The following is a 64,923-nucleotide window of genomic DNA, read 5'->3' on the forward strand; positions in this document are numbered from 1 at the left end:
AAGGGTTGAGGGCCTGGCCTTTATTCTAGAAGTTGGTCTGGAGACTGAAACCACGTTAGGGAATTGACAGCAAAAGTGGAGCCAGGATGGATGTGGAAGTCCAGGGGCCTCGTTTACCAAGAATGCATAAAGGTTCTATATTAAGTCCTATGAATGAAATTTAGAATGTAAGTACAAGAAAATTGGGATTTATTAGGATTGCTTCCAGTTGGGAACTGGGATTTTAACTTACTCATTTATTAGTTAATTATGTTTATGATCATGAAATTTGTCACAGTTGACACTGTTTTAGTAATGTTCATGAAATGATGATTATCAAAACTGCATATATTTATTTACAAAAAACACATCAAAGACCAGGAACAGGGAAAAACAGGCAGGGCGAGGAATAGTTACAAATACAATACCGGACAATGAACCGACACAACTTAGGGGTATAAATAACAATGCATGATTAAACTGATAACAAACGTGAGCAATGCATGTGAAACTAATAGACACTAACAAACTAATAGACACTAATATTTTTGTGCCTACAAAAACATATACAAAAGGGAAGATGGCAGGGTGGCCATGGAAGAGTCACTGGATGGAAGAGCCAGGAAGGAACCTGGAGAACGAAGGGGTAAGGAGGTTGCCAGGGTGGGGTAGACAGAGGGAGGAACCAGGAAGGAAGATAGAGCAGGAGCTATATGACCCAGGAGACAGCCAGGAGGATGGCCCAGGGTGGAGTCGAGGGCAGGAGGAGTCATGGAGCAGGAGTGGCCGATGACTTCAGGGGACCAACTGAGGGAGATGCCGCTGATGGTGGACCCCAAGGATGCGACAAAAAGCCACAGGGTGTGGGTGACATCAAGGTCCTAGAGGGCCAAAGTGGAGTGGACAGTTCACGCAACCGGAAGCATGGATCCAGAAGAATGTGGTGGAGCCAGAGCGACAGAGCACCAAGATCAAGCTGGAGGGAAGAAGGACCTCAACGCAGCCGGTGTCGACGGATGAGGTGCAGCTGGAGGAGTAGAGTCCAGAGGCAAAGGAACGGTGACAACTGATCAAGGTGGAGCCAGAGGGACAAGGGAGCGTGGCAGAGCTGGTAGGATGATGGTCTATGGTGGAGAAGACGGAGGAGTAAGCCAACAGGGAGCCTTAGTGTTGGAGGGCCAAGGTGGAGTCTGCTGCTTAGAGGCTGGAGGAAAGGACGAAGAGAGGAACCGTCCATATGACGATGTTGGCAGGCAGACCCACAGAGAAACCTCCCCACGTGGAGACTGAGTTTGAGCTTGGGGTCAGGCTGACTACAGCGTTGCTAGAAATGTCTGACTGGTTGCAGGAACAGACATTTGCGGAGGTGGAAAGGGAGGGTTGGGTCGGATGCTTCTCATAACTCTGGAGTTTATGCATTTTGAGGAGAGCGGGGCTAGGAAAATCTCTATGCTGTCTGGAAACAGCAGGTCTGGAAAAGAGTATTTGATGTCTGGGAACAGCGGTGATGGGTTGACATCACTCCAGAATTTTATGACCAGCATCTCGGTTTCAAGAGGCAGCTAACCCTCAGCGGCTGGAAGGTGGGGGGACTCTCATGATGTCCCTCGATGTTCACCAGGACTCGTTGTTGGCTCACGCACTTGGTCAGACATTCTGCTGAGCTCCTCCTCCTCGGTGGTATGTGGTTTTGTCACTCTTGATGATGGTGGCTCAGACACCAAGGGTTGCTCTCCATCTGCGGTGGACCCTAGCAAGTACTCCCTGCAGTCAGATAATGGTTGGCTTTTTTTGGATCTGGAGTGGTACTGACGAGGTCTTCCTCAGCACAGATGGTGAATGGAAATACGTGCCTTGCCAGTGTCTACTCCACATATGCGTCAAAATTGCCTCAAGGACCATCTTCGGGCGTTGGGGCCCTGCAGGGAGTGTTCAGGCTGGTGTTGGAAAACCTGCAGGGCATGTCATCCGGATAAGCTGGTTGTGTTGTTTGCTATAACCTGAAACTGTCAGGTATGATCCTCAAGACTTCGTGCTCCTTGCTCCAGCAGGATAAGAAGAAATTCAGGGAGGGGGTGGGGTCCATGGAAAACACAAGGGGAGGGAAAAAGAAACACTGAAGGGGCAAAACACTACAAAATATACGGGGGAAACAAACACCGCAACTTGTTTCTTTGTCGGTCCAGTATTCTGACGCAGTTTCTCTATTTCAGTAATTCTCGTGAAACAAGGATTGTCATAAACGCATATATTTATTTACAAAACACTTACATCAAGGCACAGGAACATGAAAACTTAGGGATATAAATAGTTAGGGGTGACACAACTTAGGGGTATAAATTTATATATATATATACATATATATATATATACATATATAATTTATATATATATATATATATATATATATATATATATATATATATATATATATATATATATATATATATATATATAAATTTATAATTTGTAGGGGTATAAATAACAAGACATGAGTAAACTGATAACAAACGGGTGCAACACATGTGGAACTAAACTAACAAATGGAGAGAAAAACGAACAAAGAAATTACATGACAGAACAATATATGGTAAACACTTATGAAAATAAAAAATAAAAAAACATGAAAAAAAATAGCCCACAAAATGTACATAATTGATGCTGACCTTAACTATGTACAAAATATATGTCAGTGACACATAAAAGACAGAAATTAGATTTATGCTTGTTCATATACTTGTTGGTTATGCTGGAAATTGCTTGTAGATCACACTGAGAACTCTGAGCCAAATTACATTGGCCTAAACATTTGCAATAAGTCCGTATTACATCATTGTTCTCCCTCTCTCTTTCTCTCTCTCTCTCTCTCTCTCTCTCTCTCTCTCTCTCCCTCTCTCTCTCTCAAGAGATGAATCAGAAGATAAATTTGGATTCAGGAACACAGAGGGTCAGTGATCTTTGTGACGTGGGAAATTAAGGATCAGCATTTGAAGCAAATCATTTTCATTCACAGCAACTCACAAGCAGTCAGACAGATGCTGTCATTGTTTGCTCAGACTAAAGCTTTTGTTTGCAAATCTGTGATTTAAATGTGATTTTTATGCCAACTTATTTGAAGGTATTGTATTAGAATTTAAACTGTAGTTACAGTTTTGATATAACCTAAACAATTTCCTAAATGTTGCTTATGGCTTTGTGGTAATTTCTATTTTCAGCTTGCTCAAAACATCAAACGAAAAACTGCCATGAATTCTATAAATGCAAGTTTTTACCAGAATATCTCCATAGTTCGACCTGAGTACTTTTTCATCAGTGGACTTTCAGGTATACCTTACAGCAGTTATTACTATATTTTCTTATTTGTCGTTTATTTTATATCTGTAATTGGGAACTCTGTAGTCCTTCTCATTATAGCTGTTGACCGGAGTCTGCACAGTCCAAAGTACATTGGTGTGTTTAACTTGGCCTTGGCTGATATTGGTGAAGCTAATGCACTGATTCCTAACATGATGAAGAATTTTCTGTTTGACTCACAGTACATCTCCTACAATGCTTGTATGGCAAACATGTTTTTTGTGTTCCTCTTTAGTTCCATACAAAGTTTCACTCTTGTTGCTTTGGCGTATGATCGCTTCATTGCAATTTGTTTACCTTTGAGATATCATGCTATTGTGAATAATACCAGCATGATTTTAATTTTCCTAGCTATATGGGGATTTAATTCTTCTGTGGTGGCCTCTATGGTGTCTATGATCACTCGACTTTCACTCTGTAAATCCAATGTGATACCGAGTTATTTTTGTGATCATGGACCAATATTTAGGTTGGCTTGTAATGACATCAAAGTTAGTGAGTTTTTTGCTTTTTTCATCTCGATTTTATATCTTACCATGCCAATGGTCATTATTGTCGTTTCATATCTGTATATTTTTCTTGCTTTGATCAAAATTACAACTTGGGAAGGACGGTTAAAAGCATTGAAGACCTGTGTGTCTCACCTCTTGTTAGTAGGAATCTTTTTCCTTCCTGTATGCTGCACATACATTGCACAGATTTTGCTTGCTCTTACTCCTAATGCCAGAGTCATCAGCACATCTCTTTCATATGCTATTCCACCAATGCTAAATCCTATTATTTATGTTTTAAACACAGCTGAAATCAAAGATATAATTAGAAAATTGTTTAAAAAGAGACTGAGGCCAGTTAGTGATAACATTTCAAAATGATTTTTTTTCTTTTCATGCTGGGGTCTTTATCACAGTAAAAAAAAATTATGTCAGTGAACGATGTATTTTTCCAGCCTAAAAAACATGCTGCTGAATTGTCTGCTGAAATCTTATACTGTTATCTAAACTTTGTTTATTAAGTTGATTTCAACTGTTTGTGCTTAATACTGATATCAAGACAGGGAAACAGGAAAACAAGCATTTTGACTTTTATCTGCAATCATTGCTGTAGTATGTTAAAATTTCATATTGGTTTAGGCACATCATTCAGTGTCATCTATTTATGTTTCTATATTTTCTGCAAAATCATGAGATACAACACAGATTTCTAATTCATTGATTCATTTGTGTGATTGAAGACAATTTTTGTGTGAAAGATGTCTATACTTAAGTAAATGTTGTTCATATTTGTGCAAACCCCTGATTGAACCCTGAATTGTATTTTCAAGTATTGATAAATATTGCCTACCATTTATACATGTTGATTGTATAACTAGAATAAAATAACTGCAATTACTTGTTTAACTGTCATTAACTTGTCATGTTTCATAATTTATAACTGAATATTACATATTGCAATTATATACAGCAAGAGCCTTATTTATCAACTCTGCATTCAGGCTGTAAGTAAGCAGTGCGTCAGCCCAACTTCATGCAAAGTGTGGTTTTTTCCAGCATGTATTTATAAGTAGAAATGTGTGTAAATGTAAGCACACCTCTGAGTATGCGTATGCATAGAACTTACTGGCTGAAATGCAACAAAAACCCTTTTAAGAGTGTCACAGTATGTATAAAACTATCCACATATGACCTGGTTTCCTTTAACTAGCACATAAAACACAGCATAAATCAATTGTCTTTAAAATGACACTATTTATAAAATTTAAGTACTTAGTTACAATGATTCCAACTCAACCCACTCTAACCTGGTTTACATTTTTAGATTCAGTCATTACTAAATACAAGTGGAAAAAAAAAGACTGCAAAAATTAGACTGCCCTATAGAAACCAAAAACACAAGGAGTACTGGAAGAACCACATTTCTATCACTACTTTCTGGCTAATATGTAATTCTGAAGATTTATATATACTATATGTCACAATTGGGCCTTGGAACTGGGTCTCTGGTTTAGTGACTAGAGAGATTTACTACTGAGCCATAAGGGCAGTAATGTTGGACCCAAATGAAACACTCAAAGTGGGAATACAGAAAACAAATATTTATTAATGAAATTTGTCAACTTAGGTTTTTCTCAGATTGAGGTATGCAAAAATGTTTAAACAGAAAAATAAACATAAAAGAAAAACTCCACGATGGGAGAAAACATATAACAAGGCAGTAAACAACAGTATTATTGAAAAGACTATTGAACGCAAGACAGCTCACAGGGTTCAGAGTGAGATACAAAGAAACAATCACCACATAAATACCCTGGCTTGAACAAGTCACAGGTGATCAGAATTAGGTAATCAAGTACATATAAGGAAGAACTAAGGCAGAAGGGGTCACGGGGACCTCTAGGGAGAAGACAAGACAGGTTTTAATAATGAGAGTGGAAATGTGACAAGTTCTAACAGAATGAGAAAGAAAAAAATTGTAGGAAACTGGGTTGACTTTCCTGACTATGCGAAATGGGCCAACGAATTTCTGGGACCGCTTTCTAGAATCAATCCAGAGTGGGAGGTTCTTTGTGGCCAACCAGACTCTGACCAACAGACTTGTACGAATGGGTTTTAACCATAGCGGTTCGAACTGTAGTTTTGCCAAGTGACTAAAAAGTTATGATGGTGAAAAACTGTACATTCTAGTCAAACTATTCTTCTGCCATCTTATACCAAAAACGGAAATAAGGGCAGTATTAATAGCTAAAAATGCAGGAGAGCGTTGATATTATGTGATTTTATTGTATCGCAATATGCAGCAGATAAGTGTTGATGTTAAATCAAAAGTAATTCACAAATACTTGAAAATGAGATGATTTAATGACAATAATTATTTATGGTTACAACTGAATTAGTTATAAAATAACTGTATAAAATGATAAAATATTAAATGATAAAAACATATGATAATAATTGTACCCAGCTTAAATGTAAGAAATAAAGTTACCTGAAAGAGAGAGACAGGGGGAGGAAGAGAGAGACAAATGGCCCGTTTCCACTGAGTGGTACAGTTTGGCACGGTTCGGTTTGGTACACATTTATGGCCATTTCCACTGTCAAAAGGTGTACCGAAACAAACCGTACCGTACCACTTTTTCGGCACCCTTTCGAAAGGGTACCAAACAGACGCGCAGCTGAACGCTATTGGTTTACAGAGACGCGTCATTCACTTACGCAACAAGCCAAAATGAAAACAAAAAACCCGCCATGTTTAAAAACACAGCCGACGAGCCGAGACATTACAGCGGAATTATATATACATATAATAATGAGCCATGGTCGACCCGGGCTCAAACAAACCTTGTCGTCGTCATGATGAAGAGCCACAAAGCCAAGAAGAAGAGCAGATTTACCCTGTGCCCCATAGTTTTTTACGAGCCAGTCTGAGGCGCGAGCGGTTTCACATCCTTGCTTGCGCTCGCGCGCGTCTATATCTGAAATAACAAACTTCTTGAGCTGATTAAAATATTGTGCGCTTGATTATTGACGTGCTTTTGAAACCCGATCCTGTCAAACACTGACAAACGCGAGAGTGAAGCGCGGAAAAAACTTAGGGAACACCAACCTGTACCTCCTCCTCAATAAGGAACAATATGGAGGTATAACCAAATTGGCATTTAAAGGGGGATAGCTCAGACACTGAGGACTTCAGGGTGTTGTGGGCAGAAGGCCCTCCAGAACCTGGATGAGAATTTTGGACCTTGGTCAGAAAAAATATCCTGGGAACACCAAATACTCTGAAAACATGGTTCATTAGTCTGTTTGTCTGAAGCCAACTTGGGCAGGTAAATGAACCAAGCAGCCTTAAAAAACAGTTCACAACTACCAGGATGACTGTGTTGCCCTGGAAAGATGGAAGTCTTGTAATAAAGTCCAAAGAGAGGTGTGACCAAAGCCTGTGGGGAATAGGTAAAGGATAGAGCAGAGCCTGAGGTTGCTAATATTCACCAAAAACTGCGTTGGAGGAATTTAAGGGTGCGGGCGCTACCTGGGTGGCAGGTAGAAGGAGACTCATGACCCCACTGAAGGACCTGAGCTAAGACAGCTTGAGGATCATACTGGCTACACAGTGGACCACTGCTTGGATCAGGTTCATTGGCCTGGGCCTTACACACCACTTGTTCCAGATCCTATCTAGGAGGAGAAACAATCCTTGAACTAGGAATAATTGATGCTACAGGTCTTTGCTGTGACTTCGGAGAGTAGGCTTGAGACAAGGCATGTGGCTTGGGATTCTTAGTGCCAGTTATATAAGTAAGAATAAACTGAAATCTATAAAAAACAAGGACCATAGAGAATGGCGAGGATTCAACTGCTTTGCCTGCTGGAGATATTCCAGGTTCTTATGGTCTGTAAGAAACTGGAAAGGTTGTTGAGACCCCTCAAGCCAATGCTGCCACTCTTTCAAGGCAAGTTTTACGGTGAGCAGCTTTCAATCCCCCACCTGGTAGTTGTGCTCAGCATCAGACAGGTAACATGACATGATGGCTCCTACACCTACCTCAGAGGCATCCACCTCCACCACGAAGAGTCTGTCTGGGTTTGGGATAGAGAGAATGGGAGCAGAAGTGGTGCTTGAGATTCAGGGAAGCCCCCACTGCCTTAGGCCCCAGTTAATTTTGGCTCTTCCTCCCCTTGTCAGTGCTGTCAAGGGAGCAACCACAAAACTGAAATTCTTAAACATTGCAAAGCCCACTAACCGTTGTACCTCCTTAACTGTGGTAGAAATGGGCAGTTGAGAACAGCCTCAATCTTTCTAGAGTCCATCTCCATGTTACCAGGGGTGACAATGAACCCAAGAAACCGAGTCTGAACTACATGGATCTCAGATTTCTCAGGTTTGACATAGAGATGGTTTTAAGGAGTCTTTGGTCAACCTTGCTGACATGTGCCTTGTGCTCCTCCACTGACTTAAAAAATGTCATTATTCTTCCCCACAAAAAAGAAGCCAGCACCAGCCAGGAAAGTCGAGGCTTGGGTGATGCCTGCTGCCAGTGACTCCATAATGTAAGCATTCATAGCAGCCAGTTCCGGGAAAGACTTGACCCCTGGCATGACAGGAGCCAGGGAGAAGGTCAATTGCAGGGTTGCGTATGGGTGGTGAGATGGTAAAGAAGTGGCTCTGGGTTAAGTAGATGAGGTGACAAGAGGGACTCCAACCTAGAATGGAACCAAATGACCAGTCCATCTGGGGATTATGTCTGTGCAGCAAGGGGTGACCCAGTATGACAGGATGCTTGGGAAAGTCAATAAGGTAGAAAGTCTCCTCCTGCTGATGTTGAGGGATGGCAAGTTGTAGGGACTGAGTGTCCTCTGTTGCTTTGCCCAGTTCTAGCGCTCTACCATCCAATGCAGTGACTGCCTAAGAAGGGAGAAGGTCTGTTAGGATTTTAAGTCTTTTGACCAAGGACAGATCCCTGAAGCTACCTGTATTGTTTCCTTAGAGTTCAGGACAAGTGGACCGGATGTGACCAGAACTACCACAGTAGAGGCATCATCATACCCTCATGCATTTATTCTTTTCACTGGAGAAGATTCTGGAACGACTCAACTGCATATCTTCTGGGAGATCATGAGACCGTTCAAGAACCAGGGAGGCTCTGGAGGGTGGAGCATGACCTGGGGATACAGTGTTGCGAACATCGAGCTGGGACTGAGATAGTCTGCCTCAAGCCACTCTTTGTTCTCTCAGACGATTGTCTAGGTGAATGGCCATCTCAATGATGGATTCAAGGTCCTTAGCTGGATCTTGGGTGGCCAACTCTTCTTGAAGAGGTTCAGCAAATCCTCCCTGAAAACAGACCCTCAATGCTTCATCATTCCATCTGCTGCCTGCTGCAATGATCCAAAACTCAATGGCAAAGTCTGCTGTGTTGTGGGGGCCTTGACGTAGAGTAAGTAGACGCTTGGAAGCATTCTTACAACTGACTGGATGATGGAATACCCGCTTGAACTCCTCCTTTAAGGCTGTGGTGTACGACTCAACAACTACTCTGGGACTACCACACAGCAGAGGCTCAATATTGCACCTTGTCAGACTGAAGGGTAATAATATTTTAGAAAGCTATTTTAGAGCGATCAGTGGGAAAGCTTGAGGGCTGAAGCTCAAAAGTGAGAGAGCTCTAAGCGAGAAATCTCTGGCAGGAACTAGTATCTTCAGTGAATGGCTTGGGAGGTGGAGGTGGATCTACAGCAACAGCTGGGACTAGGAGAGGCCTGTTGCTACTTGGAGGTGGTGCAGGAGAAGGAGAAGCACTGGGGAGCATTTCAAAGAGCTGCCAAATGGAGGACATCATGAATGTTTCATCATTAACTCCTCTTGACGACTGAGCACAGCTAAATGACGCTGGAATGAAACTTCATGTTGGGCAATCAATGTCAACAGATCTTTGGAGCGAAGTGTCCCTGGGTCCATGTCTGACTCAGGTTTTTCTGTTCCAATTGGGCCATGAACCAGAGTTTCTGGTGTACAGACAGGAGAAATGTACAACTGTGCCACAGGGCAGTAGTGTTGGACACAAAGCAAACAATCAAAGTGGGAATCCAAAAAACAAGAAGATTTATTAATAAAATTAATCTGACTTGGCAAAAACAGTCAACTTAGGTTCTTCTCAGATTGAGGTATGAAAACATGTTTAAATAGACAAATAAACATAACAGAAAACTCCATGATGAGGAGAAAATAAACAACGCAGTAAACAGTAGCCGCAGAGGAACGCAAGACAGCTCACAGAGTTCAGACTCAAAAACTGAGTGAAACAATCACAGCTTAATTAAACTGGCTGAAACAGAGGGGGAACACAAGGACCTCTAGGTGTATGGAGAGGTACAAAGTACAGGATGGTGCCACTGTATGTATACAAAAAAAGTAAAGTTAAAATAAATATGTGTAAAACACTTCAAAACTACAGGAAAGAGAACTGCCGTCAGGGCTTTCCAGAATTTTTGTTTTATCTATAATTTGTCTTATTTATTAATTTTTTTGTTTATGACCATCAAAATAGCCTACATAAAGTACATAATCCATGCTGAGCTTAACTATGTACAAAATAAGATTTATATATGTTCATATACTTGTTGGTTATGCTGTGAATTGCTTGCAGATACAGTGAGAAAACTGAGCCATATTACATTGGTTAAAACATTTGCAACAAGTATTACATCATTGTTCTCTCTGTCACACACACACGCACACGCACACGCACACACACACACACAGACACACACACACACACACGCACACACACACACACACACACACACACACACACACACACACACACACACACACACACACAAACAAGATGTCTATTCTTCAATTTAAGCAAATGTTTTTAAATTGTGTGCAATCCCCTGATTTGTATTTTCAAGTATTGACAAATATTTCCTACTGTTTATACCTGTATAACTATAAAATAATATAATAATAATAATAAATTTTATTTATGATGTGATTTTCTTAAACTCAAAGAACTACAAGATATAGAACAAATCAAAATGCAATCCATGCAAACTTGTTTAACTGTTTATTACCTAATAATAAAAAATGTCAATGATGCAAAATGTTAAAAAGTCTTTTCTTCTCTTTAGAATATGCTGGGTGAAATCATGTAATCTCTACATATTTCACTGCTTCAGTAAAATGTGGTCATGTTTCATCATTTCTAACTGAATATTACATATTTCAATTATATACAGAAAAAGACAAATAAATATGACAAAAAAATGTGAAAGTTCAAGAGGCTGGTGGAGCAGAGGTATACAAGGGGAGAGGGGTATCGAGAGCCTGGTCTGTGTGCTGGAAGAGGTTCTGTAGACCCTCTTTTGTCAGGAAGCTGAAAACCAAAGTGGATCCAGGATGAAGTCGGCTAACCAGGTAATAATTGGCCACCACCACATTAGAGCATGGAGTCCACATCAGAGCTGAAGAAGAAATCACTGTCATTTAGGTCAAAAGGTGTGATGAGATTATGATCGCAGATGCAGGTGTAATCTGAAGTGGGACGCTAACAACAGAGGTGTGGATCCAAATGCAGGTTTATTATGAGAATGGTCAGGCAGGAAACAGTCAATACTGGGGCAAACAGATGTAAACAGGAAATCCACAGTCGTAGTAAAATATCAAGCGAAGGGTCAGTACAGGTAGGCAGCAGGCAATGTAAACAAACAAACAAGACGAGGGTCAAAAACATGGCAAGACAAGGCAAGGAAAAAGCAAGAAAAAGAAAAAGTTCACAATACAGTTAAACACGACTCAGCAATGAGAGTGTCAAAGTGAGCCGTATATATGTGTATGTAATCAATCCATGAGCAGCATCAGCTGTAGGAGTGTAATCAATGGAGACTTGGAGCAGGTGTGTGTTGCATGACTGGGACTTGTACTCCATATACCAGCAGACCCCCTAGTTTTTTGCAATTTTGCGATCACTGAATCCAACACAAAATAAACAAAAAGTCACAAATTTTTGCGGCCCTGCAATATTCTTTTTTTTTTTTTTTTTATGATTATTTTTATTGGGGTTTTTACCTTTATAGATAGGAGAGTGGAGATTTAAAGACAGGAAAGTGTGGGGAGCAGAGAGAGGGGAAGGATTGGCAAAGGACCTTGAGCCAGGAATCGAAATTGAGTCGCCGCGAGCACTTGGGTGCTATATGTCAACGCACTAACCACTAGGCTATTGGCGCCGACGGGCCCTGCAATATTCTTAATTTAAACACAAAATAATCACAAAACATTTAAATAATCTCATAAAACATCCAATTCCAAACCATATAATCAAATTATATTTAATTCAGTTTGCAATTCATTGTTTTACATGACTTATAGACTTTGCATACGCAGCACACGAGACATATTTGAGTGTCTCTTGAAAAATGACGTCTCACCTGCATCCTTACATTCATTACATTACATTACAAAAAGGGAGGAACTATCACCACAAAATCTGTTATTTTTATTGCAAAAAATCACAAAAGAAGTTTGAAAAAGGGCATTAGGGCATTGTATTGTGTTTGACAGTGTGGTGCAATACTTACACTGACCATGCCGCACAGACTGAACAACTGAGCATTTAAATCTAGCAGTGTCACTTTTTCATGCATGTTTGTTGGTTTATATTTTAAATTGATAATGAACAATGGTTGTGCCACACATAAAACAGATGATTGCTTTTGTTACACATGCACTGGAATTCATCTTTTCAATTCAATTCAATTGATGCTTATTTTTATATCATTTTTACAATGTAGATTGTGTCAAAGCAGCTTAACATAGAAGTTCTAGTAGATTGAAATTGTGTTAGTCCAGTTTTCAGAGTTTAAGTTCAGGTCAGTTCATTTCAGTGTGGTTTAATTTTCACTGCTGAAAGTCCAAACACTAAAAAGCAAATCTATCGATGTGCAGCTCTATTAGACCCAAAACCAAGCAAGCCAGTGGCAACAGTGAACAAACTTCACCAATTGACGAAATTGAAGAAAAAAAAATCCTTGACAGAAAACTAGGTTCAGTTGGGCACGACCATTTCTCCTCTTGCCAAACTTCCTGTGCAGTGCTGCTGTCTAGGCATCGGAGGCTGAAGAACCCTGGATGTCCAATGTGGAGAAGCTGCAGGTGTCCAGTAAAAGTCCAGTAACAAATTACTTAGTAAGATTACATGCATCGTTACACTCTTACATTATTATGATGGACACCAACAGCAGACATTCTACCGACTATAAATAACTTTGCAATTCAAGAGTTCACACTTAGCTGATAATCAATAAAGCGTATTTGGCATGCTGTCCCGGGAGAGAGCCCTGAGCTCGTAATATCCTCGAGCCCGGGGCTCCCTCCCGTTAGAAGGGCGAGAGGGGAGTTCGAGCTCAGGTAGGTCTCGAGACTCCCCTGCTTGTCGCCGCGTGAGAAGTGTAAACTAGGGTTGTTTTCGGTGATAATTTGGTTTAATCTATTGCTATGGTATATGTTTTTGGACGGTGGGAGGAAACCGGGGGACCCGGGGGAAACCCACGCGAACACGCGGAGAACATGTAAGCTCCGCACAGAAATACCAACCAGCCTGATAGGAGGTTGGACCAGCTGTGTTCTTGCTGTGAGGCAACAGTGCTAGCCACTGGGCCACCGTGTCGCCCTATCGGAAAAAAGAGGGAGGAAGTAGGGGTAGAAGGAGGGGGAAGCTTCAAGACGAAGATAACTGGAGTGAAAAACTCTGGTTATTTATAATGCTTCCGTAATTATCTGATGGGTCACATTACGGAGCTAATGAGGAGCCAGCCATGTTGATCATAAGCACGTGATCCTCTCGAAACTAGTTCATAAATAAACCACACTTACATACGGTACCAGTTTGTTGTACTAATCCAAATTGAAAAGTCTGGTAATAGCCGTGTTCTGTCAATTTGTCCTATATCTTGTTAAATTGTCCATTCAAAAAGTAGGTAGCACATCTTGATGAAGAAATATGCTACAGATTTTGCCACCAGCACACATTTTGATGTGGATTTGTGTGATATGAGGTTATAATATCACCCTAACTTTCCCAGTACCTAACCCCAAACTTAGGGTGCATTCACATCTGTAGTATCTTCATTTGGTCTGGACCAAGGGTGATAAATGATACATTGTAGCATTTTCTGCTGTCTTTGAGTCTTTTCACACCACACTGCTGGCTTTGGTCCGAACCAGATGAAAAGAACCAAAATGCAGTCATCTGACAAAATCCACATCTCTCATTGGCCAGATGTTATTGAACATATTTCCTAAACTGCTTATCGATTGGTCAGAAATCGCGTGAGGGAAAATGCCAATGGAACTCCCGCAAGTAACCAAACCAGCAGACACAAAATGACTCTTTTTACTATGGAGGGACGACTGCGCTGACTGATTGTATCCCTGCTCATAGTATACTATATAGTTTGTTTACATCACTTTAGACAAACTATTTGTTTCGAGAATGAAACGCTGCTGCGGCTGGAAAACAATGTTTTAATGAATCGCACGTCACTTCAGGAGGCGTAAATTAATTTTGCTAAACTGCGACATGGTCATCTTGCGGAAATATTACCAACGATCCATCAGGTAATGTTTTTCCCTCTCTCTCTTTGCTGATAATGCGCTGTCAACAAATATTTTTCCTACATGCCTAATAATGCACAGCGCATCGGCCAACAGCAGCTGGATTAGTCCAAAAGGCGCAGTACAGAGAGATAGTTGACAGATATATATTAAGTAGCTTATAGTTAGAAAAACGTTTTCATCTGTATACTTCTTTATAATATTTAGTTTATATTTTAATAAAGAGAACAAAACGTACATATTGTTTTATAGATGTCAACATTGCTAAAGCATCAGAAATGGTGGTATTGTACTGTCAATACATATTACATCATTGTGTTTTCTAAATTCTCTCATGAGATGAACCATGTGATATATTTGGATGTAGTGACACGGATAGCCAGTGATCCCAGCAGCATGAGAAAAAAGGACGAGCATTTATAGCAGAGTACTGTAATCCAAAGCAGCTCAGAAGTTAGTTACCTTTCTTGTTGTCTCTGGCTCTCAAATTTGAACTACATGAAATTCAAATATTATGCAAAGTTACAGGAAGGTATGTTTTGACATTGTGCTTGCCATTTTAAAATGACGCTAATGTAAATTCTCTAGATTTTTATTTTTCTGTTTCTTATTTTTATTTTCAGCTTGCTCAAAACACCAAAAGCAAATCTGCAATGAGTTCTGTAAATGCAAGTTTTTTCCAGAATATCTCCATTGTTCATCCTGAGTACTTTTTCATCATTGGACTTTCGGGTATACAGCAAAGTGGTTATTACTATATATTCTTATTTGTCACATATTTTATATCTATAATTGGGAACTCTGTAGTCCTTCTCATTATAGCTCTTGAGCGGACTCTGCACAGTCCAAAGTACATTGGTGTGTTTAACTTGGCCTTGGCTGATATTGGTGAAACTAGTGCGCTGATTCCTAACATGATGAAGAATTTTCTGTTTGACTCCCAGTACATCTCCTATAATGGTTGTATGGCCAATATGTTTTTTGTGTTCCTCTTTAGTTCCATACAAAGTTTCACTCTTGTTGTTATGGCATATGATCGCTTTGTTGCAATTTGTTTGCCTTTAAGATATCATGCTATTGTGAATAATACCAGTATGATTTTAATGACTTTAGCAATTTGGGCATTTAATTCTTTTGTGGTGGCCTTGATGGTGTCTTTAATCAACCGACTTTCTTTCTGTGAATCCAATTTGATACAGAGTTATTTTTGTGATCATGGGCCAGTTTTTAGGTTGGCTTGTAATGACAATAGCATGAATAAAATTATGGCATATGTCATTTCAGTTCTGTACATTATAGCACCAATGGTCGTTATTGTATTTTCATATCTGGGCATTTTTCTTGCTTTAATCAAAATCACAACTTGGGAAGGACGTTTAAAAGCACTGAAGACCTGTGTGTCTCACCTGTTGCTAGTAGGAATATTTTTCCTCCCTATATGCTGCACATACATTGCACAAGTCTTGCTTTATCTCACCCCTAATGCCAGGATCATCAGCACATCTTTTTCATATGCTGTTCCTCCAGTGCTAAACCCTATTATTTATGTTTTAAACACGGCAGAAATCAAAGACATAATAAAAAAAATGGTTAAAAATAGACCAATCAGAGAGAACATTTCCAAATGATAATGTAACATTTTTCATTATGTGATTGGGTCTGTATGACCTGTATTTCTGGGAACAATGTTTGTGTGCTATTTATTCTTATTAAACCATCTGAAAATGTACTTTTTAAAGAGAAAAAACGTAACCCAGTCATTTCAGATTCTTACAAATGAAATGAAATACATGTAACTTTTATGTAACCTTTATTAATCTAGCTTTTTTCAAGTGTTTCTGTTTTATTGATATTGTGACAGTAAAAGAAAGGAAAAATGTATGTGATTTAAGTGAGAAATCATTGCCACAGCATCTTGACATGTTTCATATTATTTTAAACCTAATAATCATTGTCATTTACAAGTATTTTTATTTTTATTTATTTTCTGCTAAATAAGTGAGCGGTTTGATTAATTTAAATATTGCTTCATGATGTTTTTGTTTTTATGCCAAGTGTCAGTTTTTAAATGACCCTCTTTTTGTACTGTAATAAATAATTAATCAACAAACCATGATACACACAAAAAGTTTGCTTTTTTTTTCGTTTATTTTGTCTGTTTTTAAAGCTCATCAAAATGGCAGCTTTGATGCCTAAAGCTTTGATTCAAACATAACATCTAAAATTAATTTTAATTTACGTGAATAAAAGTAATGATTTGCATTAATGTAAAGTCTCAGCCTCATAAATGGTCTTTTACTGCTATCTGCTGGTAATTTCAAATAGGTACATGTTGTATGATGCCATGTAAAACCCTCAGGTAATAAAACTGACACTGTCATTCTGATGGTATAATATTCCATAATAATTAATATCTCTTTAAATATTAAGTATGCTTGCCGGTGTAACTTTAATATCTAAATTTTGACACGAATGTCTTAATATGCTTTGTTAAAAACTCTAAAATGTTGCAAGAATCTATCTGTTATTTTAAAAAAGTATCTATTTACTTCCCTACTGTAAAACACACAGATCATGATTTCTCATTTTTCATTACTCCTTTGGGAAAAAAAAATTGCCCTGGACTACAAAGACAATCATTTTATACATGACCTGAAAGCTGAATAAATAAGCTCCCTATTGATATATAAACTTTGTTAGGATAGGACAATATTTGTTTGAGATACAAATATGTGAAAATCTTGAATCTGAGGGTTTAAAATACAATACTGAGAAAATCTCTAGAAAAATTAAAGTTGTCTAAATGAAGACACACTGCACTGTAAAAACGTCAACAGAGAACAAGTTTTAGTAGTTTTAAGAACCAAGCTGACTGGGTAATTTGAGCTTTATCTACAGTGTGAGCTTGTTTTCTATTAGAATGTCTAATTGTAAGATTATTTTACAAATAATCATACAATTCACTCAGTACTACTACCACCGTCTCAAATTACTGTTCCATTTCTTTATGTTTGGTCATTTAAAACAGTCAAGTATACTTTATAGTCAAACCACAGAAGATTTCTGTGTCACCGTAAAAAATAAAATAAAATAAAAAACCTAGAAGGTCTTGGTAGTACTAAACGACAAAATAGGCACATTTACACTAGCTGTTCTGCTTAGACAACCTGGAATAAATGATAAAACCAACATCGCAAAGAATTATCATAAAATTGTGAATTGTGATTTTCCTGAAATTAATTGTGATATGATATTTTTGGTATATCACCCATCCCTACCTCATATTTTTTTTAAATTGACAGTGTTATACAAATAGTTTAAATAAACTGTTTAAAGTTAAGAAAATTTGTGTCCATTGTCACACAAGCCGGTGTAACTGCTCATTTGTTGCCTATTGTTCTGGTTTAATATGAATCTAAATATTAACAATCATGGCCTAATATATTATCAAACTTTGCATAGTTTTGATTGCTTCATATAGACTTAAAATAAATATTCCCTTGAGAGTGAGGGTTTTTTGTGCACTGTTAACCAACTGTTAGAACTGTGTTCTAACCGCCTGCTGTGCCTTGCATTTTTGACAGAATGCACTGAGCAACTGCAGTTAGACAAAAGTCCCTTAAAAGGGCACCTATGATGCATTTGTAAGCTGTTTAGACAGAAATGTGTGTAGGTATAGTGTGTCCATGGTCATATTTATATGATACAAGTACAACTAATCAGTTAGTTTTTTTTCCTGGTGGTAAAATAAGATCAAAATCCCAGTGCTTTTGAAGTGTCCATCCTATCTGACCTCATGAATTGCATGATAGATACTTGAACTACTTGAAACAAAAAGGCTGCTAGCTGCCTTTTTAGGAGATTTGCCATCAAGACCCAGTTGGACAGTTTTGGAAAGTTTGATGTTTGCCCATTCAAATTTAATGCCTGAAAGAATGCCAGAGGGGCATTTCAAAAATGGCTGCCAAGTGAAATGACTTGCTTTAAAGGTGCTTTGTCTAAAATCATCAAAAACAACCCAGGGAAATATTGGGAATTATTGGGAATATGTGCCCTGGGCTACATTAGAAAAGAAAAGCACATCATGACTGTGTGTTTTAATCATGATTACACATTGCTTTTTTTACATGGTTTCTGGAACTGTCCTTCACCAGACTCAAACATGGTCTGTTCCACATGCCAGGTACGACATCGTACAAGGTGAGCTACCAAGCAAACTGACCATCAAGGAAAAGCTGACCATAGGCCAAAATGGAGGTGGTCAATTACAGATCACAAACATGTTTAAGTTGTTTTTGTAATTATTATTTGGTGCTAGTGTTTTCATTATACAGGAATTCTAGTACTAATCAGTACTGGAATTTTAAAAATGTCCATTTCCCGCTAATATTTCAGCGCTGTTAAGCATGTTCTTAATCACTGCTGATTGGCCTTTGTGTTCATGTGCTCAACAGTATAGAAGTCCATCTATTAGCCCAATGATGAAACTAACAGCATGGTCGAAGGTTAAATGCCCTTTCTAGTGCATCTGAAAAGAATTCTGTTATTTATTAGAATTTATTTATATTACTTTTTCAGCTCAGAATTTAATCTGACTCCAATTTTAAGTGACCATCAAATTTAGACTGTATTTCTAATTGTAAGAACGGATCACAGTCATCATTTATGACTTAATTTAGAATTTTGATCTATATCTGATCCCATACTTTTCAGTTATACGTTCATTAGGGAACAAACGCTGCACAGAGTTGTCACGCCCCAGGATTTGCATACATTCTCACGGACATTATCTCAACACACCGAAGTTAGTCAGAGGGTGCGGGGTTAACTAATACTCAAATAGTCTGGTTGCCAACTGCTCACTCATCCTAAAAGAGTAGTTGATTTAGGGCGTACTCACACTATGTACAGTTGCCTTGAACCGGGCCAAAGCACGCTTGTCCCCCCTCCCGTCTCCCCCGACAGCCCGCACTCACATTACATTCGGGCCAGGGCACGCGTACGTCATCGATGATGCACTGGTCAGAAGCGCTCTCGCTCTGCACAGTGGAGATTTCTTTAGTTATATCGTCGTTTAAGTCATTTGATATGTAGTGACACGCAGTCAAATATTTCGCCGAACAGATCAGCCACTTTTGATGCTCATAAACAATTATAAAGTCCTCGTGCTGCAGGAATTAGGAGGTTTGCTGAAGGTTCAATTCAATTCAATTCAATTCACCTTTATTTGTATAGCACTTTTACAATGTAGATTGTGTCAAAGCAGCTTCACATAAAAGGTCACAGTAAATAGGAACAGTGTAGTTCAGTTTGTAGTGTTTAAGTTAAGTTCAGTTTAGCTCAGTTGGTGCGAAGTTTTCGTGCAGTGAGAGGTTTGCGTCTTCAATAAACTACGACAGTTCATTGAACAGTTCACAGAACAGCGTTCATTGAACAGTAAGAATGATTTAGAAACGCATATGAACAGTCACGTCTCACTTTCAGTTTCGGGCTTTGGCGCGTTTTGACCTCACACACCAAGTGAACTGGGCTCTGGCACACCTCTTCCAACCTGGCCGGGGCCGGCCAGGTGAACCATGCCTGAGCCCGATTCAGAGCACTCACACTTCTCAAACGATCTGGGAAATGGGCCCAGGCACAGTTCGGATAGCATAGTGTGAGTAGGGCCTTAGTCATTTTCATACAATTTGGTAATATCAGCGATTAGATGATCAAGAGATCTTCATGTTGTCTTGCCAAAACGGTTATTCAATTCAATTCAATTCACCTTTATTTGTATAGCGCTTATACAATGTAGATTGTGTCATAGCAGCTTCACATAAAAGGCCATAGTAAATTGGAACAGTGTAGTTCAGTTTGTAGTGTTTAAGTTCAGTTCAGTTTAGCTCAGTTCAGTGTGGTTTAATAATCACTACTGAGAGTCCAATGACTGAAGAGCAAATCCAACGATGCGCAGCTCTATAGATCCCGAACCATGCAAGCTAGTGGCGACAGCGGAGAGGGAAAAAAACTTCACTAAATGGAGAACCTGTGTGGAAGCCCCCTAAGTGGTGCACTAAGTGTATGCTTTACTAAACAGATAGGTCTTTAATCTAGTTTTGAATTGGGAGAGTGTGTCTAAGCCTCGGACGTTATCAGGAAGGCTATTATTATAATTATATTATACTTTTACAATTATATCCTTTTAAAAATGTGTATTCTATGATGAAATGATTGTTATGAGATTAAAATCATTATTGGTATAACTAATAGAGAGCACAAAGGGCAGAACAGTATTGTTGGCAGAACAGTAAATTCATGTAAATTTATGTAAAAAAAAATTCATAGGTCTTACATCATTGTGTATTCTGAATGCTCTCAAGAGATGAGATGCGGATATATTAAAGTTCACTGAAACAAACCGCCAAAGATCTCGGTGGCATGATAGAATAAGGACGAACGTTTATACGGTATTGGTGCAATCGAGTTTAGAAGACAGTCACTGTCATTGCTGGCTCCTGCTTTAAAACTTTGGTGATTCAAATACTATGCACAGTTACTTGAAGAGGTATATTTAAAAATTGTTGTGACAGTTTTGAAATGACAGTTCTGTACATTTTCTATCATATCTTTTTTTATTTTTAGATTTTTCAAAACACAGGACGCAAAGCTGCCATGAGTTCTTTAAATGCAAGTTTTTCCAAGAATATCTCCAATGTTCATCCTGAATACTTTTTCATCATTGGGCTCACAGGTATAGGGTACAGCAGTTATTACTATATATTCTTATTTGTCACTTATTTTATAACTGTAATTGGGAATACTGCAGTCATTCTCATTATAGTTCTTGACCGGAGGCTGCACAGTGCAAAGTACATTGGTATGTTTAACTTGGCCTTGGCTGACTTTGGTGAAGCTAATGCACTGATTCCTAACATGATGAAGACTTTTCTGTTTGACTCGCAGTACATCTATTACAATGCTTGTATGGCCAATATGTTTTTTGTGTTCCTCTTTAGTACTATGCAAAGTTTCACTCTTGTTGTTATGGCGTATGATCGCTTAATTGCAATTTGTTTGCCATTGAGATATCATGCAATTGTCAATAATTCCAATATGATTTTAATTTTCTCAGCAATATGGGCTTTTAATTCTTCTGTGGTGGCCTTGATGGTGTCTTTGATTGACCGACTTTCATTCTGTGAATCCAATATGATACAGAGTTATTTTTGTGATCATGGACCAGTGTATAGATTGGCATGTAGTGACATTAGCAAAAATAAGATCATGGCATATGTCATCTCAGCTTTGTACATTATAGCACCAATGGTCGTTATTGTCTTTTCATATCTGGGCATTTTTCTTGCTTTAATCAAAATCACAACTTGGGAAGGACGTTTAAAAGCATTGAAGACCTGTGTGTCTCACCTGTTGTTAGTAGGAATTTTTTTCCTCCCCTTGTTCTGCACATACCTTGCACAGCTCTTGCTTTCTCTGAATCCTAATGCCAGAGTCATCAGCACATCTCTCTCATATGCAATTCCACCAATGCTTAATCCGATCATTTATGTTTTAAACACAGCTGAAATCAAGGACCTAATTCGAAAAATGCTTAAAAACAGATCTGCACCCATCAGAGAGAACATTTCCAAATGATACTGTAACATTTTTTATTATTAAATTGGGTCTCTTTGACAATAGAAAAGTATGTTAATTATATGGCTTATAATCAATATAAATTCTCAAAGAAGCATAATATATGTAACTGTTATGTGACCCTTATTAATCCAGCTGGTTTCCTGCTTTTCTATTGATATTTTGACAGTAAATGAAGAAGTAAAAATGTGACTTAAGTGAGCAATCATTGCCATGGTATGTTGACATATTTCATACTAATTCAAACAAATCATTCAATGTAATTTACTTATATTTATTTTGGTTGATAAAATCAACCTAAAAGTGTGATTAAATGAAATATTATTTCATAATGTTTGCCTTTTATTCCATGAGTTAATTTTAAAATGAGCATGTTGGTCTTTACATTTTTCCCTCTTCTCTGTATAGTATTGAATACATAACATGAAACAATGATACACATAAATGTAAGTGTGCATGTTTCCATTTATTGTGTCTGTTTTTAAAGGTCATCAGCTTTGATGGTTAAAGATAATAACACACATCAATGTAAAGTCTTAGCCTCATAATGGTCTTTTACTGCTATCTACTGGTAACTTCAAGTAGGTGCATAATGTTTATAATCAGTAAAACCCTGAGATCTTAAGCCTGACAGTGTCACATATTTTCACTAATATTTTTAAGAAAACTTTTATACCATATGCTATTACCATATTGAGTAAATGACCATGAAGTAGTCTGTATATCTAGGGTGGTGTGTTGGGAATCTGTTGTGTAGGAAGCATTGTGTTTGTGCTCTGTGTTTAGTATTTGTGATGTTTGGGAGGCTAAAAATGAATTTCCACACGTGTGGACAATAAAGGTTTCTAATTTAATTTAGTATATCTTCTGGTCCCACTTTATATTAAGTGTCCTTAACTACTATGTACTTCCGTCAAAAAATAAATACAATGTACTTACTGTGTTCATAATATATTTGAGAACACTTGTGGTGCTCCTGAGTTGGGATAGGGGTAGGGTTATGGATATACTGTAGGGGTAGGTTTGGTGGTATGGGTAGGTTTAAGGGTGGGTTAAGGTGTAAAGTAAGGTCAACAGTGTATTTACAAATGTAATTACAGAAGTTAATTACAGATGTGTTTACATACAGGTATTTAATCACGCATAAGTACACAGTAAATACATGTATTTACACAATAAGTACATTGTAACGAATTATTAATTTCTGTGTAAGTACATATTAGTTAAGGCCACTTAATATAAAGTGGGACCCTTGTTCTAAATGTCTTTAAATTTGAAAACCAATGTTTATTCTGAAATATGCTTGCGAGTGTAACTTTAATATGTATAACTCTAAAATGTTGCAAGAATCTAATTGTTGTAAAAATAAAAATCTATTATCTTCTACATCTTCATAAATCTCTTTATCTATTTTGTATCCATTCGTTTCCCTAAAACACATGGAGGGATGATTTCTGTGCAGGCCTAACTTCTTTGGGAAAAAAGTGACCCTGGACTACAAAGCCAATCTTTCTATAATTAAGGTTTGTACATCCCCTGAAAGCTGAATAAATAAGCTTTCTATTTATGTATGGACTTTGTTAGGATAGGACAATTTTTGGCTGAAAAACATATATAAGAAAATCTGGAATCTGAGATATTTATTATTTCATTCATTCATTCATTCATTTTATTATTGGCTTAGTCCCTTTAAGGAGTCGCCACAGCGGAATGAAACAACGCAGTGGATGCCCTTTCAGCTGCAACCCATCACTGGGAAGCATCCATACACACATACACTACGGTTAATTTAGCTTACCCGATTCACCAATACCACATGTCTTCGGACTTGTGGGGGAAACCGGAGCACCCGGAGGAAACCCACGCAAACACGGGGAGACGTGCAAACTCCACACAAAAATGCCAACTAACCCAGCCGAGTTTCAAACCAGAGACCTTCTTGCTGTGAGGTGATCGAGCTACCCACTGAGAGAATTATTACAATATTATGGGCATCTGGGAGCAATAGTGATAATAGCACTAACAAACACATATTCCCAATCCAGCATTTATCCAACCATGAATGTTCTTCATAAACATTATTTCCAGATCAAATCCCGAAGCAATAGTTTAATACAATTATGCCAATTCCCATGCTTGTTTTTTGCATTCTCCTAAACAAAAAAATATATATCTCTGGACAGAAATTAAAAAAACAAAAACTGTATGAAAATATTTTAGAGGGCCATTGCATATTGGTTTAATAATGTAAAAACCAACAGCCTTGAGTGTTAATGAATCCTGTGACAGTTAATAAAACATTTCTTTTTAAGTGTTTTGACCATCACTAAATCTTTTCATTGTAATCATGCAACTTGATAACCTATACAATAAATTGCAATGGATTGAGAAAATAACACAAGCTGTAAAATCACACATGTGCTGTGGTACAATAACACGCACTAATGAGTTTTGCTTCCCCAAAGTCTTAATTTATCTGTTTTGCTGTCTTAATGAGCTTAAACCTTTTGTCGATGATGTAACACAAAACCACAGTATTCTCTGACTGGCCAAATTATTACAGCATTGAACTTTTTGACCTATACAGCAGCTCATAAATTGAAAATTAAGACATTTCTATTGGAGGATAAATGGCTAAGTAAACGTGAATACGGTTGCAAAAATGGACAACAGCAACCTAATCACATGCAGTATATACATATGTATTTAATAGATGTTCACAGACACAAAACAAATGAATATTCTGTCATCATTCAGTCACCAATCACTTGTTTTAAACCTTTAAGAGTTTTTTTTCTTCTGTTAAACATAAAATAAGATATTAAGAAAAATGCTGTAAACCTGTAACCCTTGACTTCTATAGTATTTGTTTTTCCTACTTTGCAAGTCAATAGTTACAGATTTCCAGCATTCTTTAAGACAGAAACTCATAAAGGTTTGAACCCACTCGAGGGTGAGTAAATGCTGAGTAAATTTTCATTTATTTTCATTTTGGGGTGAACTATCCCTTTAAGCAAACAAAGTGACTAATGAGACTAAAAGCTATTTTTAAAACTACGGATGATGACAAAAGGAAAAAAAACACTGGAGAATCATATGGACAGAATGAATAATTTTGGTAGATGGTCTTATTTTCTCATAAATCTCACAATATTGTGTAATAAAATGAAAGCTTAAAATTGTCTCTGTGACCACAAAGCAGAATTTTCTGCAATCATTATTGCAATCATCAATAGCACATGATTCTTTACAAATCATCTTTAATATTAAGCCCAAGCAATGGATTATTTTTAGAGAAGAGAAAATAACTATGCTTCTCAATATTTTGTGGAAACCATGATAATTTCTTCAAGATTTTTTGATGAATGCAAAGATTAAGACTCAAAAAACAACTTACTTACTCAATATAACACAAAATTATTGCTTTTATTTGGAACAAGATCTTACATGCACCCCACATTTTGTACAGTTGTGTATATTCACACTATACAAAAAATCATTAAAGTTGAGTAAAACGATCTGAAACATTAGCACACACATGAAGGGGAGTCATGTTGGTGTTTGTACTATTAAATGAACACCAATGACATTGTATTAGGATTAAAATCTGTAAACTGGACGATGCATTTAATGAACGCAATTTAAGGCGAAAAGTAAATATCTTAAAAAGAAAACCCTCAATGTATGGGAAGCCATATAAAGCTTTGTTTGGGATTCTGTCACATCACGCTTGTACTCCATAATCCCAACAAGAATAACAACAGCATAAAGTCAGCAAATGATAATCTCATAACAACAACCACAGTTTTTTTTTTTTTTTTTCATAATTCAGTATATGTTTGTGGCATTGCAAACCCTTTGCCAACAAAAAATGTGTGTGTATGTGTGTGTGTGTGTGTGTGTGTGTGTCTGTTTTACTTTGTTATACTACTGTAGCAACACATTTACATTGTTTAAAGTCACATTCATACACTCTGTAACGAATGGCCCTTATAACCATATTAATTCTTGATTTATTTATTAGAAATGGTTTCTTAACAGATATAATAGTATTCAATAATTTTATATGAAGTATTAAGTCGTGCACATACTTCTGTAAATTCATATGATATGCCTGTTGAAAAATAAGAAGCTCTCTTATACAACAGATGTTATAGATATAATATATACATTGAAGTTAGAAAATATTCTCTCATCAGATATTACTAGAATGCTTTAGAAAGCAGCCTGTAGGCTATGCTGTTATATATGATTATATTGCTGTACCTGAAAACACCTGATCACTATTGTTTGCGCTATTGCTTGTAGATAGATTATTTTATTTTATTTCTGTTTGACAGAATCTCCAAGCTAAGCTACCGTCATACAAATTGATCTGTGAGCTATCTACCATTGCACCCGTAGCAGGGACAACATTGTGGTCATAATACTGACTGTTATCCCTTTGCTTTGCATTGCTGGTCCTTATTTGGCCTATAGTGTGTGAATATGTAAAGCAGTGTTTTTTTTTTCGTTTTCTGCCATCTTGTGGATAAATGAAAAATGCGTTTACATATTTCACACCGAAATATCATGGCAATGACTTGCATTTTACTATTTTACAATAGTAAAATAGTAAGATAAGGTTAATAATTTTGACCACTACTGTTCTTAATTACTGATAATGATGAATTTTTTTTATTTAATGTCACCAACCAAGGCTGTATTCATGGCAAGAGCAATTCAACATTAATAAACAGCAAGTCTTAATTACTGAAAACTGGCAAATATGGACATATATTTCTCTAAAATTCAATAAAAAGCACTACTGTATGAGATGTCCTGGTGTCATATACTGTGTTTGTACAGTAACAATTGGCTGTTTATTCATTTTAGTCATTGATTTGCAGTTTTTTATGTTCATCAGTTCTAACAGTCATACATTATGAAACTTTATTTAGATTTCCTGACAATGATTATAAATGAATTGATTAAAAGCAAAGAACATTTGATATTAAAAAACATTAAAGCACTAAATTAAATGAATACAAAAATGCTGGATTATAGATAGGCAAGACATTAATGCACTGATGAAGTAAAGTTGATTCAACAATCTAATAGTTCAAACATTTCAGTTTTATTTTCTTGCAACATTAATACAAAATTCAAAACTGTTGAAACATTGGTTACAGCTTTACACATTGAAAGTAACTTCTATTATGGATGGAACAAAGCAGTTATTGTTGTAAAGCATTGATCTCATTTTTAATGATCTGTTGTGCCACTTTTGATTTTCTAAAAAGTTTGACCATCCTGTCTTTGAGTTCATCAGTCTTTAAGCTGTAGATGATGGGGTTCAACATTGCTGGAACGGTAACAGAAACAGTCAGTATTGCTGTTAAAAGATCAACATTCTGAACTAATCGCAAGTTCCCTAGTACATATGCTATAATGACTGGCATGTAATACAGCATGACCAGCATCATGTGAGTGAGACAGGTGTGCAAGGCCTTCCAGCGCTGGGTTACAGAGGCAATCCTCATCACAGCAATCACTACAATCACATATGTGAAAACAATAAAAACCAAAGGGCCCAGCAAGACTATCATCGTCTTAGCTGTTCCTAGTTGTCGGTTATAAGACGTGTCTGTACAAGCCAGCCTGTAGACTGGGCTATGTTCACAACAACAGCTCTGTACTGCTCTGGAGCTACAGTAAGGAAGCCTAGAGGCAAAAATGACTGGGAAAATATCCAGCAGAGTAACTAGAATCCAGATCGTGGCTATGATGAGCAGCATCCTCAGGTTGGTGTTTATGGTAGAGTAACGCAGAGGCCAGCAGATGGCAATCAGACGATCATACGCCAGAAGAGCAAGAGAGAAAGACTCCATGTCACCAAAAAAATGCATGAAGAACATTTGAGAAAAACAGGCACCAAATGAAATATAGTTCTGATTGAACGCAAAAACAGGCACCATTTGAGGAATAATAACACTATTGATTGAAATGTCGACGACGGCTAGATTACACACAGCAAGATACTTGGGGTTCTGTAAGCTGGAGTTCATGAGGACGACAGAGAGCAGAACAAGATTACCCAGCAAGGTGATGATGTAGATGATCGCCAAGCCCAAAATGAGGTAGTTTTTGGTTGGCAAAGTTTGGAAGGCAGTCAGATAAAATCCTTCATTGAAAGAAGTCGTTCCATTGCTGAATGTGACTGACAAGTTCATTTGAACTCCGGTAAAATCTGAAATAAATACACTGTTAATGCATTTACAACTACAGTGTGAGGTAAGAAATGATATTAAAAGCCATAATGTAATTTTGTAGATACAATTAATATTGATAAAAAAAAATACAGCAAATTATGTATCAATTAACATGGAAGCATACAGACTAACATCACATTTATACAATCATAAACCAAAATATAAGTACAGTAACAGAAAAACTTTGACAAATACATTTGAACATAGTTTTCAGTTTAATAAACAAATGCAAAGATACACACCAACTGCTCTGTAGATCTTCCTTTGGTTTGAAATCTTGTAGTGTTACTAGAAAGGGGCTTTATAAAGGGCTGTTAAACTAATGAACTGGTCTAATGGGTTTAATTAACCAGTGTGTCCAAACAAAGAAATAATTACCTTGACTTGAAGTCTTGTTAGTTTACAAAAAGCATTTCTCAAGAGTATTTAATTACCATTGTAATTATGTCCATAATTGTTGGTGTGAAAGTGTTTTGACAAATTTGCCCCACAGAGGCAAGCAAGATCAAAACAATGTATCCTGCTCTTTAGGTGGGCTTTCATCATTTTTTTGTGAAGTTTCATGTGTCATTAGTGTCTGTTTGTCATGGCAGAAAAAATGTAAACACAGCCCACCAAAAATATATATCAATAATTCAGATTTTAAATAGACATTCACCATACAAAGTAATTCACATTCACTGGTGCAATGACTATCAATTTGACCTTACCTGTTTTATTTAGAAGATTAATCAGACTTATATCACTGCGTTGTGCATTGCACCTTTCCACATTTATAACTGGTATATTTGTAACAGGGGTGTCCAAACCTGCTACCCACTATCCACCTGATCTTATGTGATCTTACGTGTTAAAAAAATTTTAATATTGAGAAAATTGTCTTTAAAGTTGAGATTTAATACACTTATTTTGGGAAATTTACAAAATGTATTCATGCAACATGCTATTTAATTACTATTCTAACAGTTTTGCCATAAATAAAATCTGATTTTGACCCATACAATGTATTTTTGGCTATTACCAAACATATACCAGTGCAACTTAAGGTTGGATTTGTGCCCCAGGGTCACATTTATTATATTATTTATAGCACTTTGTTAATGAATGCTACTGCACACACACACGCACACACGCACACACACACACACACACACACACACACACACACACACACACACACACACACACACACACACACACACACACACAAAATGTCTTTGTATATCTTTAGAGTGGCAGACATATTTTAATCCCCACACAAGCGCTCATCAATGCAGGCCTGAATTGTTGTAGTCATCTTAAGTTGTTGTTGTTGCTGCTGCTGTTGCCGCTCCATTTTTTTCTGGCTGTTAATCTTGGCTGAGTTCAGTACTGACACCTTGTGGACCAGAAAAATAATCCATGAATAATTGGTGCTGTGCAAACTGCAAATCTGAGGACATTCGCATCATGCATGCTGTATGAGACCCTAGTGTAGCGGTACAGTATGTGAAAAGTAAATTTTGTGGTTAATACAAGGCAGTGCTTATCAAATATAAAATGTGTGCTTGCAATCCTTGGTTAGCTGAGGAGGATCTTGCTTCACATTTCATGCTTATAATTTAACCAAGTTTAACTAATTAAACTTGTTAATTATTTAACTAATTAAGAATATTCATATGTAGCCTACTGATATTTCAAACTACTCAGTCTAAACCCTTTAATGACCTTATTTGATATTTGCTTTATATCATATTTACACAGGACACATGATGCGACAAGACGTCAAAAGAATCCATCTTTCTGATTTTTCAGAGAATGTGTCTACAGTAAATGCAACACCATACCAGCAACACATCTCTGACAGTAGCCTCAACAGATGTCCCAGTTTATTTCTGACATACTACTTAATGATATTTATGACATGAAGGTCCAGTGGATTAGCTCGTCCAAAAAAGATTCCATTTTCATTAGTCAAAATCATTAAAGAACCTTTATTTTAAGAGTGAAGGAGAATTAAATGTATTCAAAATGCCTCCATTTGCCACAGTCTATAAAGTACTTAATAAATGATACACTACACAACCCATAATGTTTCTGTGGCTGTCCAAATCCTGTGCCTGAATATGAAGTCAGTTGTATTTAACAATAACATTATAATTGCTTAATGTTTTAGTGTGCTTGGAACCTTTTTTAAGTTTGAGACATTTTATTTTACGGGGTGAAAATCATTGTTTAGAAAGACAAGCAGCCGTGTAAAGCCTTACCATGGTCACGTATACCTCTGAATGCCACATTCGACTTATGAAGATAAAATAAATTTTTAATTAGACTGTGTAACTAGTTCTGTATCTAAACATCGAATAAAGATATCATGTGAGGGGAGTTTGGTTACTTTATGTCATGTCATATCATACTGCTTTATTATCTATTAGATTTGAAAATTAATTTCTTTGTTTGTCAGTCTTCCAGTTACATGCTTTATCAAACCTTACGTGTGACAAAAGCAAACGTGTGATCTGATCTGACATTGGAAATCAAAGGCAGTTGAGGATTTTGTGTGTCTCTGCCATCTAGTGGGTAAGGGTGGGAATGCATGTTCATGATTATTTAGGAAAAGGTTTAGTACATTGAGAAGAGACAAGCACAAGATCATTTTAACATAGCTTTTAAGTAGTAATAAACTTGATGTTAAAGACCTAATCTAGTAGCAAATTTATTGAAAATAGGCAATTACATATTAATAAACTTCGTCTTAAATATTTAATCTTTGCCCGGTTTAACAGACGAAGCTTAAACCTAGTCTAAAACACATTTTAATGAAATGCAATTATACATTAATGTCTTTGACTGGCATATTATGCATGTTGCTAATATTTTTCCTGAGACGTGTTTATAAGAGGTATGTCCTAATTAAATGAATACTAGTTTAATATAAACTCTGGACCTTGCATCTCTATAGACAAAAAAAATCTAGACACCAATTAAAGAATAAGTCAAAGGAAGGAACAGGGAAGGAGACTGAAGGGAATCAAAAGGTTTGTGTTTTGGGTATTACATTAAGCCAGTAATTGTTCCCTCCATTTGTCATGTTTTAGTTTTAATATTTGTATTTTTATTATATTATTTACTCATTGATTTTATTGTTTATGCATCAATCATTGTATTGTATAATGCTAATTGTTTTGTTGTTTTTTTAATGAGTGTATATATATATTACTCATTAAATATATAATATATAAATATATAATAAATATAATATATAATCTTTAATCTGTTTGCTAAAATAAGAGAATATGTTTTAAACACTCTAAGGACACAAAGTAGGAATCACTGCTCCCTTTATTAAATATTTTAATTCTTCATTTTTGAAGCTGGTAGTTGACAAAAATGGTGCTGTTTTAAAATGTCCAAATCATTCAAACAGTTATTAAGTAGAAGAAATGTGGCAAATCTTTAGGCTTTATTTTTCCGTTCAATACATGACTGTATTTAATAAACAATAAAACTATTATGGCCTAAAACTATTCTGCTTAGGGCCCCCGAATGTTCAGGGCCGGACCTGCATGTATATAATGTATTTTACAATAAAAAGCAGACATTTTGTTTAGTTAAACATGCATCCAAAATGTAATAAACATTTGTTTGTATGAACTGTATCACTGCATGAACATAGGGAAAACACAGGAAATGTAAAACGTGGCTAAATGTCTTTTAAAATACATGAATGAGTTTGTTTAGGCAGTTTACATTTTCGGTTTGTTTAAAATCTCATATTCATACATATTCCTCATATATTTATACAATCATACGAAGAGCATCATTTCAATATAACAGAAAAACATGTTAAACACAAACCAATACTAACTGATTTCTCTTGAACTTTTTTGGATTGAATTCGGGCCATGCAAAAGAAAGAGGGATTTTTAAAGGGTAGCTGAAATAATGACCCGGGTCTAATGCATCTAGTTACAGTACCGATGTTGTGCAAACAAAAATATAATTGCCTTGAATGAAGACTTGTTATGCAAGATAAAAGTTTCTCATGAGCATTTAATTAGTTCGATTATTTGTTGACAGGCCTGCATTTTAGTAGTGAAACCAAGCATAGTAAATATTATAATAACTACATATCTGTATAGTAAAAATCCTGGGAATTAAAAATAAAGAACCAAAGATGAAAACAAATCCATGGACAGGTTTGTTCTTCTTAAACACTTTTATCTGAGAAATGGAAGGACATGTGTATGACTATATAATGGTCAAGTCAGGTCAAGTTAATGTTTATTTACATTTACATTAATTTGCTGTACACACATCTAAAATAAAGGACAAATACAACTGACATAAGACTCTCATATGGTATTAAAAGTCAAAGAGTAAAAATGGGTTTTAAGACGAGATTTAAAAACAGAAAGGGTTGTGGCCTGCCTAACATGGAGAGGCAAATTATTCCAGAGTTTGGGGGCCACCTCTGCAAAGGCACGGTCTCCTCTGGTTTTTCACCTTGTGCATGGATCAGCACATCTAAGTGCCCTTGATGGAGTGTACAGTTGAATTAATGAAGACAAGTATCCTGGTGCTAGTCTACTTAGGCGTTTAAACAGCAACACTGGAATCTTAAAATGTATCCTAAACTGTATAGGAAGCCAGTGAAGAGAAGCCAGTATTTGTTTAATTCTGCACCATATGCAGATGAGTAAGGAAGGCATGGCTAATACCCACATAGAGGGCATTACAAAAATCTAGCCATGTCGAGATAAAAATATGTATAACCCTTTCAAAGTCGAGAAATAAAAACACTTTAATTTGGATAATTGCCTCAACTGGAAAAAAAAACAACTAGCTTTAATTATTGAATTAATCTGTTTATCCAGTTTGAAGTCACTATCCATGATAACACCTAGGTTTTTTACATTAGGCTTTATTATAGGATTTAACACACCAAGATCCAGACTATCCTCAGTTTCCCTGGATCCAAATACCACCACTTCTGTCTTTTCTTCATTCCACATTAAAAAATTTAGTGCCAACCAAGATTTAATGTCCTTAAGACAGTCAACCATGGTGTTATGGACCCAGCATCTTTCCGTTTTAAGGGCAAATAAATCTGTGCATCATCTGCATAAAAATTAAATGAAATCCCATACTTTTTACAAATAGACCCTAAATAGGCCCTTTTAAAGGCCTTGTGTGATCAAAATGTCAACTTGTCAACATTGTCAACAATAACTAAATAAGCACCAGTAACTGTTATGTTTATAAGGTCTCATGTCAAATGACTGCCAAAAACATTCATACAGATCATGCAAAATCATATTTATATATCAAGATTAAAACAGGCCTTTATCTTAATACTTTATTTAAGAATAAAAGTTAACATTTTCCCATAATCAAATCAAATTTAACACCAAATAACAATATTAGCATAAATGTTAAGAAACTTCAGCACTTTATGCATGTCCCTAAGAGACTCATTATTTTGTTTTGACAAATCTACATCTATGGTTCTCCATAGAGAGCAAAGAAACAAACACGACTAATGAAACAAAACACATTCATTAATCTAATGACTGATTACAGTTGCAAAAGACTGACATATGGGAATAACATCTAACAGGTCTCAAGGTAGATGAGCGCATGATGACACAGTATTTGGACAGCCAATTGGAGCGGAGTTTACCATGACACAATTCTGTTTTGACCAATAGACTCCAAGTTGGTATAATATATTTGAGATGTTGGAGAAGCTTATAGCAAGCATCTGGAAACATGGCATGCCCGATGTGTCTTAAACATCTGTCCATGTGAATGTGTGTGTGTGTACATAATAATCCTTCATAATTGTGTCATATTATATTATATTATATTATATTATATTATATTATATTATATTATATTATATTATATTATATTATATTATATTATATTATATTTTATATATTGTATTATGTAGCACGATATACTGAATTAAATTATATTATATTACAATTTTTTATATAAAAACATAAGCATATGTGGACTCAACCTTAATTAATGAAACTAAGACCCGTCTGAAACCCCATATACAATTCCCTGTATAATATTTCAGTTTCTTCAAGTAACACTCATACAGTATGTTTATATCCACTATTCTGTTTATAGTAAAACATGTGAACTGAAACATAAAGTCATAATCTTCAAAGGACAACTGTGTATGCTTTTTTCATGTATGGGCACAAGCATAACCCACTAGAGCACATTAAATATTGTATTAATAAAAATCTGCAAATCACTTCTCACTATTGCCACATATCCTGTTCTTCTGTTTATCCCATATGCACTAATTTATACAGGATATGTTCATTGTTTTGTAAAATAAGTGATTCATTGAATACAAAATGTTTTCAATGCCAAGCACCAATTACCAAGCTGTTTAAGGTCTTACGTGCCTGTATGAAATGTAATTTGCCATAAACTCTCAGAAAAAAAGGCAGCACCCTTTGTACATTATTTACTATTATATGATACATATTATACCTTTAAAGCAACAATACCAATATATTTCCTATAAAATCCCCTTTTTAACATCATTGTGCCACAACACAAAAATCACAAGATACATAAAAAAAAAACATCACAATGAAGGCCATATTTTAATATACACAAATGTAAGGTGAGGGTGACCTACAGTACAACATTTTCAGCAGAGTAGAAAAGTGTCCCAGCCTGAACCCTGCCATCTTTTGATTTTGAGTCTGCACAGTGGAGATAAACTCCCAGACTTACTTACAACAAATGGAAACATACATGGCAAAGCATGCGCACATACATCATCATATCAGCAGCAATATTAGGGGGGTATATATATATATATATATATATATATATATATATATATATATATATATATATATATATATATATATACATGAAGAGTTCAGATGCAAAACCCTCTAAATCCATCAGACCTCTTTTCTTGTAAATGAGCATTTTCTATCAGGCTCTTATAATTAGGTTCATTTTATATGTAATGTTAAGGTTATTAGCTGGTAAATAAAACAGCTTTCTTTCAAAAATGTCACTTTAGACAATTCTTTGTATTTTAACAAGGTAGATTTTCTTTTGCGTCAAATCGGAACAAGACAGTGTATTAAGTTGAAAATCACTAAAGATGCAATTACAAATTATTTTACCAAACATAAAACACATACACAAACCACCTAAAATGAAATATACATCTGTCAAGTAATTGGCGGTTCATTCCACTGGGGTAAACTAGGGAAAAAGCAGAAGGAACATTAATAAATGAAATCTGTCAAGTAAGTGCATTAATCAATGACATTAAAACTGACATTAATTAAATCTTAACTGTCTGTTGTCATTTCTGATATTTGAGGTTTAGATTTAATGTAAATAGAGCAATGTAAACATTGCAAACATTGTATGCTAAGATTGGTAGATTCAAATAATGTAGTGTAAAACATTGTGAAACATCAATATCTGTGCATTGTCCATGAATAAAAAAATGTATGGTATTATGTATAGGTATTATGAAGTATTACAAATAATGTAAAGTTTTATACGTTATATTTATCCTTGAAAAAATAGCTTAAATTAGCAAATAAAACACAAGCTAGGCCTACTGGGCAATAAGGGGATGTCTCTCAGACAATTTTAGAAGCTTTCATTCATTCATTTTCACCATACTCAAGGTCTTGGTCTCTTGTTTATCCTAATAGCATCCACGTGGGATAAAAGAACGGCATCTTAACTCTGTATTTCATGAAACGGTGTTGCCGTTTAATGTATAAATCGAGCTCATTCAAAGTAGCGTTGCTTGCGTTGCATGTTGCACTTTCGACTGTACATTGTGTTTTCTTTTTTTATAATGAGTTTTGAGGTAAGGGACATTTTCATTTGCCATTCACTGACAGTCTGACAGACTCATCCAGTTCATCAAACTCCATCTTTTAAAATCGAAATCGAAAGCGGAATATGTCTCCTCATAAAGCGGGCGTATCAGCATGCTGCTACATTGAAAACATATCATTCCATTCGCACCTTCTGATTTGTTCTCGTGATATAGCGGCTTTTGCTGTCAAAGGCAAGTGGCGTTTAGCGACTTTTGCAAACAAACTGTTATTTCTGAATGCGCTGACGCTGCGATTTAGATGATTTAAAGCAAACATATTTGTTAAACATGTACTACGTGCTAAAATATTCACTCAATTATCCATTATCTAATTTTTGGCATAAGTGGCGTTTAGCGGCTTTTGCATCTGAACTCTTCATAAATAAATAAATATATATATATATAAATATATAGTTGAAGTTTATTTTCAGCCCTGTTTATTTTTTTCCGCAGTTTCTGTTTAATGGTTTAATGAGAGAAGATTTTTTTAACACATTTCTAAACATAACTAGCTTAACTAGGCAGGTTAGGGTAATTAGGCAAGTTATTGTATAATGATGGTTTGTTCTGTAGACTATCGAAAAAAAATTGCTTAAAGGGGCTTTTGTTTAAAGTACAGTATCCCTTCACATATGCATTTGTCAACTCCTCATCCATGCCATTTTAGTAGTAGTAGAATATTAGTCTATAGATATTTGTCTGTTTGTATATATACTAACACTATTTTGAAGGCCATGTTAAGATTCCACTAAGCTTGGCCCTAACCTAAATACTAATTGACTTACAGTCAACAGCTTGCCTAAAAGGGACCAGAAAAATAAAGTGTTGCCAACATCTCTATAACTCTGAGGCAATGATTTAATAAATGAATGGATGGAATGAAAAAAATAAATATCTTATTATAAGATACTGATTTACTCTTACAGTATACATCTAATTTTCTATCATTCTTGCTGTTCAAATCTAATTATGTGTGTATGTATGGTTTGCGTAATCAGATTTATTTCTTCATCTGATTTAAAATTGTCATTTCAGGTTTGTAATTCTTATTTAAAATTTCATAGCATTGACAACGCTTGTTAAATCAATGCAGAGGTGTTTAGGAAAAATACAACATAGTTTTTTTTTTCTTTGGAAACTTAATTCTTATGAATGTCCTTCCTTAAAAAATTATTTTTAATTGACACTGTAACTATTTATTTATTTTATTTGATTTATAATTTTTAAACAGGAAAGGATTCATAGATAATCAGGCCTGACTCAGCATGAATTCTGTTTTTCAGCAGGTTCCTGCTCTGCAGAACATAAAAACATACAGACACCCTTAACATCTCATCCATCAACACATGAGAACAGTACAAACAATCACCAAACATACAAAATAAAGAGAGACAGGCTACTATCTCAGTGACTACAGCAGTAGTTGACCATCAGATGAAGAGCTTGGGCTTTTTTAGTCTTTCTCGGTGTTGGTATTGTTTTTAGATGTTGTGGGATCTCATTCCAGGCTTTTGTGAATACATAAAAGAAAGATCTCTGTATATAACAGTTTTTAAAAGCCGGTAATAGCAAACATTTATTTGTTGCAGATCTGGTGGAACAATCAGTCCTTGCATTAAGTTTTGGCACCAAAGGCTGGGGCTGCTAAAATATCAAATTTGACAAACAGCTTTTGTTTCATCTAGACATTTTGAGCATGCTCACAATATGTAAGGTGAGAGTCCCGACTTATTCCCAAATATTGATATGTAGATACAATGGAAAGGTTTTAATTTAAGAAAGTGATTGGATATGGATCATTTTCACTTAGGTGAGTAAAAGTGCATACTGTACATTCTGTTTGCTTAATGTTAATAGTCAAATGATTGTCTTGCAGCCATTGATGTACTGTAACTACTGAAAATCTGTAGTTAATTTATTGTTAATTGTGTATGTATTTGATCCAGACACAAAAAGTGCAGTATCATCAGTGTACAATAAAGCATCTGAACGTTTAATTACCTGAGGAAGGTCATTGATGTACATCAGGAAAAGTAAAGGTCTCAAAATACTCCCCTTTAAAACCCTCATAGAACAACCTAATGCCTGCGATGTTGTTGTACCAATTTTAACATGAGATGCATTGTAATTTCATTATAGGTAACATATAAATTACATTAAAATACTAATTAAACCTCTTTCTAACAATAAATTTACGTAAAAAAAAAAGTTTCTTTGGATTAATCCATGGTCAGCAAGATCAACATTGACATAGTGAAATCAATACAATTAGCTTTAAAAACTATTTTATTTTAAACAATAAAGGCTGGTCACATTCAAATTTACAGAAAAACATGTCATGAGAGAGAATCAAAAATGGATATATATATATATATATATATATATATATATATATATATATATATATATATATATATATATATATATATATATATATATATATATATATATATGTAAATATATATATATATATTAATTAATAAATTTAGCATTAATATATAAGTTAGATATATTAGAATCTGTACAAGAATGTTTACAACTTCTGAAATGGCTTATAAATGTGTGTTAAATAGAAAAAATATATAATAATGTCACATGAATGAATGCATACATACATCTTATCAACTTTTGTAGAAATTAAACGTACTGTTTATTTCATTTTCTCTCATGTATTAGTTTTTCATGACACAAAAACTTTTCTGTGGAAAAATTTAATCCCTTTAACTCTAATTTCTTTGGTCCTCAGTCCATATATAACAGGATTCATCGTCGGCGGCAGTATCATAGCAGCGACTGCAATGAATTTCCTCAGGTGAACAGAAATATCTTTGATCCTATATGAGATTATTGTGAAAAGACCCAAACATTCGAACAAGGCAAAAACAACCAGATGTGTGCCACACGTCTGCAGAGCTTTGCTCCTCGTGTCGGAGCGTTTGTTACGGAAACATGCTATAAGAATACGCAGATATGAGTACAGGATTAAACCCACTGTAAACACTTGACACACAGCTGTCATTAACAGTCCGTAAATATTATTAATAGTCGTATCTGCGCAAACTAGCTGAAGCAAAGAGGGATTGTCGCAGTATGGATGGTTGAGGAAAGACCTACAGCGAGGCAGGCGGAGGAGAAGAATGAAAAGCACAGCCATTAGTGTCAAATTAGAGAGCCAAACCAAAGAGATGATCTTGGCGAGGTGGATATTGGTCATAATTGTACTGTATCTCATTGGCTGGCATATGGCAACATATCTATCATATGCCATGGCAGTCAAGATAAAGACAGCAGATACTGCATATACATGTATAAAGAAAGCCTGAGTAATGCAGACGGAGAGCGACATAGTCCTGGTGTCAAACAGAAGCTCCCGCATGACATGAGGGAATAAACATGTGGAACCTATGAGGTCATTAATGGGCAAATTTAACAGAAGAATGTGCATGGGTTCATGAAGGGCCTTATTGGTTATGATGGTGAACAGGAGGAAGGAGTTGCACAACAGTATGATTATATAATTCACAATGGCAAAGACAAATGCAATAATGGCGTTCTCAGGAGACAAATCGAAGCCCTGAAGAGACAGATCAGATGACACATTGTAGACGCTGGCTGTCGAAGACATGATATTATCCTAAAAACAGAAGAAAAAAAAAAGAGCATATTTAGCAAATATATAGTATAGCTCAATCAAGTAATGCGCAATATTTAAAATAGTCCTACTTACCCCGGATTTGATACATTTAGATGTCCTTTGCTCCTCTACATAAGGTGCAGTGAGAATTATGAGCAGTCAATTACAAAGCAGATATAACTGTTTGACCAAGCCTATAGTTTGGACTGTGACTATGGGCCTTCGTCTATTTCTCGAGCCTTATATACTGTTATAAGTCTGTGTGGATTATTAACCTCATGAGGAAAGAACTCACAATGGCAATGCGATTGTCAACGTCATAAGCTTTTAATTTGACTGTTGACATGGAACACTATTGCTTTTAGGGATCGTCGCCTTGGAATTATAAGGTTCTATCTGCGTTCTAAATGATTTTGAGATGATGAGCTTCAATGTTTTTGCATTCCATATAGCAAACAATATGCGTGTAACAGTTCTCTTTCATACATTAACATGACAGAGACACTAATGTACTTTAACTGTAGATTATCAAAATTCTCTTCAATTTGCAAATTGGGGTAAAAAAAAAAAAAAAACAAAAAAACAGGGCACATGCAGATAGAAGCTTCTAATCCTAAAGGAATTTTCCACTTTTGATCTGGCAGATCATTAATTGAAGCATTACTTTTCAAGAAATACAATCAGTGTTCTTATTAATTTGATTTAAAAAACATAAAAAAATGGTGTTGTAACAAGATGTTATTTGAGAAAGTTACATTTTTGCTTTCTATAAGATTTATTTAATGTTTTGGGATGAATATTTTTTCTTGTTCAAATTAAGCATACAAGGCTGTGCTAAATATTTTGTCCAGTGCAGATGTTACTTTGTTATTAATATGGTAATCTTTAATGAATTAGATGCTTTGTATGAATTATTGAATTATATGCCCCATGAATTAAATTAAGTATTTGCACTTCAAAGCTTAATATCAAATTTAAAGACATTAAAAGAAAACACACAATGAGCAAATGAGTTGTTTAACAAAGTTTATTAAACACTGAAAAATGTTTCACTGACTATATATATATATATACACACAAATAAAAATAGTTCACATTTAATTTCTTTTTTAAATAACTTTCTTTTTCAACAATGTAAACTTTAACATTTCATATCAATGTCAAAAAAATGCTTTTAAATCATCCCATTTGCACACATCTTTTCAGTTGCAGGTTTCTTCTCAATTGTGTGTGGTGCAGCATTATTTAGTCGACTCTGATTTTGTGTTTCTTTCTGGTCTTTCCTGCTGTCAACGGAGGAGTCCTGCGAAATGTCAAAGAAAGCTGATCCTGATTAGTCCTCATGTGTGCATACCAAATGCTGATTGGCTCATAGAAAGAACCTTATAGAGCTAGAGTTTGACCTTCTAGAAAAAATCTTTTTTGTTTGTTTTTTAAATTAAAAGTCTTAAAATGTAAACAACTTATAAAAATGTAAACAAAATGTAAAAAAACATCCCATAATGTAAATAAGTTGTCATTTAATAAGAATATGTGAATAACTCAATTTTGACAAAAATGTCAGAGAGAACCTTATAATTCTAGGGTGAAGAGATGTATTAAATCAATTGTGTTTTTATGAGGAGTTCTCTGTTATATGCTAGCATGAAGTGAACCTTTCACTCTTCACAATATTATTTTAAAGGTTACCTATGATGAAATTAATCTTTTTTAAGCTGTTTGGACAGAACTGTGTGTAGGTATAGTGAGTCCACAGTCATATTGGGGTGATAAAATAATAATAAGTCTCTTTTTTTATTTCCTGACGTTAAAATAGGATCCAAATCCCTCCCATTTTGAGGCTTATCTTAAATCTTGAAAAAGGGGCAAAATAGGTGCTCTTTAACGTGATGTAGGAGTGTGGTTTCCCCGCCCACAAAATTGATTGACAGGCACATATTAACATGTCTTAGTAGTATAATCATATCAACACTACAGGACCTGCGCAAAGCAACCGGGATCAAAAGATCTGTTGAGCTCTCTGTGATCATCAATCATCATCAAATGTGAGCAATAATGAGTTTTACAAGTTTAAAACATTTTTAAAACAGTGCATGTTTGTAATGATTTACTGCCTTTATCACGACAGCCGCATTTCAGTACAATTATAAAAGAAGACGCTTCAATTTCGGTTTGTGAGCGTTAAATCAGGTTTATTTTGTACATCAGCATAATGGATATCTATACAGCAGTGGATATTAACAAATATCCTGTCACATTTGCAGTGACACAAACGTTACGTGAGATCTGCTTCCTTCATGTCTGTCACTGTGCTGTTTATCTGATGCAGCTGAGGCGGAGATTCAGGCACACTCTGAACACATGGGAACAGTGGACAAAGAAAACTAGCATTAAAGGTGCAGGCAACAAAAACAGCTACATTGTGTTCAGAGCAGACAATTCCAATGTTCTGAATGGTATATAAATAATTCGATGGGTGTTTTGAGCTGAAATTTTACAGACACATTCTGGAGACACAAAAGACTTATCTTAAATCTTGAAAAAGGGGCAAAATAGGTGCCCTTTAATGTAACGTTTTCACATTTCTAGGTTTGTCATAAGTAAACTGTTCCTCTGTCCTGCGGCGTGCCTCAAGGTTCTGTGCTTAGCCCTCTGCTGTTTATTTTGTACTTTGGGTTCTCTTGATCTTATAATTAAGCTAATAATTAACAATATGCCTGGCTGTTAATACATTTCTGTTCTATATTTATGAAAGTGTTCTTACAAATACATTATATACAATACAGATGTTTCATAGTTTTGTAAAGTCGTCTTCACATCTGCTCCAGTACCAAATGAAAACATTTACAATCGCTTAAGGTAGAGTTAAGGTAACCATGTAACTTAACACTTTTATTTTATGACTCTGTTGGTGTCTATGCAGTCTACGCAATTGTGATGTCACATAGTGCATGCTCAAATGTTTTCATATCAATGTATATATAACACATTATACACATGGATATTTCAATCAGATTACACTGTTTTGTATACATGTAAACAGATCTGCAATCAGATTCAGTACATTCGAATTGGTTTGTGTAATATAGCCAATGATATTTGTTTCATTTGTCTTAAGAAAGCAGTAAAAATATATATATAAATACATGTAAAAATGGCTTAATAAAAGTAATTGTATTACTAAGTGGTTAAAACTTGCATTACTTGTAAGAACATGAATCATAATCATGCAAAAACACCAAACATTTGTTTGATAGCATAAGTAATGGTTATATATTTGACCTGAAGCATTAGAGTAAATGAAACATTCAATTACACTGCATTAAATTAAAAACAAGTAATTTGAAACATTTAATACATCCACTGATCTAGGGACTCACATCCAGCTTTATAACAAACATTTGCATTATTCACTTGCAAGTAAAGTTTTAAAATGTACTAGATATGCTAAAACTACTTGGCAGCAGAGGGCAATATTACTCAAAATTACTTTAGAACAGCCAGTGCCTGTAACTCTGTGTCTCAGGAGAAATACCAATCTGACTATACGCTGTACAGGCTCACTTAGATAAAACACAAAATGCGCATGCGAAATAAAATAACACACTGTCATGCTAAACACACCCTAAACAGAGAACATTTATAGATCAGATGACTCCAAACAAAGTGCTTTTCAACAGATGCACTCTTCATTAGACTGAATACTGGTGTTTCTTTCTATTTTACTTTAGCATTTAATTAGTTAAGTAACTCACAGGGACTAAAAGAAGTGATTTAAAGAAATGTGCTCTATTAATCTCCTAAAGTTTGAATTTTATGACAATATTCAATATTTAGAGAAAAAAAACATCTTATGCTGTAAAATATCCACTGCAAAATGAAATATATCTTCATATATTCAACTTCCAATTTAATATATACTATTAATAAGTGCTTTCTTATGCTAAAAATGTAAACTAACCGATATTCAAACCTTTTTAGCCAGGTTTACATTTTTTTTTGTGGCAACATCCACCATGTATCTAAATGGATCTGTTTTTCCTCTGTTGTTGACGTTGCAGTCTTTGGAGCTGCCTCAGATGAGCATTTATCCTGCATTCATATTTGGATTAACAACATACCTGTTTATCTTGTTATGCAATTTAACAATTGTCATCACCATTTGTTTGAACAGAAATCTTCATAAACCAATGTACATACTTCTGCTCAACATGCCTATCAATGACACAATGGCTGCCACAAACTTTTTTTCCCAGCTGTTGTACAGTATCTGGTCTCAGGACACATCGATATCCTATCCTGCCTGTTTGCTTCAAGGATTTATTGTACACCTTTATGGTGGTGCGTCTTATGTTATTCTTACTGCTATGGCATATGATAGGTATATCGCAATCTGCTGCCCACTAAGATATGGAGCTATTATGAACAGCAATAACTTGATGAAAATCATAACTGGGATGTGGGTTTTTAATTTCACTGTCATAACTGTACTTTTCTCTCTTCTTCTGCCTTACAAGATTTGCAGGACTCACATGACAGATCTTTTCTGCAATAATCCATCAATAATGAAACTCATGTGTGAAGACACGACAGTAAACAATATCATTGGATTGTTTACTCTAGTTTTGTATCACTCCATCGCTCTTTCTGTTGTGGCTTTCACATATATTCATATTTTAATCACTTGTGTTACTAATAAGCAGTCTGATGCGAAGATGAAGGCTCTTCAGACATGTGGGACTCATTTGGTCGTCTTTCTGTTCTTGGAGTTTAACACTCTTTTTCCACTCCTTGCACATCGATCTGAAAGCGTTCCAGCTTATCTCCGTAGAGTGTTTTCTATATCAGGTTTTGTCTTTCCTCCTATTATAAATCCACTTGTTTATGGGTTTAAAACTAAAGAGATCAGGCAGAAAATGCTGACCTGTTTCAAGAGGAAGGTAACCAGTCTCTGAATATTTTTATCTTCCTTGTTTACACATTATCCTCTACATTTTTGTGCAATGTGTTTTTTTTTCCTTGTTTTACGAATTATTCTCCATTTTATTGTGCGATGTGGTTTCAAATCTCACTAAACTGTAACAAATTCATAAACTAATGCTATGTAAATCCCTACTGTGTATTTTGCGTATTGTATTGTCATGCAATATGCAGGGTTCATACGGTCATGGAAAACCTGGAAAAGTCATGGAATTTTGACATGGAATTTTCCAGGCCTGGAAAAGATTTGGTAAAACAAAAACAAAACAAAGTTTTAGAAAAGACATGGAAATTAGTTTAACAAATATCTGTATACTTGAATTAGGGCTGAGCGATAATGGAAAAATCTGAAATTATGGTATTTTGTATTTCTGTGATATATATTGCGATGTGAATACAATTTCACCTGATGATTTAACAGGTTTCTTTGGATTTATTGGGGAGATTTTGTTGAGGAGTGAATTTCAAATAATATTTAACAAATACAAGCATGGATGACTAAAATATAGTAAAGATAAAAGTGAATTATAGTTTTCAGGTATTCATTATTCAGGTACATATACTGAATAATCAACACTGCAAAGTCTTCAGTGTATATTATTTAAACTTTATTAAAGTAACAAAAATTTTCTTGTAGCCGCATGTTTCAAAATATTGAAATTTTCACACAGTCACAGGCCTTAAAGGGACAGTTTACTCGAAGATTAAAATGTACTCAATATTTTCTCACATTTCACTTGTTTCAATACTATAGGAGTTATTAAATTATATTCTTTTTGTGTTCATTAAAAAAAGAAAAGTCATAAATGTTTAAAATAAGGAAAGGGTGTACTGAAAATTGTAATTTTTGGGTGAACTATCTCTTTAAAAATGCAAGCAGATGATAAACTTTTACTCCATTATGATTAAACTATAGTCCCAACATTGCATATTCTGTGGTGTGACTATTGCGGATGCAATATTGATGCGATATCGATGCTGAAACGATATATTTTGCAGCCCTAGCTAAAATATAGGTTACAGTATTTTGCTTTACTTCTTTTCTGTCCTTGGCCAAAAACTTGCTCTCACATTGTTAGTGCTGTGTAAGCATTATCAAAATCAATTTTACATAGATATACAAACAAATTTAAACTAAATAGATTGTTGCGTGTTCTATGATATGCTGTAATAAATTGGAACGTCTTTGTTTTTCTTATTATCTACCATGTCTATGTTACATGAAACATTACGTCATGAAAATGTTCTTGAAAGTTCTGGAAAAGTCATGGAATTTCAGTAGTAAAAATGTGTATGAACCCTGAATATGGATTGTTGCTTTACTTTTAACGTCACAGAGAATCCAAATTTCATTTTTTACTACTTTTCTTCTAGTCTGTAATGATAATTCTGTGTCCGTAAGAATGAAAGTAACTAAACAATAATGTACTAATGAGTTTATTTTATCTTAAAGTGCAGCTTTCATGCTGTTTTAAAGGTTTTTCCGTTTGTTTTGGAGTTAATCTATTAAAACAAATGGTTCTGAGAACTAAAAAGGGGTTTTCACAGTGATGCCATTGAAGGATCATTGTGAGAACTTCTTTTTTAATACTGGACAGTGTTTGAGAGTAAAACTGAGAAGATGAAGACCACAGGCTGTCATATACTGCACATTTGTTGTCGATCTACATTAATCAGTTACAAGAGTAAAACAGGAATTTCTGCAGAATTATTTATGCAGTTAACAAACCATCTTTATAGTAGAATGTATCTGTCAGAACCTGGGATTGAACTTTTCTTTCTCTCTCTCTTTTTTGACAGTGTATCTATTTTTTCTTTCTGACAGCTTTCCAATCTGTTCTCTCCAATTTGCTGTGTACCCTCACACAGCTGATTGCCTTTGAAAATCAGTAGTTTCACTTGTTTACTGCAACCTGTCTTTCATTCCTTCTGATTGCTGGTCCTATATCTGAGGGTGTACTTTCTGTGTTTCTCCTGTTGCCAGAGTGTTAGGTTTATTTCTGCTTTCTTGTCGGTCTGTTGCTTGTTTTACATCTGTGTTCTCTGTCCAGTTCTCTGGAGCCATTTCTGCTTTGCTGTTACCTTATACTACCAGGCCTGAACCAAAGACTTGCTTTATTTTGATTGGAATTTAGCCCACTCTTGATTTTCTTTTTCATGTGGTGCTGTTAATTTTTGTTGGAAATTATCCTATGTTCTGACACGTTTCCTGTAGTCCATTCCTCTGTAAATTTTAATTTTACTAAAATCCAAGACCTGCTCTGGATCTCCGCGAGTTTCTGAGTCTTTCTTTTGCTTAGTTGATTAAAAACGTATTTAACTGAACTCCTCTGCTTTTGGGTCCTTTATACAGACACTCATGACGGAAATTTTATTTACACATTTATCAACTTGATCTTTGACACTCTGCAGACCTTTTGTACTTGCTAACGTTTATGCTTCTATTCACACAGCATCATAAGACATTAATATTAGATTAGATTTAGGTCGCTAGCATCTAAGGACAATGTTATTTTGAGGTCCAATAATAACATGAAATGGCGTTGATATTTTGTTGTTTTTTAGGTTGTGTTGGAAAGCGTGTCAAATACTGACATGTATTCGTCAGGTATGGCAACCAAGTCCAACGTCTTATTAAAGTCTTATTGGTAACATCCACACAACATTAAGCTGTAACATCATTAGCCATTGATATTTTGTTGTTTTTAGGTTGCATTAGAAAGTAAACAAACTGCAACGTCTCTCTGATGTTGGACACTGACGTCGATCTGGCTTTGGGTTCTGATGTCAACCCGATTTTTATTTTCAAAATGCAACATCCCATGCAACAAAATGCAACATCCCATGACATTGGGATACAATATCAATCTGACATGTTGATGTTCTGTACCTGCTGGGTTACCTCAACACATTTAAATGCGTACTAATTAAGCATGCTTGTGTAAAACTGATAAAACATGTTGAATATATTACAATATTGTTATTGCACACTATACTTTTTAAAATGTATGCATTTGTACCAAAATGGTTTAAATGTACCTTAAAAGTACAAAGTAGGGCTTTTAAAAAGATTCATCATTTCTAAGAGTCCACTCTCTAGACTATTTTTACCGATGGGAGTTTCAGTTTCTGCACATTTATGTTTATGCATCTCTATGTAACCCCTTCGTTTCTACTCCACCAAAAATGGGCATAATAGGTGCCCTTTACTCAATTGTATCTATGCGTTTAAAATGGCACCTCTGAATTACTAACCAAAAGCACACATAATTGAATAATTAACACTTGTATATGAATCATTATGACGAAAACTACCTGAAATGATGGAAACAAAAATTCCTATTCCTATGTCCTATTCATTACACACTGTAGATAGTGCGCCAAAATGTTTGGACTTTTCGGGACATGTGATGCACACTGTCTTTTACTCCCTGTGTCACTCTTCCTATTCATATGAATGGATGTTCAGTATATTTGATGCACCATGTACTCAGAAAAGAAAGAGAATGCGAGACTCATACACACCACAGAGAATTGAGAATGTAGTTTGCTGTAAAATGAGTTTGTTTGGAATTATTCTGCATTTACAAATAAGCAGAAAACACTTCATTGGGTTTTGCTTGACTATTATAATATTAATTTCAAGCAAAGACAGAAAACATGATTAATATTCGAAGCCTAGTTGTGTAGTGGTAGCAGATTTAGTAGTAGAACGATGTCTTTTGAAACGCATGCAATTATGACATCTACCAGCAGGGTTGAGCATGCCTTATGCATATCCAACGTAAACATGAGTTGTCCTGCCCACCTCCATGACTATAAATCTTAAACTTTGCATGATTTTGAACATTCCTGAAAGATGATCAGCTTTGGCATGTTAGCCGAGTGGGATAAAGCACTTCATCTAATACAACTGATATATACAACATTATAAATGAGCAAACATGCTACTTTAAATCTGTCAAATTATTCAATTAGAAAATTATTCAAAACTAACTAGTCTGTTGAACTACTGAAATGTCTGTCTTGTGAATTGTTTCTGTTATTTCTGTGTTGTTTTATGTCATGGTGGATTCAATGTGCTATTAATAAAATGGCTTTTTTTTCCAGAGGATACTGGATATATCAGAATTAAAAGGATGATTTGGTCAACTGAATTTTAATCATTCATCTTCTGTTTGTGGTCATGTAAAAATACATTATAAGCTTGCTGGTTTGAATGTTTTATTTGTAGCTTCAGCATGTATCCTAATGAATCTCTCCTTTCAGTGGTTTTGACGTTACACTCTTTGGAATTGCCTCAGATGAGCATTTATCCTGTATTGATATTTGGAATAATGACATACTTGATTGTTTTACTTTGTAATTTAACAATTATCATCACCATTTGCTTGAACAGAAATCTTCATAAACCAATGTACATATTGCTGCTCAACCTGCCAATCAATGACACAATGGGCGCTACAAGCCTTTTCCCTCATCTGCTGTACAGCATCTGGTCTCAGGACAGATCAATAACCTACTCGGCATGTTTGGCTCAAGGTTTTTTTATACACTTTTATGGTGGTGCATCTCACGTAATTCTTATGGTTATGGCATTTGACAGGTATATCGCAATCTGCTTACCACTGAGATACTGTTATGAAGCGGACAGGAGACAGAGGTAAGGAAACGTTAGGGTGTTTATTGAATGACAACAAGGAGCACATGAAGGATAGCCAGGAGGATCAGGAATGATGTTGGGGTCTTTTCCTCCGTGGCTGGGTAACAGGAATACACGAGGACGGACAGCACACACCAGATACAGCTGACAGAGGATGACACAGACTTGGAAGGACTGGAAGACAGGACGATTCGGGAGGACCAGGAAGACTAGGAGGAATACAAAGAGAACAGGTAAGTAAATCGTTTGTTTAGCTGAGGATGACTACGCTGAGTGGTCGCTCAGTTGTCCGCTTTCGTCGAGACGAGCCCGGACAATGAGCGACTGGAGTGCTGTGCTTTTATCTGGTGCTCGTGAATGTGATGCAGCTGTGTGCTCATTAGAAGTCAGGTGATGGTGATCTTCGTGAGTGGGGGTCGTGAGAGCCTGACCAATCCATGACAGTACCCCCCTCCCCAGGGCCCGCTCCTGAGGGCCGACACCTCCGACGCCGTGGTGGTCTCCCTCTGCCTCTAGGCGCTGGGCACTCAGGGTGGCTCTCATGAAACTCCACCATGAGACTAGGATCGAGAATATCAGCTCTGGGAACCCATGTCCTTTCTTCGGGGCCGTACCCTTCCCAGTCCACCAGGTACTCCAACTGGCCACCACGACGTCGGGAACGCAAGATCTCCTTCACTGCGTAGACGGCTCCTTCTTCTAGGAGCAGTGGAGGAGGGGGTTCCTCTTCGTGGTCAGGCTCTGTGGAGGGAAGAACAGGATCGTGATAGGGTTTCAGGAGTGATACGTGGAATGTAGGGTGAATACGGTAGTGAGAGGGTAATTGTAGTTTGTAGGTGACGGGGTTAACCTGTTCCACGATGGTGAAGGGACCAACAAATCGGGGACTTAACTTGCGAGAGGGCAGTCGCATGCGTATGTCCCGGGTGGATAGCCACACCTTTTGTCCGGGTGTGTATCTGGGTTCTTCAGACCTTCTTCTATCGGCGGTTACCTTGCTTCGACGGACTGCCCTCTGCAGATGTTGATGAGCCTCGTCCCAGACTCTCTCGCTCTCCCGGAACCAGTGATCCACTGCGGGGACATCAGATGGTTCGCCATCCCAGGGAAAGAGCGGTGGTTGGAAGCCCAGGACGCACTGGAATGGCGTGAGTCCGGTGGAGGGTTGCCGCAGTGAATTTTGGGCATATTCTGCCCAGCCCAAATACTGGCTCCAGGAGCTCTGGTGACCACTGCAGAAGGTCCTCAGGAACCGTCCCACCTCCTGAATCTTCCTCTCTGTCTGCCCGTTGGTTTGGGGATGATATCCAGAAGAGAGGCTGACGGCCACACCTAGGAGCTTGAAGAAGGCTTTCCATAGACGTGAGATGAACTGTGGACCTCTGTCCGACACAATATCTTCTGGAATACCAAATGACCTGAAGACTTGATTAAAGATATTGTCGGCTGTTTCAAAGGCTGTGGGAAGACCTTTCAGAGGGATTAGTTTGACAAACTTTGAGAATCTATCTACTATGACTAGAATACAGGTATTACCTTCTGACGAAGGGAGATCAGTGATAAAGTCCACTCCTAGGTGTGACCAGGGACGGTTCGGAATCGGCAAGGGATGGAGCTTTCCAGCGGGTAGATGACGTGGGTTCTTGGATTGGGCACAGTCCTTACAGCCCTGAACATATTGCCTCACATCCCTTGCCATGTTTGGCCACCAGAATCGTTGGGATACTAGCGAGAGAGTATTGTTGATCCCTGGATGTCCAGTGCCTAGCGAGGTATGTAAGGAGTGGATCAGATCTACCCGGTGTTCAGGTGGTATGAACTGCCGATGAGGAGGGCATCCCGGCGGAGCAGGGGCTTCCGGAGTGGCAACGACTGGAGGAGCGTTCCAGGTGATCGGACAAATGGAGATGTGTTCGGGAAGAATCTTCGTTGGGAGTTCTTCATGATCGTGATGCTCGTGTAAACGAGAGAGAGCGTCTGCTCTTAGATTCTTGGGTCCTGGACGATAGGAAATGGAGAAATCAAAACGTGAGAAGAAAAGTGACCATCTGGCTTGACGTGGACATAGTCTCTTGGCCTCTTTGATATATTGGAGGTTTTTGTGATCTGTGATCACCTGGAACGGATGTTTGGCTCCCTCCAACCAGTGACGCCACTCCTCCAAGGCTAGCTTGATTGCTAGCAGCTCCCTGTCTCCTATGCTGTAATTCTGCTCCGCCGGGCTCAACTTCCGAGAGAAATAGGCACAGGGATGCAGTCGGGGCGGTGTATCATGATGTTGAGATAATACTGCCCCGACGCCGGTGGTGGATGCGTCCACTTCCACCACGAAAGGAAGATTTGGGTCAGGATGAGTCAGGAGTGGGGCCCTTGTGAACTCCTTCTTAAGAAGGCGGAAGGCTGCGGCTGCTTCTTTGGTCCACTCCAGTCCTTTGGGTTTACCCTTGAGGAGATTAGTGAGAGGTGATGTAATCCTGCTGTAGTCCTTGATAAACCGTCTATAAAAGTTAGCAAACCCAAGAAACCTCTGGAGCTCCTTAATGGAAGTGGGTTCTGACCAGGATAGAACAGCCTCAATTTTCTTCCCATCCATACGTATACCGGTTTGATCAATGATGTATCCCAAGAAATGAATCGACTTCTGGTGGAATGAGCATTTCTCCGCTTTGAGGTAGAGGTGATGTTCTCTCAATGTGTGTAGGACCTCCGCAACGTGTTGGCGATGTTCGGCCTCACTCCGGGAGTAAATGAGGATGTCATCTATGTACACTATTACAAAGTGGTGAAGAAACTCCCGGAGGACTTCATGAATGAAGTTTTGGAATACGGAGGGGGCGTTGACCAGACCGTAAGGCATGACCTCATATTCATAGTGGCCAGTAGGGGTCACGAATGCTGTCTTCCATTGGTCCCCCTCACGTATTCTTATCAGATTATACGCGCTGCGGAGGTCCAATTTAGTGAAGACTTTAGCTTCTCGGAGCTGTTCCAAAGCGGCTGGTACCAGAGGAAGGGGATATCGGTATTTTACTGTACCGTTATTTAGGACCCTGTAGTCGATGCATGGACGCAGCCCTCCGTCCATCTTGGCCACAAAGAAGAAGCTTGAGGCGGCTGGTGATTTTGAGTGACGTATGTACCCCTGACTCAGAGCCTCCCTTATGTAATCTTCCATTGCCTGATTCTCTGGAAGCGAGAGCGGGTAGATCCTACCTCTTGGCAACTGGGCATCTGGAACTAGGTCGATCGCGCAGTCCCATGGCCGATGCGGCGGTAGCTGGGAAGCTCTCTTGGGGCAGAAGACATCATGAAAGGAGCTGTACTCCTTAGGAATGTGGATAGACTGCTTCTCAGGAGGGCTCTCGACCGATGTTGCAAACAAAGAAATGGGGTTCCGACCTTGAAGAGGGAGATTTGGAAAACAGGTAGGTGTACATCCAGATCCCCATTTCTTTATCTCTCCTGTGCCCCAAGAGATGATGGGATCGTGCTTCACCAGCCACGGGCGCCCTAGAATGATGTCCATATTTGCACCCTCCAGAACCAGAAATTGAATCCTCTCTTGATGTAACAGCCCCACTTGAAGAAGGATGTCTTCGCATTGTCGATGGATACGGGTCGAAGATCGAGTGCACTGGGTTATCGGTTGTATCTGGTATATATGCGAGGACGCCTCAGTACGGAGGTGGAGTTGACGACAGAGGGATTGGGAGATGAAGTTCCCTGCTGACCCGGAGTCGATGAGGGCTGTGACAAGGAGAGAAATAGAGGCAGTAGTTATTTGTACGGTGGTAGTAAGTGGTTTACATTGTTCAATATTCGTACTGAATACACTCACTGAAGTCCGAATGGGACGAAGGGGACACTCCATACGGGTGTGTCCACTGACACCGCAGTATAGACACAGACCCCGGGTCAGCCTCCTCTGTCGTTCCGCTGATGTCAGTCTTCCAGACTCTATTATCATGGGTTCTGGTTCTGGAGAGGCTGTTGACTCAGGCGATTGGAGGAGTGCAGACGAGGGGGTGATGGTGTCCTGTTGATAGGAACGGAGACGATCGGAACATCGGAGAGAATGTTGGATGAATCTCTCCAGACCCATTGTATCATCTAATGTGGCCAGCTGGATTCGGAGAGTGGGTTCCAAGCCGAGCCGGTACGTGGTCAACAACGATCTCTCATTCCATCCACTTGCAGCTGCTAGAGTGCGAAACCGGAGAGCATATTCCTGTGTAGATAGAGTACCTTGCTTTAGATGATACAGCTGCTCTCCAGCGGCTACTTCCCCATCAGAACGTCCAAACACCTCTTTGAAATACTCCGTGAAGGTAGTGATGGAATTCATGACCGGCCCGGCTTGGTTCCAGATCGTCTCAGCCCATTTAAGTGCAGGTCCAGAGAGTAGTGATACGATGTAGGCGATCTTTGACTTATCTGTGGGATATAGAGAAGGTTGCATTTCGAATATGAGGGAACATTGTAACAGAAAACCATTGCACTCCCCCGCTCCGCCTGAGTAGGGCGCTGGTCGGGCCATGGGACTGGAAGGAAGGGCCGAAGAAGAAACTGTGGAGGCGGAAGTGCTCGGTGCTGGTGGTGCGTTGGAAAGTGGAGCTGGTGGCTGTAGAATCCGCTTCAACTGGTCCACCAGCTCTTGAAAGTGATCGAGGGTGCTCATGTTGTCGTCGTTATGGGTCCGGGCTTCTGTTATGAAGCGGACAGGAGACAGAGGTAAGGAAACGTTAGGGTGTTTATTGAATGACAACAAGGAGCACATGAAGGATAGCCAGGAGGATCAGGAATGATGTTGGGGTCTTTTCCTCCGTGGCTGGGTAACAGGAATACACGAGGACGGACAGCACACACCAGATACAGCTGACAGAGGATGACACAGACTTGGAAGGACTGGAAGACAGGACGATTCGGGAGGACCAGGAAGACTAGGAGGAATACAAAGAGAACAGGTAAGTAAATCGTTTGTTTAGCTGAGGATGACTACGCTGAGTGGTCGCTCAGTTGTCCGCTTTCGTCGAGACGAGCCCGGACAATGAGCGACTGGAGTGCTGTGCTTTTATCTGGTGCTCGTGAATGTGATGCAGCTGTGTGCTCATTAGAAGTCAGGTGATGGTGATCTTCGTGAGTGGGGGTCGTGAGAGCCTGACCAATCCATGACAGATACGGAGCCATTATGACTCCAAGCAACCTAATGCTAATCATAAGTGTGATGTGGTTCATTCATTTTGTTATCATATTTGTACTTTTCTGTCTTTTAATTCCTCACAGGATTTGTCAGACGTATATGGCAGATCTTATCTGTTATAACCCCTCTTTAATGAAAATCGTGTGTGAAGACACAACAGTGAACAATATGTATGGCTTGTTTATTTTATCTTTATACCACAGCCTGCCGCTTTCTGTTGTGGCTTTCACATATATCCATATATTAGTCACTTGTGTTACTAATAAGCAGTCTGATGCGAAGATGAAGGCTCTTCAGACATGTGGGACTCATTTAGTCGTCTTTCTGTTCTTGGAGTTTAACACTCTTTTTCCTCTTATTGCACATCGGGCTGAAAGTATTCCAGCTCATCTACGCAGAGTGTTTTCTATTTCTGTGGTTATATTTCCTCCCATTGTAAATCCACTTATTTATGGGTTTAAAACTAAGGAAATTAGGCAGAAAATTGAAAACTTTTATAAGAGAAAGATTATCAGAGTGCAATGAACAGCATATGTTTATAAATATATATTGTGCATTATTTGTCTGACTTGAATATATGATAAAGTTTATATTTAGCAACGTAAAAGAAAAAAAATACACCTTTACTCCACTTTTTGTATGATTTATGCCAAAGTTATTTTGACCTAAATGAATATTTCATTATTATTAAATGTTTTAGTTTTATATTAAAATAAATATGACTTAGATGACTTCAATCTAATCATTCATACTCAACAGCCACTTTTAAGGTCCACCTTCCTAGTAATGAGTCAGACCTGCCTTCAGAACTGAGGGTTTGATCAAATAAATGAATAGAGTATCAATTATTTTTGGAATATAGACTTGTTATTGTACATTGTTTGATAAACATTGTTTATCATGCTTTGTACATTGTACATTGTTTGATCATGCTTAACATGCTCTAATTTCAAAATGGGTTCATTGGAAATGCATGCTTCAGCCTACAGTTTTGTGATTAAACTGAAATAAATACTTAATAAACATATGCTTGACTGGAGTTTTTATAGGTAAAATGAACACTACAGGGCGGTCAAACACTAACAGCTTTTGTTTCTTTTGTTTGATTTTTGCTAGGAAATATTATATAAATTTAAATATTGTATAATAAATTTTAAAAAAGGATTATTTTCATGTAGTTCTTTTCATAACAGCAAATAAATGCAACTAAACAACTTAACTGTGTTATTTGTAATCAATAATAATGTTTGCTTCACATCTCACGTCGGTCTCCATATGAACAACTGCAGAGCAATTGAGTTAGAATCTGGTGAAGTATGCTTACAACAAAAGAGGTAAAAGCATTGTAAAATTATAGTAAATTTCATTTAGATTAACTGATTGCTCACAGACATGATCCTGTCCTCTCATGCATATGTCTTTTGTTACTGACCAGACTTTCTGGGGCGCTGAGTAAGTGAGATTAAACTGAAAAGTTTGGCTGCCATATAAATATCTTTCATTCATTCATTCATTCATTCATTTTCTTTTCGGCTTAGTCCCTTTATTAATTAAGGATGAACTGCCAACTTATCCAGCATATGTTTTATGCAGCAGATGCCCTTCCAGCTGCAACCCATCACTGGGAAACTCCCATACACTCTCATTCACACACATACACTACAGACAATTTAGCTTACCCAATTCACCCATAGCACATGTCTTTGGACTTGTGGGGGAAACCGGAGCACCCTGAGGAAACCCACGCGAACACAGGGAGAACATGCAAACTCCACACAGAAATGTCAACTGACCCAGCCAAGGCTCGAGCCAGCGACCTTTTTGGTGTGAGGCATCAGTGCTACCCACTGCACCACCACACCGCCCATATAAATATTTTAATCAAGTTTTTTTATACTTTGAATTGGGATATACAGTGGGGCAAATAAGTATTGAATACGTCATGATTTTTTCCTGCGAAAAATATTTCTAAAGGAGCCGTCGACATGGATTTTGTTAAAAAAAAAAATGCAAACTTAAAAATAAAACAAAACAAAAAATCAGAAAAATGGAATGACACAAGGAGAAAGTACTGAACTACAAAAACGTATTTATACTTTACATAAAAAGTTTTTTTGGTTATGGCAGCTTAAAGACGCCTCTCATATGGAGAATGAAGTCACATGCATAGCGCTGGTATGATTTTTTCACAGACTTAACTGAGTGTAAACCTCTTGATCGTTCTGTGGGTCTCGTCTATCAAATCTGAACTTTAATTTGTATTTTCTACTAGATTTAAGTCAGGTGATTGGTTGGGCCATTCTACAGCTTGATTTTCTTTCTCTGAAAGCATTTGAGAGTTTTCTTGCCTGTGTTTTGGATCATTGTCTTGCTGAAATGTCCACTCTGGTTTCATCTTCATAATCCTGCTAATGTAGATGATGGACTGAAGCAACTAATATTAATTTACAATGGCAAAGTGCAGAGGGTTGCTGAAGAACTACTGAAAGATTTCAGCTGCTGTCTGGACTTTCATTACGTTTCTACAGCTCCCTTTCCTCATGTGTTCAATACAGCCTGATCTCACGAGAAAACGTAAGTGTTTTGCGTTTTGTCAGTTTAGTGGCTAATTCGTACGAATTTGTACGAGTTCAGTTGTATGAAATTGTACAATTTTAAAAAGGAGGGGTGGTACTTAACCCAACCCCTAAACCCAACCGTCATTGGGGCATGAGCAATGTACTAAATTGTACAAATAAGATCGTACGAATTAGCCACTAAATCAAAAAGTTACAAATTGCCGTGGGATTGTGTTGGTTCAATATGTTTTCCCTGTGTCATTCCATTGTATTACAGATAACTAATTTGTAAATTAATTAGATTTGTTTATTTGCAAAAATGGTTTTCTTTAGTTGTTACCAACAACTAGTGAAAATTTCAAGTCAACAGCACCTTTAGAATTATGTTTTCTGAGAAAAATGGTGACGTGTTCAATACTTATTTCCCCCACTGTATGTATTTCATGAAATTTGCTAAAAAAAAGAACACTCTTTTACTCCTGTTTGAATAACGTCAAATAGGTCTGAGCAGAGCAGTGACCTCAAATTTTTGTAAATGGTAGATTGTTCTCTAATTTAGATTTTTACCGTGTTACTTTTGAACAAGGTGGAGTTATTAGTTATAAGATCTATTATTTGTGTTTATATATGAATATAATTTGAGCACAATGCAGTTGCCAGTTGCCAAAAAACAACAGTTCCCATGCGTGAGCCCAGTGAAAGGGAGATTCCTGCCCAGCTCCATGAGTATAAATCATTAGCCTACAGGTGACATTCAGCAGTGCACTTTGCATGTCTCAACACCAAATGGGTTTCTTAACTGTCTGAGTGACTTTTTTTGTTTTTAAACACAAAGTAGTGCGATCTGAATGCTATATGAGATATGGCAAGAGTGGCTTTGCTGGTTTAGAGTGAGACCTAGAGATTATAATGTAACTTCTACAATAATATGCTTCATTAATCTGCTGCTTTATGAATTATATACAAGAAAATTCAGCTGAGTATTTCTTGAATACATTTTTAGTTGTCAATTGTTGTCTGTTTTTTGCTTTTAGAAGAAACAGACGGATATGGCAAATAAAAATGAATATTAATTTTGAAAACCAATGTAACTTTCAGAGGTATAACTATTAATCATTTCTGAAAAATTATATTGACAAGCATTGTTTGCCTTTAGAAACAGCATGCATCTGAATGAATCTTACTTCTCACTGGTTTTGACTTTGCATTCTTTGGAACTGCCTGAGACAAATATTTATCCTGCATTCATTTTTGGAATAGTGGCATACTTGTTTATCTTGCTGTGTAATTTAACAATCATTGTCACCATTTGCTTGAACAGAAATCTTCATAAACCAATGTACATACTGTTGCTCAACTTGCCGATCAATGATGCAATGGGTGCTACAAGCCTTTTTCCTCAGCTGCTGTACAGTATCTGGTCTCAGGACAGATCAATATCGTACTCTGCATGTTTGATTCAAGGCTTTTTTGTACATCTTTATGGCGGCGCATCTTATCTTATTCTTACCGCTATGGCCTATGACAGATATATCGCAATCTGCTGCCCACTGAGATATGGAGCTATTATGACAACCAATAACTTGTTCAAAATCATCATTGGTATGTGGCTTTTTAATTTTGTTTGTATAATTGTAATATTTGTTCTTATGTTGCCTTACAGGATTTGCCAGACATACATAGCAGATCTTGTGTGCTACAAAGCCACATTATTGAAACTCTTATGCGACGGCATAGAGGTGAACAATATTTTCGGATTGTTTTGCATCATTTTTTACCACTGTCTCGCTTTTTCTGTTGTGGCTTTCACATATATTCAAATATTAATCACTTGTGTTACTAATAAGCAGTCGGACGCAAAGGTTAAGGCTCTTCAGACATGTGGGACTCATTTGGTGGTCTTTCTGTTGTTAGAGTTCAACACACTGTTTCCAATGCTTTCTCATCGATCTGAGATCATTCCTGCTTTCCTACGCAGAGTGTTTTCTGTATCCAATTTTATCTTTCCTCCTCTCGTGAATCCACTTGTTTATGGTTTTAAAACTAAAGAGATCAGACAGACTACTTTCAGCTGTTTCAATAACAAGAAGATAGGTAGTTTCTGATGTAAGAAGATCCTAAAGCTGTTGCACAAACAAACTGAATATATCCATTGATTTTTCTGTCATACAAGTGCTTTGCTTGGATGTAAATTGTCAATATGTTTCATACATAACCTGTACAAATACAAATCATTGTAATATAAAAGAATAAAATACAATAAATTTCTATTTTTACAAAGGACCTATCACTGTTTCTTTCTGGATACAGTTGAAGTCAAAATTATTAGCCGTCCTTTAAAATAAGAATATTTTGTCATGTATAAAATAACTAATTTTTATTAGTTTATTAGTTTTATTAAATACATTTTGTTGCTCGGTTGACTCGGTGAATCATTGTACATCATTGGTCTGAAAGGGGCTAATAATATTGACCAGAAGAAAAGAATAATATTACAAATACTTTGAAAATATCCTAACTCTGTGTGGAAATATAAATTTATATAATCTAGTTCCAAATTAACAATGATATTTATATAACTCATAAGTTATTTAATATAACTTATATAATATCTAGCTGATATAACTTATAGTCTTCGGTTTTTAATTATATTATTTCATTCAAAATTATATCAGCCCAAATGTGAGAGACATTAAAACCTATTGCCTTTCTGAGCACGGGCTGAGCCAAAGTGATGCAAATGCTAAAGGCAGGGTCCCAATGACTGTCTTTGGCTGATACTTTTAAGCTGGTCAGGGCAGGTGAAACCTCAGAATCTATTCAAGACCCTAAAACAAGATCTTCAACAAAAACTAGTCATACCCTCTTTCTATGTCCCCACCTACTAACTCGGCCCTCTCCTAAAACACATAATAGACAGGACCACTCTGTCTCAAATTAGACTTGTTTTAGTCATCTCAGACTTGTTTACAGATTTGTGATAAACTTGCAGACTTGTAATAGACTCCTGTAGGCTCTTGCAGACTCGTGGACTTGAAGGTGCTGTTTGACTGCAGATAAACCAACACGCCTAAATAAAGAAATTCTGCTTGTTCGAGTCTCCTTCTTATTTATTTATTCAACTTTTTTCATCTGTTAAGAATCCCTTGGAAAATATTGGAAAAGAATGAATATTTTACAGAAGGGCTAATAATTTTGGTTTCAACTTTTGTGTTCATCAAGTGAAGAAAATCTGATCTGAGCTAAACTGAAATCTCTGTACTGCTCTTTACCAAAGGAAGGGAGAATAACATTGTTGTGTAGAGACACAGATGCTAAGTATTAGCATATCTGCTAATGCACCTAATGCACTAATTAGCACCTCTGCCGATGCATTGATAAAATTAACAGTTAACAGTTGGATGTGCCAAAATGTTCTTCAGTTAAACAAAGAGAAATCTAAAGTCACTGCATTTGGGAACAGAAATAAGGTTCTCAAAATGAATGTCTACCTTGACTCTAGGGGTCAAACAACAAAAAAGACTTACTAACATCTTAAAGAAATTTGTTCATGCTTTTATCAGCAGCAGGGTGGATTACTATAACTGCTTCCTCACCGGCCTTCTCAAAAAGACAGTCAGACAGTTACAGCTCATCCAGAACGCTGCTGCCAGGATTCTAACCAGAACCAGAAAATCTGAGCACATCACACCTGTTCTCAGGTCTTTACACTGGCTCCCAGTTACATTCAGAATATAATTATTATTTGTCTATAAATCACTAAATTGGCCTAGGGGCCTCAATACATTACATATATGCTCACTGAATACAACCCTAACAGATCCCTCAGATCTTTAGGATCAAATAAATTAGAAATTCCAAGAGTTCAGTCAAAGCAGGGTGAATCCACTTTAAGCTGCTATGGCCCCCACTGCTGGAATCATTAGAATTGGAAATTGGGAGATGAGCAGATCATACTAAACTGTACAAATGAGAGTCACATGAATTAACCACTAAATCAAAAAGTTACGAATTGCAGTGAGATGGCATTGAGTTAATGTGATCTGTGGATGTACACAAAAAGGACATGTAACAAAATGTACCCTAATTAATGTGTTTCAGATTTGCAAAAGAAAAGATGCAGCACTCTAGTGGATTTGTGACCAGAACCGTGCACATACCGCAACACATAACTTACATTTTGCAAACATGTAGGCAGAAGCACTTTTTTCCATTTATAATGAACCTGTGTTATTTTTTATCATAGTCTTATTGTTATTTGACATGGTAAATATTTTCCTTTACATTGTAGACAAAGGGATAAGGGGTATGTGAAGGATATGCAGATGTGAAATTGTTCGACTTTAAAGACTCTTTGTGTTAATTGTCATGGATTGGTCAGGCTCTCACGACCCCCACTCACGAAGATCACCATCACCTGACTTCTAATGAGCACACAGCTGCATCACATTCACGAGCACCAGATAAAAGCACAGCACTCCAGTCGCTCATTGTCCGGGCTCGTCTCGACGAAAGCGGACAACTGAGCGACCACTCAGCGTAGTCATCCTCAGCTAAAACAAACGATTTACTTACCTGTTCTCTTTGTATTCCTCCTAGTCTTCCTGGTCCTCCCGAATCGTCCTGTCTTCCAGTCCTTCCAAGTCTGTGTCATCCTCTGTCAGCTGTATCTGGTGTGTGCTGTCCATCCTCGTGTATTCCTGTTACCCAGCCACGGAGGAAAAGACCCCAACATCATTCCTGATCCTCCTGGCTATCCTTCATGTGCTCCTTGTTGTCATTTAATAAACACCCTAACGTTTCCTTACCTCTGTCTCCTGTCCGCTTCATAACAGAAGCCCGGACCCATAACGACGACAACATGAGCACCCCCGATCACCTTCAAGAGCTGGTGGACCAGTTGAAGCGGATTCTACAGCCACCAGCTCCACTTTCCAACGCACCACCAGCACCGAGCACTTCCGCCTCCACAGTTTCTTCTTCGGCCCTTCCTTCCAGTCCCATGGCCCGACCAGCGCCCTACTCAGGCGGAGCGGGGGAGTGCAATGGTTTTCTGTTACAATGTTCCCTCATATTCGAAATGCAACCTTCTCTATATCCCACAGATAAGTCGAAGATCGCCTACATCGTATCTCTACTCTCTGGACCTGCACTTAAATGGGCTGAGACGATCTGGAACCAAGCCGGGCCGGTCATGAATTCCATCACTACCTTCACGGAGTATTTCAAAGAGGTGTTTGGACGTTCTGATGGGGAAGTAGCCGCTGGAGAGCAGCTGTATCATCTAAAGCAAGGTACTCTATCTACACAGGAATATGCTCTCCGGTTTCGCACTCTAGCAGCTGCAAGTGGATGGAATGAGAGATCGTTGTTGACCACGTACCGGCTCGGCTTGGAACCCACTCTCCGAATCCAACTGGCCACATTAGATGATACAATGGGTCTGGAGAGATTCATCCAACATTCTCTCCGATGTTCCGATCGTCTCCGTTCCTATCAACAGGACACCATCACCCCCTCGTCTGCACTCCTCCAATCGCCTGAGTCAACAGCCTCTCCAGAACCAGAACCCATGATAATAGAGTCTGGAAGACTGACATCAGCGGAACGACAGAGGAGGCTGACCCGGGGTCTGTGTCTATACTGCGGTGTCAGTGGACACACCCGTATGGAGTGTCCCCTTCGTCCCATTCGGACTTCAGTGAGTGTATTCAGTACGAATATTGAACAATGTAAACCACTTACTACCACCGTACAAATAACTACTGCCTCTATTTCTCTCCTTGTCACAGCCCTCATCGACTCCGGGTCAGCAGGGAACTTCATCTCCCAATCCCTCTGTCGTCAACTCCACCTCCGTACTGAGGCGTCCTCGCATATATACCAGATACAACCGATAACCCAGTGCACTCGATCTTCGACCCGTATCCATCGACAATGCGAAGACATCCTTCTTCAAGTGGGGTTGTTACATCAAGAGAGGATTCAATTTCTGGTTCTGGAGGGTGCAAATATGGACATCATTCTAGGGCGCCCGTGGCTGGTGAAGCACGATCCCATCATCTCTTGGGGCACAGGAGAGATAAAGAAATGGGGATCTGGATGTACACCTGCCTGTTTTCCAAATCTCCCTCTTCAAGGTCGGAACCCCATTTCTTTGTTTGCAACATCGGTCGAGAGCCCTCCTGAGAAGCAGTCTATCCACATTCCTAAGGAGTACAGCTCCTTTCATGATGTCTTCTGCCCCAAGAGAGCTTCCCAGCTACGCCGCATCGGCCATGGGACTGCGCGATCGACCTAGTTCCAGATGCCCAGTTGCCAAGAGGTAGGATCTACCCGCTCTCGCTTCCAGAGAATCAGGCAATGGAAGATTACATAAGGGAGGCTCTGAGTCAGGGGTACATACGTCACTCAAATCACCAGCCGCCTCAAGCTTCTTCTTTGTGGCCAAGAAGGACGGAGGGCTGCGTCCATGCATCGACTACAGGGTCCTAAATAACGGTACAGTAAAATACCGATATCCCCTTCCTCTGGTACCAGCCGCTTTGGAACAGCTCCGAGAAGCTAAAGTCTTCACTAAATTGGACCTCCGCAGCGCGTATAATCTGATAAGAATACGTGAGGGGGACCAATGGAAGACAGCATTCGTGACCCCTACTGGCCACTATGAATATGAGGTCATGCCTTACGGTCTGGTCAACGCCCCCTCCGTATTCCAAAACTTCATTCATGAAGTCCTCCGGGAGTTTCTTCACCACTGTGTAATAGTGTACATAGATGACATCCTCATTTACTCCCGGAGTGAGGCCGAACATCGCCAACACGTTGCGGAGGTCCTACACACATTGAGAGAACATCACCTCTACCTCAAAGCGGAGAAATGCTCATTCCACCAGAAGTCGATTCATTTCTTGGGATACATCATTGACCAAACCGGTATACGTATGGATGGGAAGAAAATTGAGGCTGTTCTATCCTGGTCAGAACCCACTTCCATTAAGGAGCTCCAGAGGTTTCTTGGGTTTGCTAACTTTTATAGACGGTTTATCAAGGACTACAGCAGGATTACATCACCTCTCACTAATCTCCTCAAGGGTAAACCCAAGGACTGGAGTGGACCAAAGAAGCAGCCGCAGCCTTCCGCCTTCTTAAGAAGGAGTTCACAAGGGCCCCACTCCTGACTCATCCTGACCCCAATCTTCCTTTCGTGGTGGAAGTGGACGCATCCACCACCGGCGTCGGGGCAGTATTATCTCAACATCATGATACACCGCCCCGACTGCATCCCTGTGCCTATTTCTCTCGGAAGTTGAGCCCGGCGGAGCAGAATTACAGCATAGGAGACAGGGAGCTTCTAGCAATCAAGCTAGCCTTGGAGGAGTGGCGTCACTGGTTGGAGGGAGCCAAACATCCGTTCCAGGTGATCACAGATCACAAAAACCTCCAATACATCAAAGAGGCCAAGAGACTATGTCCACGTCAAGCCAGATGGTCACTTTTCTTCTCACGTTTTGATTTCTCCATTTCCTATCGTCCAGGACCCAAGAATCTAAGAGCAGACGCTCTCTCTCGTTTACACGAGCATCACGATCATGAAGAACTCCCAACGAAGATTCTTCCCGAACACATCTCCATTTGTCCGATCACCTGGAACGCTCCTCCAGTCGTTGCCACTCCGGAAGCCCCTGCT

The 64,923-nt window shown here is 37.5% G+C and overlaps 8 protein-coding genes across 8 annotated transcripts; 6 read left to right on the forward strand and 2 right to left on the reverse strand.

The window, feature by feature from the left end:
- The first annotated feature begins 3,197 nt into the window (after positions 1–3,197).
- LOC130242053 (olfactory receptor 1M1-like) lies at positions 3,198–4,205 on the forward strand. The gene has a single exon (XM_056474073.1). The coding sequence runs from the start codon at positions 3,225–3,227 to the stop codon at positions 4,203–4,205; it is 981 nt and encodes a 326-aa protein (XP_056330048.1). The 5' UTR covers positions 3,198–3,224.
- Positions 4,206–14,953: 10,748 nt separating this feature from the next.
- LOC130241756 (olfactory receptor 1-like) lies at positions 14,954–16,067 on the forward strand. The gene is made up of 2 exons (XM_056473700.1): positions 14,954–14,971; positions 15,063–16,067. The coding sequence occupies exons 1-2, from the start codon at positions 14,954–14,956 to the stop codon at positions 16,065–16,067; spliced, it is 1,023 nt and encodes a 340-aa protein (XP_056329675.1).
- Positions 16,068–21,087: 5,020 nt separating this feature from the next.
- Positions 21,088–22,074, forward strand: or42e1 (odorant receptor, family 42, subfamily E, member 1). Its single transcript, XM_056473701.1, has one exon. It carries the CDS (start codon positions 21,094–21,096, stop codon positions 22,072–22,074), a length of 981 nt encoding a protein of 326 aa, XP_056329676.1. The 5' UTR covers positions 21,088–21,093.
- Positions 22,075–27,290: 5,216 nt separating this feature from the next.
- or40a1 (odorant receptor, family 40, subfamily A, member 1) lies at positions 27,291–28,286 on the reverse strand. Its single transcript, XM_056474121.1, is given in 3 exon segments — positions 27,291–27,437; positions 27,439–27,506; positions 27,509–28,286. Coding segments are annotated over 3 exon segments (993 nt in total).
- A 10,592-nt stretch (positions 28,287–38,878) lies between these two features.
- Positions 38,879–39,823, reverse strand: LOC130242248 (olfactory receptor 52E4-like). Its single transcript, XM_056474291.1, has one exon. It carries the CDS (start codon positions 39,821–39,823, stop codon positions 38,879–38,881), a length of 945 nt encoding a protein of 314 aa, XP_056330266.1.
- Positions 39,824–43,848: 4,025 nt separating this feature from the next.
- On the forward strand, positions 43,849–44,787 carry or71as1 (odorant receptor, family 71, subfamily AS, member 1). The gene has a single exon (XM_056474538.1). It carries the CDS (start codon positions 43,849–43,851, stop codon positions 44,785–44,787), a length of 939 nt encoding a protein of 312 aa, XP_056330513.1.
- A 4,266-nt stretch (positions 44,788–49,053) lies between these two features.
- Positions 49,054–55,200, forward strand: or71ar1 (odorant receptor, family 71, subfamily AR, member 1). Its single transcript, XM_056474122.1, is given in 2 exon segments — positions 49,054–49,450; positions 54,632–55,200. Coding segments are annotated over 2 exon segments (966 nt in total).
- Positions 55,201–58,396: 3,196 nt separating this feature from the next.
- On the forward strand, positions 58,397–59,338 carry LOC130242112 (olfactory receptor 52J3-like). Its single transcript, XM_056474124.1, has one exon. It carries the CDS (start codon positions 58,397–58,399, stop codon positions 59,336–59,338), a length of 942 nt encoding a protein of 313 aa, XP_056330099.1.
- The last annotated feature ends 5,585 nt before the right edge of the window (positions 59,339–64,923 follow it).

This window comes from Danio aesculapii, chromosome 15, assembly GCF_903798145.1.
Source record: "Danio aesculapii chromosome 15, fDanAes4.1, whole genome shotgun sequence".
NCBI lineage: Eukaryota > Metazoa > Chordata > Actinopteri > Cypriniformes > Danionidae > Danio > Danio aesculapii.

Coding starts and splice junctions, on each gene's coding strand:
- LOC130242053 (XM_056474073.1), top strand. CDS start 3,225: ATGAATTCTATAAATGCAAGTTTTTACCAGAATATCTCCATAGTTCGA.
- or42e1 (XM_056473701.1), top strand. CDS start 21,094: ATGAGTTCTTTAAATGCAAGTTTTTCCAAGAATATCTCCAATGTTCAT.
- LOC130242248 (XM_056474291.1), bottom strand. CDS start 39,823: ATGTCTTCGACAGCCAGCGTCTACAATGTGTCATCTGATCTGTCTCTT.
- or71as1 (XM_056474538.1), top strand. CDS start 43,849: ATGTATCTAAATGGATCTGTTTTTCCTCTGTTGTTGACGTTGCAGTCT.
- LOC130242112 (XM_056474124.1), top strand. CDS start 58,397: ATGCATCTGAATGAATCTTACTTCTCACTGGTTTTGACTTTGCATTCT.